This window comes from Pinus tabuliformis, chromosome 7 (genome assembly GCF_031772625.1).
Source record: "Pinus tabuliformis cultivar Carrire ecotype Pingquan chromosome 7, CPIR1, whole genome shotgun sequence".
Classification (NCBI taxonomy): domain Eukaryota; kingdom Viridiplantae; phylum Streptophyta; class Pinopsida; order Pinales; family Pinaceae; genus Pinus; species Pinus tabuliformis.
In genome coordinates, this window is record NC_142293.1 from 667,133,187 (window position 1) to 667,205,275 (window position 72,089).

The following is a 72,089-nucleotide window of genomic DNA, read 5'->3' on the forward strand; positions in this document are numbered from 1 at the left end:
TATTAATCCTAAGGTTTATAATATTAATCATAGGGTCTATATTCCTAGGTTTTAATATTAATAGGGTTTCTAATATTAATCATAAGGTTTATATTCCCAGGGTTTAATATTAAGCCTATGGTTTATAATATTAATCTTAATGTTTAATATTAATATTAAACCTATGGTTTATAATGTTAATCCTAAGTTTTATAATATTAATCTTAGGGTTTAATGTTTATTTCAGGGTTTATAATATTTATGTGAGAGTTTATATCCCTTGGATTTATAATATTAATTCATTGTCTTTAATATTATTGCTATAGTTTTATAATCCATTCGGTTTATTAGTCCCTTGCATTCAGGATATCAATCCCTTCGGTTTATTAATTTAAGGGTTCATATTACTAGGGTATAATATTATTCATATGGTTTATAATATTAATCCTAGGGTTTAATTTAAATCTCTTGAATTTATAATACAATTTACTTGGGTTTATTAATTCCTTGGTTTATCGATCCCTTGGGTTTATAATATCCATCTTATGTGTTTATTAATATAAGGGTTCATATTCCTAGGGTATAATACTATTGATAGGGTTTATAATGTTAATCCTAGGGTTTAATATAGATCGCTTAGGTTTATAATTCATTAGGTTTATAATATAAATTTCTTGGGTTTATAATATTAATCATAGGGTATATATTCTTAGAATTTAATATTATCCTAGGGTTTACAATATTAAACCCATTGGTTTATTAATTTTAGGGTTTATATTCCAAAGGTTTAATATTTATCCTAGGGTTTAATGGTAATCCCTTGATTTTATTCCTTGTATTTATAGTACTAATTTCTTAGGTTTATAATATTAATCCTAAGGTTTATAATATTAATCTTAGGGTTTATATTCCTAGGGTTTAATAATAATCCTAGGGCGTAATGCTATTCTCTTGTGTTTATAATCCCTCAGGTTATTAATATTAATCATAGGGTATATATTCCTACGGTTTAATATTAATCCTAGGGTTTCTAATATTAATCATAAGGTTTATATTCCTAGGGTTTAATATTAAGCATATGGTTTATAATATTAATCTTATTGTTTAATATTAATCCTAGTGTTTAATATTATTCATTGTATTTTAGAAGCCATTTGGTTTAAAATATTAAGCTCTTAGGCTTATTAATCTTATGGTTTATGTTTCTAGGATTTTATATTAATCCTAACGTTTAATGTTATTCCCTTGGTTTTATTAATTAGATAGGTTTATAATGTTAATCCTAAGTTTTATAATATTAATCTCATGGTTTAATATTTATTTTAGGGTTTATAATATTTATGTGATGGTTTATATCCCTTCGATTTATAATATTAAGTCCTTCTCTTTAATATTAATCCCACGGTTTTATAATCCCTTAGATTTATTAGTCCCTTGCATTGATGATATCAATCCCTTGTGTTTATTAATCTAAGGGTTCATATTAGTAGGGTATAATATTATTCATAAGGTTTATAATATTAATCCTAGGGTTTAATTCAGATCTCTTGGGTTTATAATCCATTGGGTTTATAATACAATATCATTGGATTTATTAATTCCTTGGTTTATCGATCCCTTAGGTTTATAATTCGTTGGGTTTGTAATATATAAAATCCATGGGTTTATAATATTAATAATTGGTTATATGTTCCTAGGGTTTACAATATTAAATCCTTTGGTTTATTATTTTTAGGGTTTATATTCCTAGGGTTTAATATTCATCCTAGGCTTTAATGTAATTTTCTTGAGTTTATTCCTTGGATTTATAGTATTAATTTCATGGATTTATAATATTAATCCTAAGGTTTATAATATTAATCTTAGGATTTATATTCCTAGGGTTTAATGTTAAGGCTATGGTTTATAATATTTATCTTAATGTTTAATATTAATCCTAGTGTTTAATATTAATCCTTGTAGTTTATACGCCATTTAGTTTAAAATATTAAGCTCTTGGGTTTATTAATGTTATGGTTTATGTTCCTAGGATTTGATATTAATCCTAACATTTAATGTTATTCCATTGGGTTTATTACTCGAATAGGTTTATAATGTTAATGCTAAGTTTTATAATATTAATCTGAGGGCTTAATGTTTATTTTTGGGTTTATAATATTTATGTGAGGGTTTGTGTAATGCCCTGCGGTCATCAGGCGACCGGGCGCGCGCTCCACCCACTCCGTGAATCGACTAAGTTATAAAATATGCGATGGAATGAAAAAGGTTGAGGCGTTATACTTGTACGCAGGCAAGGATTGATGTTCCATGTTTATAAGGACGAGTCAAGGGGAGTTCCTCCGCAAGCCGACCGAGGAGCGTAGCAAATGAAGGGCGAGCTAGTGGGGCGGTCCCGCGCCATGGGCAGGCCGACCATACGATGGCGGTGTATATCGTTTGAAGTCGCAGCGGTTGGAGATATGTGGAAGGGTCGGCTGAGGGCGAGACCTCCACACGACATGCCATATAAACAAGGCAAAGATGCGTGGCATTTTCAGCATCGAACTTCAGCGTTCAACCAAGAGAAAAAGGTGCGAAGGAGAGTAGAAGGCCGCAGCGGAGGCGCAGATCTATGCGCCCGCCCACCGGGCAGCCTACACAAGTTCTTGCACGCAGTTGTGTTGGGTTGAAGTGCGGGTGGAGGGCGTGCTAGGGCGTCTTCCCGCCAAAGTATTGTATGAGCTTGGATTGTGTATTGGTTGGTGGAGTGTGCATGGGCACGCCCGCCCGATTCGACAAGGAAGTTCATGTATTGTATTATGGTTAAGTTGCGGTGAGACCACCGTGCACTCTTGCACGGGTGGGCGCCCGACTTGGGTAAAACGCCAATCGAGTTATACTCCTAGTCATTGTACAAAAACTCTTCATATATAATAAAAGATTGCTTTTACATGTGATGTCGTTCTCTTGCCATTCTACATTGCTAATGTTTTAATATTAATGGTTTCTGCACACTAATATGTTATTCATGTTTTATGATGAATGTTAAGGCGTAGTTCGTAAAGTAATATAACAATGGTGAATGTTAATTACTTAGGCGGTGCCGCACCCGGCCAATTTAACGAAAAAAGAATTTGGGGCGTGACAGGTGGTATCAAAGCAGGTTCACAGGTGGTGAAGCCGTTGCTTGATGAACGTAGAGAACAGACATGTATGCAAGGAAAAGTTATGGAGAAATCATGGATTAACAGTCTGGGTTTCATGGACTTGATGGTTCATGGCAAGACCATTCAAGCTCTGGTGGCCACGGGGGCCACTCATAACTTCATGATGACATGGTTAGCAAAAGAGGTTGGACTGATGATCTTCCTGTCGAATGTGGAAGTCAAGGCAGTGAACTCTAGAGCTAAAGTGGCAGGTTTGGCACACGAAGTGCCTGTGCAGATAAAATACTGGAAGGGTCAGTTGGACTTCATAGTGATGGAGATGAATGACTTTGATATGATACTTGGACAAGATTTCTTGAAGGGCAACAAGGCTATTGTTGTCCCCTTCTGTGATGAGGTGGTGCTGGTTGGACAATCACAAACTTGGACTTTTCCCACTCATAGGCAAAGGAGGGAATTCAGGGTGCGACATGTTTCAGCACTGAGTTTGGAGAAGGCTATGAAGGAGTCAGATATGGAGACATATGCAGTGATGTTCAAGGATGTCGAAGGTGATGGAGTGGGGACGCTTGTTCCAACCGAGATTTCTGAGGTACTGACCAAATATGTGGATTTGATGCCTGATGAGCTACCAAAGAAGCTTCCACCAAGGCATGCAGTGGACCATAGCATTGAGCTTGAGCCAGGAAAGCAACCCCCGGCTAAAGCACCTTATCGGTTGTCAGGACCTAAGTTGGAGGAATTGAAACGACAGCTAAAGGAGTTAGCTGATGCAGGTTTCATCAGACCTTCAAGGTCCCCTTATGGAGCTCCAATATTGTTCCAGCGCAAGAAGGATTCGAATGAGCTATGGATGTGTTGTGATTACCGTGCAATGAACAAGCAGACGATAAGGAACAAGTATCCTTTGCCATTGGCTGCTGATTGCTTTGACAAGCTTGCGAAAGCCCGAGTGTTTTCCAAGCTGGACTTGAGGCATGGGTATTATCAAGTGCGGATAGCTGAAGGAGACGAGAAAAAGACCGCGATAGTAACAAGGTATGGTAGCAACAATGTAAACTTTGAAACGGGAAATGATACTGTTACCCGTTTCGTAGAGATAGCAAAAAAGTGACCTGATTTTGAAAAGGGGTGATGCAGAACAAACAAGTTTTTTTTAGAGCATAGTTTTTAGAAGGAATGTCATGGGAAGGATAGTTTTATGTACATTACATTTTAGAATGGTAATGATTTTCATGCTGATTTTGAAAAGTGAGTATTTTGCATCACCCCCTTTTTTTAAAAGACCTGTTTTTTGGCTTTAAATTTTCTAATTTATAAAATGTAAATAATTATTTTGTAAATTTGATCATTTTTGAAGTGGTCGTTTTCTTCACATTTTCTTGTTTTTTATTTTAATTTTAACTTTTTTCTTAGTGAGGTTCTTATTGTTTTGCATTTTTAAATTAGAAGATCGATATTTAGAATTTTAGACATTCTACATATTTATACATCCTTAATTAATTTTTCAATCCACATGAAATAATTGTTTCTAAAAAACAATATTTTTTAACAATGGACATAAAAATAACCATTTTTAACATAAATATAACTAAAAAACTACACGTTTTGATAATTTTTTGCTAGAATTGACATGTCAAAATCACAATTTTTATACGATAATTTTAACTAAAAATGGTTAAATAATAGCTTTTTTTATGAATTTCATATCAAAAAAATAATAATAATCATTTTTTTTTCAAAAAATAATGATTAACTTAGAAATCAATGCGAAAATCACATATTACAAATATTGAACGGATAACAACCCTAATTAAGTGTTTATTCTTCTCATAAAATGTCAAAGTCAAAACATTGCAAAGCTTGATTTACAAGCATAACTTAAATTTAATGAACAATGTCACATAATCCAAACTCTTCGTCCTCTAGAGTTTCATCATTGTCTTCTTCCACAATATTTTTTGCTTCCTTTTGCTCATTTTCCTCTTCTAATGGATCTTTGACGTCTGTAAATCTCCCAATGTATGTCTTTCCAAACATTCCATGTAATGGTGGTTGGGGTTCCTTTGCCTTTTTTGCCACATGTGATTCACTAAAGTCCCCTTTCTTCAACCCAATTTCTTGCATTGCATCTGGAAGAAATTGAAGAGCATTAATTCTTTGTTGAATGAAATTGCACTGTAGTGGATCTTTTTCAATTGCAATGCAATTTCTTCCTTTTTGAAGGCAACATGCTAGCGTTGTACCTAATTATCAAGCACAAAAGAAATAATGAACTAAATTTGTACAATGACATATTAATTAAAAAATAACATATTGAAACTCAATTCCACATAATCAAACTTACCTGAGCCAGCAAATAAATCTAGAACCCAATCTCCATTTGAACAAATGTCTATAAGATAGTTAATCAATAATTGTGGTTTTTTATAAATGTTAACTATCTCTCATTTTGCTTCTTTGTCTTCATATGTTAGTTTTCTCACAACAGCATCATAAGTCAGTATTTGGCTATGACTCTTTCAGTCTACCCGATTAAAAATCATAGACATATGGCTATCATATTTTGTCCAACTATCAATATGAATGAACTCACAATCATTTATAAATTGTTGATCTTCATTGTTAAAAAGATTTGAATTTTTCCTGTAACATGAAATAGTAAAAGTTCAATTAACTTGTACATAAATGAATTTTTCAACATTAATCAAATATACATTTTAAATGTCTTACCATGTAAGCTGCATCCTTGAATTTGTTTTCCCCTTGAAGCTTGACAATATCATTGCCAATTGTGTGTCTGAATGAAATGTCACAAATCTCCATAATGGTGATGATGTGACTTCTACAAATCCTACAACCACTTTACTAAGAGCTTGATAAGTATAAGGGTCACTATCATAGTCAATGTTTGGAATATTGAAACCATGGGGAATATCTCCAATGACCACCTACCATCGCCCACGCCCGCCCCACCCACTCATTCACCCCCTCACCCGCCCTCACCCACGCCCTCGCCCGCCCCACCCCCTCACTCGCCCTCACCCCCCCCTCACCCCCTCACTTTCCCCCTCACCCACCCTCTCGCCGAACCCCTCACACACCCACCCACCCCTTCACCCAACCTCGCCATCACCGTCGCCCACCCCTTCACCTGCTCACCCGCCCCCTCACGCGCCCTCGCCCACGCCCACGCCCACCCCACCCCCTTACCCACCCTCGCCCGCACCACCCCCTCACCTGCCCTCACCCACATCCTCTCTCACCCCACACCCTCACCCGCCCTTGCATGCCCCACCCTCACCCGCCCTTGCCCACGCCCACACCCACCATACCACCTCACCCGCCCACGCTCACGGATGGGGCGCGCCACCTCGGCGGCCCGCCAACCTGCCCTGATGGTGGCTGGGCGATTCCAACAGGCGGGAGGGCCACCGGGGTGGCGCCAGCCTAGCCGCTCCACCCCGGCAGACTACCCGCCCACCCGGCTGGTGGCTGGGTGATTCCGAGAATCACCCAGCCACTGCCCGCCTGGTGGCTAGGTGATTTTGGGAATCACGCTGGGTGATTTTGGGAATCACGCTGGGTGATTCCGGGAATCACCCAGCCTGCGGCCGCCTGGTGGCTAGGTGATTCTGGGAATCACACTGGGTGATTTCGGGAATCACCCAGCCTGCAGCCGCCTGGAGGCTGTGTGATTCCTGGAATCACCCAGCCTCCAGGCGGCCGCCCGGTCGATGGCTGGGTGATTCCGGGAATCACCCAGCCACTGGCAGGGCGGGCGGGTGAGCAGGCCGCCGGGGTGGTGCGTCCTGGGTTGAGCCACTGAGGCAGCCTGCCCACCCGCCCGGCTGGTGGCTGGGTGATTCCCGGAATCACCCAGCCACCAGCGAGGCGACTGGTGGCTGGGCGATTCCCAGAATCGCATAGCGACCTGCCGAGAGGGCGGGTGGGCCACCAGGGTGGCGCCAGCAAGGCGGGTGGGCGGGTCACCTAGGTCGCGTGGCACAGGCCGCGCGACCCCGATGACCCGCCCGCCCACCCGACTGGTGGCTGGGTAATTCTCTGAATCACCCAGCCACTAGGCGGCCGCCAGGCTGGTGGCTGGGTGATTCCCGGAATCACCTAGGCTGGGTAATTCTCGAAATCACCCAGCCACCATGCGGTCGCCCGGCTGGTGGCTGGGTGATTCCCGGAATCACCCAGCCATCAGTTGGGCATTGTCAGGGTGATTCCGGGGATCACCTAGCCACCAGCTGGGCGACCGCCTTGTGGTTGGGTGATTCCAGGAATCACCCAGCCGCCCGCCCGACTTGTGGCTGGGTGATTCTTGGAATCACCCAGCTACCAGTAGCTGCCCGACTCGTGGCTGGGTGATTCCCGGAATTTTGCGGTTGGTGGCTCGGTGATTCTCGGAATCACCCAGCCACCAGCCGGGCGGCCACCTAATGGCTGGGTGATTCCCGGAACCACCTAGCCACCAGCCGAGTGGTGGCTGGGTGATTCTGGGAATCACCTAACCACTAGGCGGTCGCCCGGCTGGTGCCTGGGTGATTCTGCGACCGGCTGGTGGCTAGGTGATTCTGGGAATCACATAGCCACCAGGCGGCTGCCCGGCTGGTGGCTCGGTGATTCCGGAATCACACAGCCACCAGGCGGCCGGAATCACCCACCCACCAGGCGGCCGCCCAGCTAGTGGCTAGGTCATTCCCACCGGGCGGGCGGCTGGTGGCTGGGTGATTCTAGGCATCACCCAACCACCAGCCGGGCGGGCGGTCGGGCCGCCGGGGTGGCGCGGCCTGGGCTGGCGCCACACCGGTGGCCCACCCGCCCGGCGGGCTGGTGGCTGGGTGATTCACGAAATCGCCCAACCACCAGCTGGGCGGGCGGCTAGTGGCGGCCGGTGGTTGGGCGATTCCAAGAATCGCCCAGCCACTAGCTGGGCGGGTGGGCGCGGCCACCCCGGCGGCCCTCCCCGCAGCCCGCCCCACTGGTGGTTGGGTGATTCCGAGAATCACCCAGCCACCAGGTGGGTGCCCCGAAGGTGGCTGGGTGATTCCTGGAATCACCCAGCCACCAGCCGGGCAGTGGCTAGGTGATTCTTGGAATCACCCAGCCACTAGCCGGGCGGTCGCCTGGTGGCTGGGTGATTCCGGGAATCACCCAGGCACCAGGAGGGCGGTGGTTGGGTGATTCTCGGAATCACCCAGCCACCAGCCGCCCGGCTGGTGGCTTGGCAGTGGTAGGGTGATTCAGGGAATCACCCAGCCACCAGCCGGGTGGTGACTGCGTGATTCCAGGAATCACCCAGCCACCAGCTGGGCAGTCGCCTAGTGGTTGGGTGATTCTGAGAATCACCCAGCCACCAGCTGGGCAGCCGCCACGTGGATGGGTGATTCTGAGAATCACCCAGCCACCAGCCGGGTGGTGGCTGGGTGATTCCGGGAATCACACAACCTCCGCCCGGATGGTGGCTGGGTGATTCCCAGAATAACCCAGCCACCAGCAGGGCACCCGAGTGGTGGGAATCAACCAACCAGAAGCCTCCCTCCCAGCTAGTGGCTGGGTGATTCCCGGAATCACCCAGGCGGCTGGTGGCTGGGTGATTCTCGAAGTCACCCAGCCACAAGTCGGGCGGCCGCCTGGTGGCTGGGAGATTCCCAGAATTACCCAGCAACCAGCCGGGTGGGCTGCTCGGTGATTCCCACAATTACCCAACCACCAGCTGGGTGGGCGGCTGGGTGATTCTGAGAATCAACCAGCCACCAGCCTGATGGGCGGGCGGACCGCCAGGGTGGCACGGCCTGGGCTGACGCCACCCCGGTGGCCCGCTCCCCTGCCCGGCTGGTGGCTGGGCGATTTCAGGAATCGCCCAACCACCAGCTGCCACCAGCCGCCCGCCTGGCGGGAATCACCCAGCCACCAGTTGGGCGGCTGCCTGGGGGCTGGGTGATTCTGGGAATCACCCAGCCACCAGTTGGGCGACCGCCTAGTGGCTGGGTGATTCCCGCCTAGTGGGTGCCTGGTGGCTGGGTGATTCCGGGAATCGGCCAACCGGGCGGTGGCACCCAGCCACCAGGCGACCACCCGACTGGTGGCTGTGTGATTCCCGGAATCACCCAACCATCAGTTGGGTGACCGCCTGGTGGCTGGGTGAGTCCGGGAGAGTTGGTGGATGGGTGATTCCCAGAATCACCCAGCCACTAATCAGGCAATGGCTGGGTGATTTTAGGAATCACCCAGCCATCAGGCGGCTACCCGACTTGTGGGTGGGTGACTCCCAGAATCACCCAGCCACCAGCCGGGCAGTGGCTGGGTGATTCTGGGAATCACCCAGCTGGGCGGCCACCATCCGGGCGGGTGGCTAGTGGCTGGGTGATTCCCGGAATCACCTAGCTACCAGCCAGGCGGCGGCGTGGTGGCTATCTGATTCTGGGTGGGTGGATAGTCGCTGGGTGATTCTCGGAATCACCCAGCCACCAACCAGGCGGGCGCCCAGTGGCTGGGTCATTCCCGGAATCACCCAACCACTAGTCGGCCACCCAGCTGGTGGCTAGGTGATTCCTTGAATTGTGCGGCTGGTGGCTGGGTGCCAGGCGGCCGCCTGGTGGCTGGGTGATTCCCAGAATAACCCAGCCACCAGCCGAACGGTGGCTGCCCGTCTGGTGGCTGGTTGATTCCCGGAATCACCAAGCCACCAGCAGGGCGGTCGCCTGGTGCCTGGGAGATTCCCAGAATCACCCAGCCACCAGCCTGGTGGTTGCTGGGTGATTCCAGGAATCACATAGCCACCAGCGGCCATGCCCGGCTGGTGGCTGGGTGATTCCAGGAATCACCCAGCCACCTGCCTGGATGGTGGCTGGGTGATTCCGGGAATCAACCAGCCACCAGGCGGCCGCCCGGCTAGTGGCTGGGTGATTCCGGGAATCACCCAGCCACCAGGCGACCTCCCGGCTAGTGGCTAGGTGATTCCTGTCGGGCGACCGGCTAGTGGCTCGGTGATTCCGGCTGGGTGATAGCCGGGTGGGCAGCTGGTGGCGGCTGGTGGCTGGGCGATTCCCAGAATCGCCCAGCCACCAGCCGGGCGGGCGGTTGGACCGCCGGTGTAAGGATTTCGTGCGCGAATGCGTTTGGGCACTGGGCGAGTCACCGTGCACGATGGGAGCACGGGCGGGCGCGTGGGTGTACGGGCAGGCACAGGCGCACGGGCGGGCGCGGGCTGCACGACGGGCGGGTGCGGCTGAACGAAAATGCGACGTTTTGGGGAGCTGCTTGCGACGAAACGTGGGACAGTTTTATGACACTTAAGAAATGCGACGGGCATTGGTTTATACACTCGATGGAGCATTGAGTGATGGGTTAAGAGGCTGACTTACGAATGGAGGAGGGCCGACTTAACAAAGGGGCGCTAGAACGTTGAAGAGGGGTGTGTATAGCGGTTGTGGGGTGGTCGACTGGGCAGCCCACCCACACGCTATAACACATATATATTGAAGGCGTTGAAGCCTCATTTGGAGAAAAACAATTCGACTTGCATCATTCGCCCTACATAAGTGCGCAGATTCTAAGTGCACAGAAGTAACAAGTGTTGAGCGCATAGCTCATGCGCTTGTCTTGAATGTGCATAAGGGAAGTTCGTACTTGGAGGTTGGGTGAAGACGTGAGCAAGGTGTGCCCGATGTTCGGTCGAAGTGCATATTTGTGTTGGACTTGGCGAGGGTGTCTTGGTGACTCGGGTGAGCACCCGCCCATCGTGCAGTGTGTGCACAATGTTGTAAAAGGCAGGGTTGCCTTTGATTGTAAAAATTGGCTAAGTATGAGACTTGGTCTTGCCAAGACATACTTGTATATTGTAAATTGATGTTCTTAATATATTATCGGGTAGACTCATATTACAGGGAGTTGCCCCTCCCCTTTATACTGTGCAATTGTTGTTCTCTTTATAATTGCTGATGATAATGAATGAGTATGGGTGTTCATTAGTATAAAGGATAAACATAATATTGCTTGGTTGCAAAACACAAACTAAGTAATGAAAAAGTGTAATAAGCGTAGTCCATGAACATAAGTATTGGTGAAAAGAAAGTGTTCGGTGGTGCCACACCTCGCTATAAGCGGTTGGAAGACTACCGCAGGTGTAGGGGCGTGACAGGTGGTATCAGATCTTCGGTTTGAAGCCGGTGAGCAGGGTTGCTCGTGACAGTGAAACAGGTACTTGCAGGTGAAGGAAGTCGTTTCACAAAGTGGAACAAGGGTTGGTTCAGGTTGCAGGTGACATGGTGAAGCTGTTGAATGGTCGAAACTAGATTGCAGAAGAAGAAGAAGCTGTTGGAGATGGCAGCCGAATCTCAGACTGGGTCTAGTCATGGACAAGATGCTACTATAGAACTTATGGAAAAGATGTTGTTGAGGATGGAGGTTATGGAAACTTCCTGGGATAAGAAGATGGACTTGCTCACTAGGGAGCAAGAGGCCAACTCGAAGATGAAGGAAGATTTTGAAGAACTCCGGACACAGCATGAGTACACTGATCTTATGTGTACACAACTTGAAATAAGGGTCAAAGAGGTTGAAGAAGCAAGGGATCAGGGTCTTGCAGAGATCGTGAACTTGAAGAAATCTCTTGACGAAGCCAAGGATGAGATCGCGGTGTTGAAGAAGGCCGTGAGGCATAACTCAGGTGGAGGAGTGCCTCATGTGAAGGTCAAGGAACCAGAATCTTATGATGGCACAAGGAATGCAAAAACTCTTGGCAACTTTCTATGGGACATGGAGCAGTACTTGGAATGGTTGGGTCTATCTGATGAGGAGACAAAGGTCAAGGTAGCTACTCAGTTCTTGAACAAGGATGCTAAGATGTGGTGGTGAAGGAGGATGGACCAGATTGCCAATGGCAGTGCTGATGACATCACTTCGTGGGATGACATGAAGAAGGCTTTGCAGACCCATTTCAGTCCTCAGGATGAAACATGGGAAGCAAGGATGAAGATTAAGTACATAAAGCAGACCGGGAGCCTACAAGCATACCAGCGAGAGTTTGCAAGTGCAGTTCTGGAACTTCCTGACATGGCGGAGAGGGACAAGGTGTTCAACTTCATTATTGGGTTGAAGCCTTGGGCACACAATGAAGTGAAGAGGCAGAAGATTAGGACAGTTGAGGAAGCTTTTGTTGTTGTTGATAGGTTGGTGGAGCATTATGATGAGACTTCTGATGAGCAAAAGAAGTCTGATAAACCAAAGGAAAAGAAGAAGGATGATGCTTCGAAATCGGATGATGGTTTGAAGACGAAGAAAGCCTTGAAGTGTTGGATATGTGCAGGACCACACATGGTGAAGAATTGTCCTTCTAGACCAAAGGTGGCTACTATTGCACAGTCTTATGCGAAGAATGAAGATACTTCTGTGGGGATGATGCAGATACTTGGTTCTTCTGCTACTACGGAGGTGACCTCTAGGAGAGATCCTGAGAGGAACAGATTGGAGTATGTTCGAATGAAGGTTGGAGGTGCTGATGTGCTCACTATGGTGGATAGTGGGGCTTCTCACAACTTCATGGGTGAAGATACTGCGAGAAGAATTGGGCTGAAATTTGTACTGGCAAAGGCACAAATGAAGACAGTGAATTCTCCTCCTATTGAGATTCTTGGTATAGCTGAGAGGGTGGACACTACACTTGGTGAATGGACAGGGAAGGTTGACTTCACTATAGTGCAAATTGATGACTATGAAGCTGTATTGGGGATGGAATTCATGAAACAATTTGATGCTATGATTGTTCCACATTTGAAGAAGCTCTATATTTATGATGGAAGGGAAGATGTGCCCATTGGTGTGCCAACCATTAGAGTGACAAGGCCTGATTGTAAATTGGGAGTGATGCAAATGGAGGATGAGAAGAGAATGGGAGACATGAGTAAGCGTTTGTCTACTGTTGAGGCAAATCTTACCGAGCAATCATTGGTCATTAGATCACTTTCAGATAGCATCTTGGATTTGTCAAGAAGGCTAGAGTTGGTTGAGGATGATGACGATGATGAGGAGGTATATGTGAAGCCGGATGTCTAGAAGGAAGACCGGGTTGCTTATCTACAAAGGATGGAGATCGAGGATCCTGATAGATGGATCGAATTGATTAGTGAGGGAGAGCCTTCAGGCTCTACTCCCTCTACATCTTCTTAGACGGATAAGAAGATAGGGCTCATTGTTAGCTGCTCATGGCAGTGAGTCCTTAAACATGTTGAGCAGGTATGACTGATGATGCAGGGATGGCTTTGCATCAAGCATCATGACATGTTGCAGATGAGATGGATGGAGTTTCCATGGACCTGAGCATGGATTATGGAGATAGATTCTTGATGAGTCAAGAATGTGGCAGGATGTTTTGAGGAACAACTGATGATTGCATGAGGATGTTCACTCTCATGGTTTGAGCGTGACAGTTGGATTAGCTACCCAACTAGTTCAGACATGGGGTCGCGAAGTGTGCAGAGATATGTTAGCATTGTGTTTGAGTGTCATGACAGAGGTTCACATGGTGACACATGATGAGGTCGACACGAGATGTTGCAGTGGAGATTGTGGCAGAGGAGTTGATGATCATGGATCAAGATGATATCTGATGGAGGACATACTGTTGAAGTGTATACCTTGGTATGGTGAGCTTGGTGGTAGTTGGTCACTAAGTTGGAGACATGGTGGAGATGGAGCTCTACATATGTTGCAGGGATGTTTGCCTTATGTGGAGGAGTTGACATCATGGATAGTGATGATCTTGGTGGATGGCTACCGGAATGGTATGTTGTCGAGGACGACAACGATTTTAGGTGGAGGAGAATGTAAGGCCTTCGGGCGCGAATGCGTTTGGGCGTCGGGCGCGTCACCGTGCACGATGGGCGCGCAGGCAGGCGCGCGGGCAGACGAGCGGGCGCGAGCGCACGAGCGGGCGCGGGCGCACGGGCGAGCGCGGCCTACACGACGGGCGGGCGCGGCTGAATGGAAATTCAACGTTTTGGAGAGCTGCTTGCAATGAAACGTGGGACAATTTTATGACACTTAACAAATGCGAAGGGCATTGGTTTATACACTCGATGGAGCGTTGAGTGATGGGTTAAGAGGCCGACTTATGAATGGAGGAGGGTTGACTTAACAAAGGGGAACTAGAACATTGAAGAGGGGTCTGTATAGCGGTTGTGGGGCGGTCGGCTGGGCAGCCCAGCCACATGCTATAACACATATATATTGAAGGCGTTGAAGCCTCATTTGGAGAAAAACAATTCAACTTGCATCATTTGCTCTACATAAGTGCGCAGATTCTAAGTGCGTAGAAGTAACAAGTGTTGAGCACATAGCTCATGCACTTGTCTTGAATGCGCATAAGGGAAGTTCGTACTTGGAGGTTGGGTGAAGACGTGGGCAAGGTGTGCCTGGTGTTCGGTCGAAGTGCAGATTTGTGTTGGACTTGGCGAGGGTGTCTTGGTGACTCGGGTGAGCACCTGCCCATCGTGCAAGGTGTGCACAATGTTGTAAAAGGAAGGGTTGCCTTTGATTGTAAAAATTGGCTAAGTATGAGACTTGGTCTTGCCAAGACATACTTGTATATTGTAAATTGATGTTCTTAATATATTATCGGGCAAACTCATATTACAGGGAGTTGCCCCTCCCCTTTATACTGTGCAATTGTTGTTCTCTTTATAATTGCTGATGATAATGAATGAGTATGGGTGTTCATTAGTATAAAGGATAAAAATAATATTGCTTGGCTGCGAAACACAAACTAAGTAATGAAAAAGTGTAATAGGCGTAGTCCACGAACATAAGTATTGGTGAAAAGAAAGTGTTCGGTGGTGACACACCTCGCTATAAGCGATTGGAACACTACCGGGGGTGTAGGGGCGTGACAGCCGGGGTGGCCGTACCACCACGGCGGCCCGCCCCCCCGCTCCACTGGTGGCTAGGTGATTCCGAGAATCACCCAGCCACCAGGTGGCCACCCCGCAGGTGGCTAGGTGATTCCAGGAATCACCCAACCACCCGCTGGGTGGTGGCTAGGTGATTTCGGGAATCATCCACAAGGCGAATCACCCAGCCACCAGGAGGGCGGTTGTTGGGTGATTCGTGGAATCACCCAGCCACCAGGCGGTCGCAGGCTGGGTGATTCTCAGAATCACCCAGCCACCAGGCGGTCGTAGGCTGGGTGATTCCCGGAATCACCCAGCCACCAGGCGGCCATCCAGCTGGTGGCTGGAAGGTGGCTGGGTGATTCCCACCTCGGGCAGGCAGCAGTCGGGCAATGGCCAGGTGATTCCGGGAATCACCAAGGCGACGGGTGGCTGGGTGATTCCTAGGTGATTCTTGTAATCACCCAGCCACCATCCGGGCAACCGCCTGGTGGTTGGGTGATTCCCAGAATCACCCAGCCAACAGCCGGGCGGGCGGCTGGTGGCCGGGTGATTCCTGGAATGACCCAGCCACTATGCGAGCGGGCGACTGGTGGCTGGGTGATTCCGAGCATCAACCAGCCACCAGTCGTGCGGGCGGGCGGGACGCCGTGGTGAAGCAGGCCTGGGCTGGTGCCATCGCGGTAGCCGAGCTGCTGGCGCCACCGCGGTGGCCCGCCCGGCTGCTGGCTAGGCAATTCCGGGAATCGCCCAGCCACTAGCCGCCCACCCGTCGGGAATCACCCGGCCACCAGCCAGGCGGCCGCCCAACTGGTGGTTGGGTGATTCCCAGAATCATCCGGCCACCAGCCTAGCAGTGGCTGGGTGATTCCTGGAATCACCCAACCACCAGTTGGGCAGCCACCTGGTGACTGGGGGATTCCGGGAATCACCTAGCCACCAGCCAGGGGGCCGCCCAACTGGTGGCTGGGTGATTTTCGGAATCACCCAGCCCCTGCCCAACTGGTGGCTGGGTGATTCCGGGAATCACCCAGCCACCAGGCAGCCGCCCGACTGGTGGCTGGGTGATTCCCGGCTGGGTGATTCTTCCTGGAATCACCCAGCCACCAGTCCGGCGGTGGCTGGGTGATTCTAGAAATCAACCAGCCACCAGGTAGTCGCTAGGCGGTCGCCTAGCTGGCGGCTAGGTTATTCCCGCCGGCCGGGCGGCTGGTGGCTGGGCAATTCCGCTTCCCAGGATCGCCGATCCTCCAGACGGGCGGGCAGGCGGGCCACCGGGGTGCCGCCAGCCTAAGCCACGCCACCCCGGCAGCCTGCCCGCCCACTCGACTGGTGGCTTGTCATTTCCCGGAATCACCCAGCCACCAGCCGTCCACTCAGCTGGTGGTTGGGTGATTCCTGGAAACACCCAGCAACCAGCTGCTCGCCTAGCTGGTGGCTAGGTGATTCTGGGAATCACACAAACACCAAGCAGCCACTGGGCTAGTGGCTGGTGATTCTGAGAATCACCCATCCACCAGCTGCCTAGGTGATTCCGGGAATCACCCAGCCACCAGCTGGGCGGGAGGCTGGTGGCTTGGTGATTCCCAATAGCGGGGCACCCGGCTGGTGGCTGGGTAATTCCGGGAATCACCCAGCCATTGCCCTCCAGGTGGCTGGGTGATTCTTGGTGATTCCTGGAATCACCCAGCCACCAGACAGCCACCCGGCTAGTGGCTGGTTAATTCCCGGAATTGTGCGGCTGGTGGTAGGGTGATTCTCGGAATCACCCAGCCACCAACCGGGCGGTCGCCTAGTGTCTGGGTGATTCTCGGAATCACCCTGCCGCCAGCTAGGCGGTGGCTGGGTGATTCTCGGAATCACCTTGCCGCCAGCTAGGCGGTGGCTGGGTGATTCCTAGAATCACCCAGCCACCAGCTGGGCGGCCGGTTGGTGGCTGGGTGATTCCGGGAATCACATATCCACCAGGCAGTCGCCCGGCTGGTGGCTGGGTGATTGATTCCGAGAATCACCCAACCACCAGGCGTTCACCCAGCTAGTGGCTGGGTGATTCTGGGAATCACCGAGCCACCAGGTGGCCGCTCGGCTATTGGCTGGGTGATTCCCGCCGGGTGGGCGGCTGGTGGATGGGTTATTCCGGGAATCACCCAGCCACCTGCCAGGCGGACGGGCGGGTCGCCAGGGTGGCGCGGCCTGGGCTAGAATCACCGGGCTACTGGTCGGTGGCTGGGTGATTCTGGGAATCACACAGCCACCAGGTAAATCACCCAACCACCAGCCGGGCGGCTCGACCGCTACCGCCACCGACAGGTGTGGCGCCAGTAACCGGGCCACCGACCGGGCTGGCGCCACCGACCGGTTCACCGGGGTGGCAACATCCCATGCCGCGCCACCCCGGTGGCCCGCCCGCCCGCCCGGCTGGTGGCTGATTGATACTCGGAATCACCCAACCACCAGCTGCCTGCTCAGCTGGTGGCTGAGTGATTCCTAGAAACACCCAGCCACTAGCCACCAGCCGCCCGCCCAGCAGATGGCTGGGTGATTCTTGGAATCGCCCAGTAGGTGGCTGGGTGATTCTTGGAATCACCAAGCCATCAGGCGGCCGCCCGGCTGGTGGCTCAGTGATTCCAAGAATCACCCAGCCATTAGCCGCCTGGGTGATCCTGGGAATCACCCAGCCACTAGGAGGCTGGTGGCTGGGTGATTCCCACCAGCCGTGCGCCGAGCTGGTGGCTGGGTGATTCTCGGAATCACCCAGCCTCTAGGTGGCTGCCCAGCTGGTGGCTGGGTGATTCCCGGAATCACCCAGCCATCGCCCAGCCACCAGCCACTAGCAGGGTGGTGCCTGGGTGATTCTGGGAATCACATAGTCACCAGGCGGACGCCTGGGTGGTGGTTGGGTGATATCGGGAATCACGCAGCCACCAGCCACCCACCCGGCTGGTGGCTGGGTGATTTCGGGAATCACCCATCCACCAGGCGGCCGCTCGGCTAGTGGGTGGGTGATTCCCGTCGGGCGAGCGGCTGGTGGTTGGGTGATTCCGGCAATCACCCAGCAACTGGGTGGGCGGGCGGGCTAACAGGGTGGTGTGGCCTGGGCTGGCGCCAACCCGGTGGCCTGCCCGCCCGCCCGGCTGGTGGCTGGAAGATTCACGGAATTGCCCATCCACCAGCCGGGCGGGCGGATGGTGGTTGGACGATTCCTTGAATCGCCCAGCCACCAGCCATGCCCGCTCTCCCCACTGGTGGCTAGGTGATTCCGAGAATCACCAAGCCACCAGGTGGCCGCCTCGCAGGTGGCTGGGTAATCCTGTCCAGGCACGAGTGGAGCGGTGGCTGGGTGATTCTCGAAATCACCCAGCCACCAAGCGAATCACCCAACGATCAGCCGGGCGACGGGCTGGAGGCTGGGTGATTCCGGGAATCAAACAGCCACAAGACGGGCGAGCGGGCAAAAGGGCCGCTGGGGTGGCGCGACCTGGGCTGGCGCCACCCTAGTGGCCCGGCCGCTGGTGCCACACTGGTGGCCCAGCCGCTGGTGCCACCCCAGTGGCTTGCCCGCCCGCCCGGCTAGTCGTTGGGCGATTCCGAGGATTGCCAAGCCACCAGCCGCCCGCCTGATGAGAATCACCCAACCACCAACCAGGCGGCTGCCTGGTGGCTGGGAGATTCCCAGAATCATCGCGCGACCGCCCGGCTGGTAATTGGGTGATTCACGGAATCACCTAGCCACTAAGCGACAGCACGACTAATGGCTGGGTGATTCCTGGAGGAATCACCCAGCCACCAGGTGGCCGCCCAACTAGTGGCTAGGTTATTCCGAGAATCACCCAGCCACTAAGCAGCAGCGACCCGGCTGGTTGTTGGGTGATTCTCGGAATCACCTAGCCACCACCCGGCTGGTGGCTAGTTGATTCCTGGGAATCACCTAGCCACTAGTCGGCTGCCCGGCTGGTGGCCGGGTGATTCTCGGAATCACCTAGCCACCAGACAACACCCCGGCTGGTGGTTGGGTGATTCCTGGAATTACCCAGCCACCAGGCGGCCGCCCGCCTTGTGGCTAGGTGATTCCCGGAATCGCCCAGCCATCAGCCAGGCGGCCGAGTGAGCAACCGCGGTGGCGCCAGCCCAGGCCGCGCCACCACGGCCACCCGCCTCCCCGCCCGGCCGGTGGCTGGTTGATTCTCGGAATCACCCAGCCACTAGCCGGGCGAATGGCTGGTGGCTGGGTGATTCCGAGTATCACCCAACCACCAGCCGCCGACCTGGCTAGTGGCTGCGTGATTCCGGTATCACCCAGCCACTAGCTGCCCACCCGGCTGGTGGCACCCGCTGCCTAAGTGAATCTGAGAATCACTGGCTGCTGGATGGGTGATTCCGGTAATCACCGGCTGGTGGCTGGGTGATTCCCACCAGCCGGTCGGCGACTTGGTGTCTGGGTGATTCCAGCGATCACCCAGCCACCAGGAATGCGGTGGCGGTGGCTGGGTGGGCGATTCCCGGAATCACCCAGCCACCAGGCGAATCACCCAGCCACCAGCCGGGCGGCCGCCTAGTGCCTAGGTGATTCTCGGAATCACCCAGCCACCAGCCGGGTGATTCTTCGAATCACACAGCCACGAGCTGACCTGGCGGTGGCTGGGTGATTCCTGGAATCCGCCAGCCACAAACCGGCCAGTTGGTGGCTGGGTGATTCCGGGAACCACTCAGCCACCGCCCCGCTGGGTGATTTTGGGAATCACCCAGCCACTAGCTGGGCGGCCGCCTAGTGGCTGGGTGCCACCGCCTCGCTGGGTGATTCCCGGAATCACCCACCCACCAGCCATACAATTCCGGGAATCAACAAGCCACTAGCCACCAGCCACCAGCCACACAATTCCCAGAATCACCCAGCCACCAGGTGGCCGTCCAGATGGTGGTTGTGTGATTCCCGAAATCAACAGCCACTAGGCGGCCTCCAAGTTGGTGGCCAGGTGATTCCTGGAATCACCCAGCCACCAAGCGGTTGCCCAGATGGTGGCTGTGTGATTCCCGGAATCACCGAGCCACCGCCCAGCTGGTGGCTGGTTGATTCCCGGAATCACCCAGCCACCGCCCAGCTGGTGGCTATGTGATTCCCGGAATCAACCAGCCACTAGGCGACCTCCGAGCTGGTGGCTGGGTGATTCCCGGAATCACCTAGCCACCACCCGACCAGTGGCTGGCTAATTTCGGGAATCACCCAACCACCAGGCGGCCGCACGGCTGGTGGCTGGGTGATTCCGGGAATCACCCATTTGGGCGGCCGCCTGGTGGCTGGGTGATTCCTGGAATCACCCAGCCACCAGCCACCAGGCGGCCCCACAACTGGTGGCTGGGTGATTCCTGCCGGGCAGGTGGCTAAGGCTGGGTGATTCCAAGAATCACTGAGCCACCAGTCGGGCGGGCGGGTGAGCCAGTGGGGTGGCGCTAGCCTGGTGGCACCCCACTGGCCTGCCCGCCCGCTCGGCTTGTTGCGGATGGCAACTGGGAGAATCACCCAGTGACCAGCCGGGCGGGCAGGCGGGCCGCCGGGCTGGTTGCGCCACCACGGCCAGCGGGTAGGCCGCCGGGCTGGCCGTGCCAGGCCGGTGGCCCGCCTTCCCACCTGACAGCCCACCCGCCCCCCCGGCTGGTGGCTGGCTGATTCCTGGTGTCACCAAGCCACCAGCCACCAGCCGGGCGTCCACCTGGTGGCTGGGTGATTCCGAGAATCATCCAGCCACCAAGCGGCCGCAGGCTGGGTGATTCCCGGAATCACCCGGCCACCAGCCGAGCTGCCGCCTGGTCGCTAGGTGATTCCCAGAATCAACGAGGTGGTGGCTGGGTGATTCCCAAAATCAGCTAGGTGGTGGCTGGGTGATTCCAAGAATCAGCCAGCCACCAGCCGGGCAGTGGGTGCTTGATTTTGGGAATCACCCAGCCGCCGCTCGGCTGGTGGCTGGGTGTTTCTCGGAATCACCCAGCCACCCAACGGGCGCCTGACTTGTGGGAATCACCCAGCCACCAGCCGAGCGGGCGGTTGGTGGCTGGGTCATTCCAAGAATCAACCAGCCACCAGTCGGGCAGGCGGACAGGCCGCCGGGGTGGCGCAGTCTGCTGCCAACCCGGTAGCCCACCCGCCTGCCCTGCTGGTGGCTGGGTGATTCCCGAAATCGCCTAGTCACCAGCTGCCACCAGTCGTTTGCCCGGTAGGAATCACCCAGCCACTAGCCAGGCGGCCACCTGGTGGCTGGGTGATTCTCAAAATCACCCAGCCACCAGCTGGGCAGCCACCTAGTTGTTGAGTGATTCCGAGAATCATTCAGCCACCAGTCAGGTGTTGGCTGCTTAGTTCTGGGAATCATCCAGCCACCGCCCGGATTGTGGGAATCACCCAGCCACCAGCCACCCACCCTGCTGCTGGCTGGCTGATTCCGGGAATCACCCAGCCACCAGCTCGATGGGTGGTTGGTGGCTGGGTGATTCCCAGAATCACCCAGCCACCAGCCAGGCGACTGCCTCATTGCTGGGTGATTTCAGGAATCACCTAGCCACCGCCCAGCTGGTGGCTGGATGATTCCTAGAATCACCCAGCCACCAGGCGGCCGCCCTTCTGATGGCTGGCTGATTCCAGGAATCAGCCATCCACTAGCCGGGCAGTCGCCTAGTGGCTAGGTGTTTCCGGGAATCACCCAGCCATCAGCCGGACAGCCGCTTGGTGGCTGGGTGATTCCCAGAATCACCCAGCCACCAGTTGGGCGGCCGCCTAGTGGCTAGGTGATTCCAAGAATCACCAAGCCACCAGGCGGCTTGGTGATTCCCGCCGGGCGGGCGTCTGGTGGCTAGGCGATTACCTGAATCACCCAGCCACCAGCCGGAAGGGCGTGCAGGCTGCTGGGGTGGGCGGCCCGCCCGCTCGCCCAGTTGGTGTTTGGATGATTTCAGGAATTGCCTAGCCACCAGCCGAGCGTGCGGGCAGGCCACCGGTGTGGCGCCAGCCCAGGCGACCCCACCCCCGCAACCCCCCTACCCGCTCGGCTTGTGGCTGGGTGATTCTCGGAATCACCGAGCCACTAGCCGCCCGCCCTGCTGGTGGCTGGGTGATTCCTGGAATCTCCCAGCCACCATCCTGGTGCCTGGCTGGTGGCTCAGTGATTCTGAGAATTACCCAACCACCAGCCGCCCACCCGACTAGTGGTTGGGTGATTCCGGGATCACCCAGCCACCTCCCGCCCACCCGGTTGGTTGCTGGGTCATTCCGGGAATCACCAAGCCACCAGACGGGCTACCACTTGCGTGATTCTGTGAATCACCCAGCCACCAGCTGGGTGGGAGGCTGGTGGCTGGTTGATTCCCTCCAACTGAGCGCCTGGCTAGTGGCTGGGTGATTCCGGGAATCACCCAGCCACCAGGCGGCTGCCCGGCTGGTGGTTGGATGATTCCGGAAATCACCCAGCCACCAATCGGGCAGGCAGGTGGGCTGCCGGGGTGGCGCGAATCACCCAGCCACCAGTCAGGCGAGCGGGGGGGCCGTCGGGGTGGGACGGCCTTGGCTGGCGCCACCCGGTGGCCCCCCCGCTCGCCCTGTTTGTGGCTGGGCAATTCCGCAAATCACCCAGCCACTAGTCGCCTGCCTGGCTGGTGGCTGGGCGATTTCGGGAATCACCCAGCCACCATCCGGGCGATTCCAGTAATCACCCAGCCACCACCCAGGCGGGTGGGCAGGCCGCCGGGGTGGTGCAGCCTGGGCTGGCGCCACTCTGGCAACCCGCTTGCCCACCCGGCTGGTGGCTAGGTGATTCTAGGCGAGCCGCCGGGGTGGCACGACCTGGGCTGGCATCACCCCGCCGGTCCACCTGCCTGCCTGCCCGGCTGGTGCAAGTTGCGCTACCCTGGCAGCCCGCCCGCCCACCCGGCTGGTGGCTAGGCAATTCTGGGAATTTCCAGCATCTAGCCACCAGCCGGGAGGGTAGGCGGGCCACCGGTGTGGCGCGGCCTAGGCTGGCACCACCCCAGCTGCCCGCCAGCCCGCCCGTCCAGCTGGTGGCTGGGCGATTCCCTGAATTGCCCAGCGACCAGCCGCGCCACCCCGACGCCGTGCCTGCCTGCCCAGCTAGTGGCTAGGTGATTCCCGGAATTACCCAACCACCAGCCGGGTGAGCAGGCTGGTCGCCGTGGTGCCGTGGCCTGGGCTGGCACCACCCCAGCGGCCTGCCCGCCCTCCCAGCTGGTGGCTGGGCGATTCCCGGAATCATTTTTCTTTTGTATCTAGCATGTTATGGTTGAAAACATGTTGAATTTATACTTTGGAAAGAACAAAGATATCCTACCAAAAACATTAATGTGTTTTTTTCCTCATAAAAAACTTTTTTTGGCGCATAAAAATTTGGTTTCACTAGCATTTTTTAAAAATTTTGAAAATTGACCCCAAAAAAAAATCATTGTTCCAGTATCATCACTTTCGTTTTGAAGCTATATTTTGCACGAAAATTTCGTAGTAAATTTTGTAGTCACTGCCATTTTTAAAACATGTTCAAAATTGACCCCTAAAAAATAATATCATCGTTCCAGTATACACACTTTTCATTTTTAGCACTGTTTTTGATGTTTTTCGGGGTTTTTTGGCCAGAGTTCCTATTTTGAGTTTATAGTTCCCATTTCAAAGTTTATATTGTTTAGCTTTGAGTTCCTTGTTATGCCATTCGAGTTGTGTAACGCTCCTGCTACATTTTGCACTTTGATGAATGATGTCCTACAGCCATACCTGGATTCGTTCGTAGTAGTATACTTGGACGATATAGTGGTGTTGAGTGACAACATGGAAGATCATAAGAAGCACTTGGCGATGGTGTTTGAGGCACTAAGGGAAAGTCAGTTGTTCTTGAAGAAATCTAGGTATGTGTTCGCTTAGACCATGATTCTGTTCCTTGGGCATATTGTTGGTCAAGGGTACACACGGATGGAGCCGAGCAGAGTGAAGGCGATCGAGGACTGGGTTGAACCGAAGAATTTCCATGAGATGAGGGTGTTCTTGGGCATGACCAACTACCAACGGAAGTTTGTAGAGGGATAATCCAAGGTAACATCATCACTGACAGACCTATTGAAGAAAGACAAGAGGTGGAGTTGGACTAATAAATGTCAGAAGGCATTTGATGATTTGAAGAAGAGGATGGTTACAACACCGACACTGAAGTTGCTAGACTTCGAGCGACCGTTTGAGGTACACACTGATGCTTCGGACTTTGCCATAGGAGGGGTTCTTATGCAGGATGGGCATCCGGTGGCATATGAGAGTCAGAAGTTGCAGGATAGAGAACGAAGGTATCCAGTCCATGAGAAGGAGATGACTGCAATCATTCACTGTCTTCATGTGTGGAAGAAATACCTGATTGGGAAGCCATTTGTTGTCAAGACTGACAACGTTGCAGCAAGTTATTTTGCATCACAACCGAAGCTTTCTGCAAAGCAAGCTCGTTGGCAGGACTTCTTGGCATAATTCGACATGACTATCGAGTATATACCAGGGAGACACAATGCGGTAGCAGATGCCCTTAGCAGGAAGGGACAAGTTGCAGCATTGGAGGGAGAAGACCAGGTAGCTAGGAGTAGGAGTCGAGTTCAGATGTCAGAAGAGATGCAGAATAAGCTCAAGGAAAGTGTTGAAATCGATACTTTGGCGCAGAATATAGTGAAGCAGATAAAGGAGGGGAAGACACGAAAGTTCTTTCTATGAGACGGGTTCTTGTTCTTTGGAAACTGACTCTATGTTCCAAAGTCATCTGGGCTCAGGAGGCACCTTTTGAAGGAGTGCCACGACTCGCCATGGGCTGGCTACCCAAGGATGCGTCGCTCTTTGGCATTGTTGGAGAGAGGATTCTTTTGGTAGAAGATGCGAGAGGATGTGGAGGAGTATGTACATACATGCATCATTTGTCAGTAGGAAAAATCGGATACTCAGAGGCAAGGAGGACTGTTGCAGCCTTTACTGATTCCTGAGAGACCATGGATGAGTGTCTCGATGGACTTCATCACTCAGTTGCCACAAGTTCAGGGGTATAATGGGATAATGGTTGTGGTTGATCGTTTTTCCAAGTATGTTGTCTTTGTTCCAACAAAGATACCGTGTGGAGTCGAGCGAACTGTAGAGTTGTTCTTTAAGAACATAGTGAAGTATTGGGGGATGCCATTGAGCATCGTGTCGGATAGAGATCCACGTTTTGCAGGCAGATTTTCGACCACATTGTTCAAGTTAGTCAGGACAGAGTTGTTGATGAATTCGAGTTACCATCTGTAGACAGATGGGTAGACTGAGAGGATCCACGCATTGCTGGAGGACTACTTGCGACATTATGTGACGGCTGATTAGAAGAATTGGCCTGAACTCTTGGATATTGCTCAGTTCAGTTACAATATTCAAAAGAGCTCTGTGACAGGGTATAGTCCATTCGAGTTGGTGAATGGACAGATGTCGGTTGCACCGCATACCATAGTGACAGGAGGGTTCTTGAGGAGTGCTCATGCGAAGAAGTTCATGAAGGCTTGGGATGAGACCTTGGAGTTGGCACGGTTGCGCTTGCACGAAGCTGCAAGGAGAATGAAGAAATGGGATGATCGAGGAAGACAAGATGCACACTTCAGTGTGGGAGATATGGTGTTTCTGAGGATTACCAGGGAGCAGTTTCAGCCAGCCAAGGGGAATGCGAGCAAACTAACACGGAAGTATGAGGGACCATTCCGAGTGAAGAAGAGAGTGGGGGAAGTTGCTTATGAGTTGGAGCTTCTACACCATATACACATGAAGCATCCAGTTTTTCACATGAATCAGTTGAAGAGATGCAGACTTGATGTTGATCATCCAGAGAGAGTTGAACCGCTGAGAGGACCAGCCGGGATTGTGGACAAGCCAGGACTAGAGTTAGATAAGATTTTAAGCTTTAGAACTACAGGGATTGGTTGCCACATGAAGCGGGAATTTCTTGTCAGATGGAAGAATGCACCAGAGGAAGAAAGCTGGGATTCAGAGGACTCTCTTTGGAGATGAAGAAGAAAATTGAGAAGTATGACAGGAAGCTTCTGAGACAGTTGTGATTGTCAAGAGCGACAATGATTTCGAGTGGGGGAGGATGTAACGCCCTGCGGTCATTGGGCGACCAGGCGCACGCTCCACCCACTCCACGAATCGACTAAGTTATAAAATATGTGATGGAACGACAAAGGTTGAGGCGTTATACTTATACGCAGGCAAGGATTGGCGTTCCATGTTTAGAAGGACGGGTCAAGGGGAGTTCATTCGCAAGCCGACCAAGGAGCGTAGCAAATGAAGGGCAAGCTGGTGGGGCAGTCCCACGCCATGGGCAGGCCGACCATACGATGGCGGTGTATATCGTTTGAAGTCGCAGAAGTTGGAGATATGTGGAAGGGTCGGTCGAGGGCGCGACCTCCACATGACATGCCATATAAACAAGGCGAAGATGCGTGGCATTTTTACCATCGAACTTCGGCGTTCAACCAAGAGAAAAAGGTGTGAAGGAGAGTAGAAGGCCGTAGCGGAGGGGCAGATCTATGCGCCCTCCCGTTGGGCAGCCTACACAAGTTCTTGCACGCGGTTGTGTTGGGTTGAAGTGCGGGTGGAGGGCCCGCTAGGGCGTTTGCCCGCCGAAGTATTGTATGAGCTTGGATTGTGTATTGGTTGGTGGAGTGTGCACGGGCACCCCCGCCCGATTCGACAAGGAAGTTCATGTATTGTATTATGGTTAAGTTGCGGTGAGACCACCATGCGCTCTTGCACCGGTGGGCACCCGACTTGGGTAAAACGCCGGTTGAGTTATACTCCTGGTCATTGTACAAAAGCTCTTCATATATAATAAAAGATTGCTTTTACATGTGTTGTCGTTCTCTTGCCGTTCTACATTGCTGATGTTTTAATATTAATGGTTTCCGCACATTAATATGTTATTCATGTTTTATGATGAATGTTAAGGCGTAGTTTGTGAAGTAATATAACAATGGTGAATGTTAATTACTTAGGCGGTGCCGCACCCGGCCAATTTAACGAAAAAAGAATTGGTGGCGTGATAGTTTGTATCCCTTGGATTTATAATATTAATTCCTTGTCTTTAATATTATTCCCATGGTTTTATAATCCCTTCGGTTTATTAGTCCATTGCATTCATGTGATCAATCCCTTGGGTTTATTAATGTAAGGGTTCATATTTCTAGGGTATAATATTATTCATAAGATTTATAATATATACTAGGGTTTACTTTAAATCTCTTGGGTTTATAATAAAATTTCCTTGGGTTTATTAATTCCTTGGTTTAGAATTTTAATATCTTGGTCTTAATATTAATATTAATCTCTTGCATTTATTTTCAATTTAATATTAATCTCTTGGATTTATAATTTGTAAAATTAGGGCTTAATAATACTAATTTGTTGGGTTTACCGATCCTTTAGGTTTATAATATTAATCTATTAGGTTCATTAATCCCTCCGATTTATAATAATAATAATTAGTTGGATTCATTAATCCCTTGGGTTTTTAATCCCTAAGGTTTTTAATATCTTCAGTTTATAATATTAATAATTAATTGGGTTCACTAATACGTTGGGTTTACAATATTATTCCCTTCGGATTTCAATCCATAGGTTTTATAATATTAATCTCTTGTGTTCATAATATTAATCCTAAGGTTTTTAATGTTAATCTTAGGGTTTATATTTTGTGTTTAATATTAATCGTAGGGCCTAATATTATTCCTATGGGTTTATAATCCCTCATGTTTTTAATATTAATCCAATGTGTTTAATAATCCCTTGGGTTTATAATATTGATCCTAGGGTTTTTAATATTAATCATAGGGATTATATTCCTAGGGTTAATATTAAGCCTACCGTTTATAATATTAATCTTAAGGTTTAATATTTTTCCCTTTTTTTTATTTTCCTTTGGGTTTATAATATTAAACCATTGCATTTATTTCCCCTTTGGTTTATAATATTAAATCATTGCATTTATTTCCCCTTTGCTTTAAAATATTAATCCTTTGGATTTATGGTATTGGAGTTCTTAATTTTGGGTTTATAATATTGCATTTAGTATGAGGTTGAAATGTTGGGTTTTTAATATTGAGGTATATAATTTCGATTTAATATTTGGTTTTTTAGTGTTAAGATTTATAATATTAATTGTGTCATTTATAATATTAATCTTACAGTTTAAAATATTTATTGTAAGGTTTATAATATTATTCTTAAGGATATAATATTAATCTTTGGGTTTATAATTTTCGATTTTATAACATTAGGGCTTATAATAATTGATTTAGTATTAGAGTTTAATGTTTTTGTGTTGGAATGATTTATAAATCTATCATTATGTATAAAAGATATTGATAGTTATATTAATAGATTAATAAATGTATATTAATCATTAAGATAATGATGAGAGATAAATAAGTATTATTAGTAATAACTTTATTATATTATGTTAAATTTGTTATTGTTAGATATAAAAATGTGTATACATAAGTGTGTATGTGTGTTATATTATTTATATAGTTATTAGTAAGTACAAATAGTCAATTTCTAATAACCACATTAACATTATACATTCAATAATTATTAATGTGGTTGATAAATGCCTATCCGCGTATATCAACTACATTTACTAATGTGATTGTATATGTGCTTAATATACGCCTATCGGCATATATCAACAACATGAATTTTGCTAACCCTCAAGCTAAACATGTAGGTGTCACAATTGGAGTCTTGAGATGGGCTTGCAGGTGTCACAATTGGAGTTTTTGTAGAAGAAGGGATATGTTTTTTCCTCATGTGAAGATGGTCAATTCGAATCTGCAAAAGTATCGTAAATTTTGATGAAATCTAGTCTGTTGTGAAATTCATGAATAGGGAAATTAAGCTGAAGTCGCTGAAGATCTAGGCTATTTGTTTCAATTAATATTCACCAACGATCTAGCTTTGAAGAGCTTTGTTCACATTGTGCATGGTGGAATAGAGGAGAGTAGTGATGGAGTGATATTGGTTTTGTTGTATTTTTTGTTAAGCAGTTTATTTGTAAGTTATATTTGGTGCAGAACCAACTATTGAACAGTGTTGCATGATTCAAATTAGTGGTTCTTGGTGCTCAGAAACCCTTGAACACATCACTAGTTTGATTATGCTTATAATGTTATGGTTTGTTGTTCATGGCGATCCGAAACCCTTGAACAGCAACTACAGGTTACAGTGTGAGATCCATGTGTGTGAAGCAGATCAAGTTGTTAGATCAACTCTTGAACACATTCAATATTCAAACCATTTGCCTAGTACTGATGGATAACCGAAAGCGAAATATCTGGCAGATGGTGATTGATACATAGGATGGTTCATCACTTGAGAGCTCTTATTGCGAAAGCCACGACGAGGCGAGTCGTCAATATAGTTGATCTTGCAAATTTCATCATCTATGGTCAGAAGCAGGTGTACTTTAAATGATTCGTAAGGTAAGATTTAGGATGTGGAGAAAGAAAGAGCAGAGTCCAGATGAATGTATAGTGGGTAGAGTTGTTGATGAAGACCAGTGAGACAAAGATTATTTTTATTGTTATAATGTGTTGTAATTGTGTATGTAAGAATTAAGAGGGAGCGTTGGAAGATATTTCTTCCATGTATAATTTAGAATTAGTTGCAGATTTGTAGGTGGATGTTGAGAGAATATCTCAACCTCCCTATTTATATTTGGAATTGGTTGGATCTCAAAAACACCATAAATATGCAGTGTATCATTGTGATTTAAAAAATATAATAAAATTGTTCCTTTGCATGTATTTCTCAGTTTTTTAACAAAGTCTATGTAAAATATGATTAGCTATAAAAATTTACATTCAAACCAATTTATTTATTTTTTTCACAAATCTATGTTACCATATTTCTTTATTATTTTTTGTTTAAAATCTAAATAATATAAAATATAAAAACTTTATCTCTAAATTTAACCCTCAAAAATCCAAAATTATTCTTAAAACAATGGACCGATTTTATAGAAAATTGATAAAATAAATACATCTAACCCTTAAAAAAATCCAACAATATTCTTAAAACAATCTATTTTATAGAAAAATGATCAAATAAATATGGGAAAAACATTAATTTTACTCCAAAATGAATATAAAGTTCATATAAAAAATATAGCAAAGCAATCAAATGTTAAGTATAATTATTCTTAAAACAATGTATTTTATAGAAAAATGATCAAATAAATATGGGAAAAACATTAATTTTACTCCAGAATGAATATAAAGTTCATATAAAAAATATAGCAAAGCAATCAAATGTTAAATATACTTATTAGGTTCACAATGAATTGTGAACTCAACAAAAAATAATCTAAATATTATAGAAAAATATAACAAAATCACTTGAAGTAAAGGTGTATATTAAGTTAACACTGAATTGTTAACTAAAAAAAATTCTAAATATTATAAAAAAATATAACAAAATGCCTTAGTTTTAAAGGCACATAAAATTATTTTGTTGGTTAAAATAAATAATTTTGATCAAATTATTATTATTTGTTATTTAAAATACATTTTTAATGCCTGAATTAATTATTCACATTAAAAAACTCTTTCTTTTAAGTATACAAATTAAACTATTCAAATTTATAATTCTTAAAAATTTTAAATAAATTTTAAGATAAATTATTTAAAAAATTAATTGTTTTATTTTTTATTAATTAAATTAAACTGTTATAAAAATAATTCATTTTAAGATAAATTAAAACAGCTGTAAAGTATACATAATATTGACAAGGATTGGAACACAAGAACTATGAAAACCAAACATCCCCATTTAACCATTGAACCACAAATCTTCAGATTTTCAATTTGTCAGGTTAAACATAAATTACATTAATAAAAAAATGACCTCAAATTCAAATTCATAGCCACTTACAGGCAATGAGATCGATAATTTTTTAAAATCGTATAAAAATTAAAAAGAAAACAATAATTACCACATTTTAATACTTGATTCATTATCATTTTCATTTTGTTCATCAAATACTATATTATTTTAACGTGTTTAATTAATGAATAAATTGAAACCAACAAGATGAATGAATGATTAATTTACTTCATGCATGCATGATACTTCATATTTGCAATACCTAAAATTTAATATATCGTCACAATCGGTCATCCCTGCAACACTACTTCAGTATCGGTCGATGCTAATAATGCTTATACGTTGGCTCACTCTGCCAGTCCATTGGACGTCATGCCCTAGTCCAGACGGATACCCGCATTCACTTGATAACAACATTAATATATTGTTCACTACATAAAATCAGCAGTATGTTCCGGACATTGGATTTAAAGTATGAGCAGCTACAGGAGAAAAGCAGTGTCTCAAATTGATCCAAACGCTCATAACAACCACCTAATTTCTTATTTTCGGTTCTGGATTGATTTTACTCATATCAATTATTGCTTTTGTCAACCATTGAGAGTTACAAGAACCACCAAAGTTAAAAAATGCTTCAGATTTGAAATTTGGGCAGCTGATGGAGAGCTAAAATTGAAACCGTGGCCAGATCCAGATCGCGATTGATGTAAATGAGAATACGATCATGATCGACTATTCGTGCTTCACAGCCTCCTCTGGGACATGTGCATGGAGTACTAGTCATTCCTTTTACTCTATCGCTGATTTTGCTGATGTTTATTGAGGTAGTTATAATTTTGCTGATGTGTTTTGAGGTAGTTATACCAATTATACGGTAAAAGAATATTGCTGAAATAATTAGTTTGTTAATGGGCATTAAATAAGTGGAGTTGAATATCGCTGAAAATAATTAACTTGTTAATGAGCATTAAATAAGCAGAGCTGTATATGTTCACAATTGGATTTTGGCAGACTAGTTATCCAAAGACAGACATATACAGCTCTCACTCATTTAATGCCTATTAACAAGCTTTATATTTGTTGCCAAAGAATACACTAGCCTGCCAACTACATAATTCCCAATTTAGTTCCCAACAATTCCATTAGTTATCCAAAAAAAATGGCATATACAACTCCCACTCATTTAATGCCCATTAACAAGCTGTATATTTGTTACCAAAGAATACACGAGCCGGTCAATTATATAATTCCCAATTTAGTTCCCAACAATTCCATTGGCAGACCTTTATCATTACTTTACCACTCAAGCTCAATGTCAGGAGGATGATGCAAGGATCATGTGAATTGAATAAATGATCATGATGATGTAAATTATGGGGTTAATAGCCTAGGTTTGAAAAAACCACAAATTAGAAGGTAAAATAATGAAAATTTCAGCAAGATTATGATAAGATTTGGCAGAAATTTTTGAAAATCTAAATTACAGCTAAAGATTTAGAGTGTTCCAAAGTTTTGATAATTCTAAATCATTTTTTACTATTAAAAAATTTATTCAAACACTCCACCACTTTTATTTATTTTTCTTTTTTTCCAAATTCCAAAAAAAATCCATCCACAAATTTGACTTTTGTGGAATCAGTTGAAAAACCCGCGCTATTCTATATTCATAGGCAGGAAAAAATATTCATAGGCAGAAAAGCTATCAGTTGCGTCAGATCGGAGAAATGCAGCTTGGCGAACAGTGAAATTGCTTGACAATTCCAAACGTTGCCGAGGAGACACAAAGTCCTACAATATTAGGAGGCAGTGCTGGAAGTGGAAGCTTTGACTTGAAGTGTGAATGTGAAACAGATAATGGTAAATGCAATTCTGCTTTCCCTAAGTAGGAAATGCAATGTCCCCGTGTCCTTCCCGTCCGTTGAAAATTTCGTAGGCCCACCAAATCTATTTCGTCTGTTTACCGATCGCTTTCACAAGTTCTCCTATTGCGTGAAACTGACCTTTAAATACAAGAATCTAATTTTGGTAGGCGCACCAAATCTATGTATCTGTTCAACGGTAGGCGCACCAAATCATAGATTTCATAACATCTCCTGAATTAGAGTATCTAATCAAGCTGAAGTTGTCCACCTATGTATACTTGATTCCAAAGTCTTGAGTTCCCTTCAAGTACCTTAGAACTCTTTTTGCAGTAGACCAATGTCCCTCACAAGGCTTTTACATAAACTTGGAGAGGATTCCAACAACAAATGAAATGTCCGGTCTGGTAGTATTTAGGTAGTTGAGACTTCCAACAAGCTGTCTATACTTTGTTGCATCCTCAAATTCTTTTCCTTCAATAGATGTGAGTTTTAAGTTTTGTTCCATTGGAGTAGTAAGAGGATTGCATTCTGTCATGCCAAACCTGTTAAACAGATCTCAAATTTATTTCTTTTGAGAAAGAATTATGGACTTCAAATGTTGGGTTACTTCAATGCCAAGATAGTAATGAACATAGCCCAAATCAGTCATTTCAAAACTTTTCCCCAATTCCTTCTTTATGGATGCAATGTAGCTTTCATTATTCCTTGTCATCAAAAAATCATCTACATATACCACAAGATATACAACTGTTTTGCCAACTTTCTTCACAAATAAAGTTGCATCATCAAGATCATAATGTTTGAAATTGAGTTTCAGAAGATGCTCAGTTAGTTTTTCATACCAGGCTCGCGGTGCTTGTTTGAGTCCATAGAAGGACTTCACAAGTTTGCATACTTTATGATGATGTCCTTTCACAGCAACTCCTTCAGGCTGAGACGTAAAAACATTCTCTTTTAGATCTCCATTGGAGAAAGCATTTTTTACATCCATTTGATGGATTTTCCAACCGTTCTGAGCTGCTAGGGCAAAGAGTGTCCGGATGGTAGCCCATTTTGCTGTGGGGGCAAAAGTATCCTCATAATCGACCCCTTCCTTCTGTGCAAAGCCTTTTGCCACAAGCCTAGCTTTGTGCTTGTCAAGTGAGCCATCAGCTTTATACTTGTTCTTGTAGACCCACTTGCAGCCAATTGGTTTGGTTCCTAATGGAGGATCAACCAGCTTCGAGGTGTCATTCTTTATGAGGGCATCATACTCCTTTTGCATCACTTCTTTCCATTCATCATGAGAAGTAGCTTCTTTGAAGGAAGTTGGTTCAAAATCTATAGAAAGGTTCAATTCACAATCATAAGAAACATCCATATCAACAGGTGAATTAGAGTCACCTACATCACCTCCATTTTGCCGGTTTGAATTTCTAGTTCTTGTCTTTCCAACCTCATCAGGATGAACACTTTCAAGTGTCTTTGTCGGCCACTTTGGGGGACCTTTCTCAGATGATCCAGGCTGCTCCGTTGATTGAGTTGGGACTCAATGAAGATTGACTCTCCCAATTCTATCAATCACATCACTTAAAGCATCATCCATTCTCGGAGTTTCATGCGGGGGAGAGTGTTCCTCAGAAGAAGATTCCACGTGTTGATCTAGTATAGGAATCCCCCTTCAAGATGTGGAATCTAATTATCAAATTCTTGAAATGATTTTGCTTTTGTGAATCTATCCAAGCGATCAAGTTGCCGCTCAACAACATTGTTAGTTTTGGATGATTCAAGAAAAATTACATCTCTAGATACAACAAACATTTTATTTACTTCATCATAGAGATGGTATGCTTTGGAGGTGTTTGAATACCTCAGGAAGATACACTTATGACTTCTAGCATCAAGCTTGTTTCTATGTACTTTTGGTACCAAGGCATAACAGGTGGAACCAAAGACCCTGAGATGCTTTACCGAAGGAACATGTCCATACCACATTTCATAAGGAGTCTTGTTTCTAATAGCATTAGATGGACATCTATTTTTTATATATGCAGCACATAGAACAGCATCAGCCCAAAACATTATCTTTACATTTTTGAATAAAAGCATGGATCGTATCATATTTAAGATTGTCCTATTCATTCTTTCAGCTACACCATTCTGTTGGGGATTATAAGGTACGGTTGTTTGATGTTTGATCCCATGTTGGCGAAGATAGTTTTCAAATTCATTTGGTGTGTATTATTTTCCATTATCAGTGCGAATAAACCCAATATTAGATTGTGCATCATTTTCAATCCATTTATGAAAATTCTTGAATGTTTGAAAAGCATCAGATTTTTTCTTCAATAAATAAACCCAACACATTCTGGTGTAGTCATCAATAAATGTCATCATATATTTATTTCCATTTGCAGAAGGAACAAGCATTGGACCACATAAATCTGAATGAATGAGTTCAAGTTTTCTATGTGCTCTTGAATGTGAATCATGAAAAGACTGTTTGCTATGCTTTCCTAGAATACAAGCATCACATTGCTTAAATTTCCTAGGAATTGTAGGCAAACCAGCAACACCATTTTTCTTCAACAAGCAGAGACTGTCATTGTTCAAATGTCCAAATCTAGCATGCCATAATAAACTTGATGGAAGTGTACCTTCTTCATGATGAGAATTGTATGAGAAATTTTGTGCATGAGCAGAGGTTCCTTGTAGCTTGAGAAGCCTTTCTTCTTCTATTCCCCTCATGACAAGTGAGTGGTCAGATGCTTTTCTTACCTCAAGCTTGCCATCAAACATATGAATGGAGTGAACTTGCTCGTGGATGTGGACCAAGGACAACAAGTTTCTCTTGAGCTGTGGGAGATATAGAACATGATGCAGAAGAAAGTCTAGAAGACCAGGCAGTTTAAGCCTGACTCTGCAAAGCCCTGATGGCTTGATTTTTGATTGGTCTGCAAAGTATACTGCTCCATCAACATTGTCAGTGAAATCTTCAAAAAAATCTTTTCTATGAGTCATGTGGCAGGTTGCTCCTGAATCAAGCAACCAATCATTTTTCCAAGAAACAAGTGAAGCATTAAACAAATCTTCATTTACTCCAATGTTACATTGTGCCACAACATAGTGAGCGGATTCAAGTGCTTTACCTTTGTCTGTATCATCAGTTTTACCTTTCTGTTGGTTTCTTTTCTACTCAATTTTGTCCCATGGTAGCTTGCATGTAGAGGCATCATGTGATCCATTTCTTTTGCAGCGAATGCAGTGCAAATCTGCATTTTCTCCTTGAGAGTGTCTGCCCCCCCCCCCCCCCCCCCCGCTTATGAAATATCTTCCTCTTCCTCTTGAAATGAATACTGTAACAAAAAAAATACTTCTGTTGGTAAAAATCTGTGTACTGTAAAAATACTTCTGCTGATAAAATGTGCTTTTGATGTAAAAAAAATGTTCTTTTGATTTTTTTATTTTAACAAAAGCTCAACCCATATGGTTATTGCAGCAGCATTCGACATTTTCTAAAAAACACAGACAGGTGGTGAGGCAGTGTGGGAAAACAGTATGGCTACCGACGCACATGCATTAAAATGATGTAAAAAATATCCAAAAGCCACAAACTTATTCAGCACTGTCTTTTGGAGAACACCCAACAGTGTTACGCAGAACAACACATTCATGCAAACGTAATTGGATACATGTTTCATAAGCTATAAGAATCTGCCAAGCACCAGATTATAAGCTTGATATGATGTATAAAGTTAATTAAACATCAATTATATCAATGCATCAACCTACAAAAACTGTCACAAGTTACTCGTCTTTCTGACTACGCAACTTAGCTAACTTGTTAGTCACCAGAATATCAAGTTGTGCAGCACGTTCTACAATTGCTTTCCTCTTTAATGATGAAACATTGTTTGCAATTTCAGCACAGTATGTCCTATTGTGCATCATAAGAAGGTATAGGTCATGAACATTGTGTCCAAATCCCTATGGCTGCTCCGGTCTTCCATAATTTCTCTGCAGAAACAAGAGGTAGTGGAACTGATTCTAATCTCAGCCACATGCATTTTCCATGGGTGAAACCAGGGTGCCGTTCGAAGGGCTCTTCAGAGCGAGGTCATCCATATCCACAAATATATACGAATATACATCCAATATATAACTCAAACCTAATGTGTGGATTAAGAGAGATGAAATGAAAATAGATGGATGGATATCGAGTGGATTAATCTCATGTTACATTTCTCAGTCTACATTCCTCCGACATTTTTGACAAAACCTATTTTTTTAATTGAACCAGGGCACCGCTCGAAGGGCTCTTCAGAGAAGGATCATATGGAGCATACCAAAATTTTCATGCATCGGAGTTCACATTCATTAAAGGAGAGGAACGATTCCGGCGTTGTAGCAGAGGAACGTTGCAGTAGAGGAACGTGGCAACAACGTTTAGGTCACTGCGTGGAGCAGTGTTCAGGCCACTGCGTGGAGCAGCATTCAAGCCACTGCGTGGCAGCAGTGTTCAGTATGCAACGTTTATGGACAGCGCTTTGTATGAAGAGCTTTGTGTGCCACGTATTATGGATCAGCGTATGGACAGCGCTTTGTATGTAGCATATTATGGAGCAGCGTATGGACACCAACATTTATGGACAACACTTTGTATGCAGCGCTTTGTATGCAGCGTATTATGGAGCAGCGTATGGACACCAACGTTTATGGACAACACTTTGTATGCAACGTATTATGGAACAGTGTATGGACACCAATGTTTATGGAGCAGCGTATGGACAACGCTTTTGAATGGAGAGCAAAGGAGCAGAATAGGGAGTTACAAAGGGCATAAAAGCTAAAAAAATGGAGCTGGCTCTAATACCATGTCAGGCCAGGCAGTAACTCCTCAACCAAAAATTGATTCTTGTTTATTCCTTCGGTAGTTCTTCATTAAATACATGAGGAAAAGACTGTTCAGTTCATCTCCCGATGACTGTTCATATTACTTATTTATCTATTTACATTATATTCACCCAATCATGAGGATTAGGTGTCAACAGTACAAACCTAAATCTTATATATTTTTCAAAAAATCCTATATGTTTCTCAAGAAATAACCTGATGTCACCCATATGCTAATTATCTTTTCGAAAGAATCAATATGATTTTTCAAAACCCATTTCATGGACCTTGACCTCAAGATAATTCATTTTGGACCTAAGTTCCTTATTTTCCTCTCCCACTAACTATTGTATAGATTCTAGGACCCATTTTTATTATGGAAAATATCTTAATGGTACCAAATACTCCCTTTAGAGACCAAATATTTCATATATAGGTTTTATGTGGTTGTTTGAATATTACATGAATATTGCTCCTAAAAAATTCAAATATGGCCTTAGCATTCTACGTTCCTCTAATTATGTTGAACAACTTCAACTCATTATGTGGCATGAGAAATCTCTTAGTGGAACTAGGATCCAACTCATAGGCGTTAAGGCTCATAACAGTGGTCAAAACCTATCATACTCAAAACCTAAAATCTCTTACAAAGGATGTTTGTGTTGTCATGATGTTGAAGCAACAATAAAAAGTTATGGAATAGATTAGATCCTTCCAATTTATAGTAGTTGGAGCCAACACAATATTTTTGGGCCATTGGTATAATTGACATGCCTCCATTGTGATGCCAATAAGAACTTTGGGATTCATAATTATTGGGGCGTTGAGATTGAAGCCAGAAAAGGTTAAAATCCTAGTTATTTTGGAGGCCCCTATGACGTTGTTGGAGCTCCACCTTTGTAATTCCCCATTATTGATGATTTTTCTATTGAAAGAAAACAACCTACATTAATTTCACACAATTTAAATAGGGCCATTTGATATTGATGGGATTTTTTGGTATACACATTCATGTGTCTATCTTATCATATTTGTGTGTTGTACCTAGTTTTTAAATAAAATCCTTAAGTTAAAATTAATATGGTGAGTATGAAAAAATATGTTCAACACCTTTTAAGCAAGTAATACCTTCCATTTCTAATGAATCCAATAATTTTCTTGAAGAGCACTTAAAGGGATTATCAATAGGGAATTTTCTTGGCATAATTAATGGGAGAATGTGGAGTAAGAATTTCACGAGGGAAGGAAATAAAGAGAGGGATATTTACATGAGTGGAGAACACATTTAAGAAGAAGAGAATAAGTTAAAAAGGAATAAATAAGGAGAAATAACATAAAACATTAATAAGTAGGGAAATAAAAGGAGATGGAAGCAAGGACAATAGGAGAAATAAGTAAGATAAGGAAAATAAAAAGATGGCTTGCATATAGAAGAGATAATAAAGTAAAGAAGAAAAGGATGTAATATCTACAAGTAAAAGAGTTTATTTGATTTTGGTAATAGTGGGAAGATTTATGTAATGTGGTGCCCAACTAAGACTAACACCAATAAGCTAGCATTGATTCTAAACAATGAGAAATCCTTTGAGACCTACTGAGGAATTTGTAATTATATTTCATTATCTTAATTTCTGAAGTTGATGAAAAGGCCTATAGATCCAACATTTTAAGTCTTTCCCATGTTAAATGAATGTTTAATTTTCATGCATTTATGTTTGATTTTTTCCAATTATTAGAGAATTTTATCTTCTCATGCTTGAAGGATGTTATCGTATGTGAATGTAGAGATGATAGTGTTGTTTTTATGATTTTGAAGGGAAAGGCCCATTGATCTTTGAAATTGACCATACTAATACTAAGAGGATGGAATATTAGCAATTCTACATTTCTCAAATAACCAAGACTCTACTTCGATGAATTGGTGGTTATGAAAGTTTTCTATAGTGATCCAAGGCCGTAATTATCTACATTAGTAATTTTTTTTATATTTGGTAGTTGGCTTGTAAAGGAGATGAAATTACAACACCCAATTTGAGTTTGTAAGTAGAGTTATAAAAGAAGAGTAAAGATAGTTTTAGTTGAGGTTGGATAAAGGTTATTGAGTGATTGTGGGTAGATCCAATAGTTGATGTTGGTAGTTTTTTTGAATGAAGAGGGAGAAAATTTATTTGACTATTTTGAAGAATTGGAAGGGAGATTGAAATATGTGAGTATTGAGATAATTCCACAATGGATATAAGACCAAGCTAAATGAAAAAGGAGAGATTGAGAAAAATAAGGTAGGGTTGGTTGTGAAAGAATTCTCACAACAATTTGGTGTCGATTGTGGTGAAACCTTTGCTCCAGTGGCAAGGTTAAGCACTATCAAAACCATTTTATCCATAACACCTCAACACAAATGGAAAGTCTATGTAAAGCAACCTCTTAGTTTTGAAGTTCCAAAACAAGAGCATAAAATATACAGATTGAATAAATCTTTGTATGATTTGAAGCAATCTCCAAAAGCTTCATACAGACGCATCAATACCTATCTCATCAAAAATAGTTTTTATAGAAGCAACCATGAGTCAACTTTGTATACCAAAACTCATGACTACAGTAGTCTCCGAGTAACACGGACAACTACAACTCATTGAATGAACGTTCAACAACTGTATGTCTGCGGTGATATTGGAGACCAGGTTAGCTGGACACTGTTATTTTATTAACCTCTTCAGTGGGAGTTTACAGAATATTATGGGTATGGGTATCCTGTCATCCGACGGAAGGAGTAAAATGGCTTGCGTAACAAAGTCCCTCTTATTAGTCCCTGCCATCTGGCAATGGGCAGGGACTATAGTAATCGAACAGCCTTGCTTTAGCATTAGTTTCCATTTTTAGTCCGCTGTTATTCGGTGATTATTATAAAGTTTCCAAACGTGCTGTGCGGGGATGTGCCGAGATAACCAAAGTCTTATTTGGAGCTGAAGCTTTGCCATCTTATTTGGCCTCTTCCCGAGGCAGAAGAGGCTGGAGCATAGCCTAAATTGCTTTTTACGTCCTGTTCATTATCACTGACCGTCAACGGTCTCATGTTAATGTTAACATTAATTTGTATTATTGGCACAATTGTTTGCAGGGTATGCTAAGGTTTGCAGGTTAGGCTATTTGAGCATGTTAAGACATGTCATTGCAGCTTCCATGTCAAATTTGCAGCTTGCATGAGAACCCAATGGTGCATGCTTGACAGTTGTTGTTCGCTTGATCTGGGTCTCTGTGGTTAATATCCGAGCTGAGGGGCTTGATTCGCCATCAATAATGCAAAAGTCGATCAATCGTTCTCTGCAACAGCAACTCTCTGCAACAGCTCTCAGTTTCAGGCCACCAAAAATCTGTAAGGGAGGATTTCAAAGGGAAAACTGACTGTAATTTTTCATTGATAAAATATAAAACATTTGGAATAGCAGTTTCAAGTTATATAATTTTTTGTATGTAAATCCGTGTTTTGTCTGATGCATTTAAAACGAATCAAATATGCCTAGCCTAGTATATTTGAACTTTTTTTCTATAAACCGTGAATATTTTTCGGTGAAATGAAGTAGCATTCAAAATTTATTTTCTTGAAAAGTGGTCAAATAGCCATGAATGCGATATTGCTGCTGGTAATCCTACCTACTGCCTAGTTAAATTTTTCCAAGCTTATGCATAAAGTTGCAAAATATGGCCACGCGTTGCAGCACCAGCGGTAGCTTCCACGCCATCGACATAATCTATGGGCAAGGGACCGTTGGACAACATGAATCAGAAGAGTGTTCTTCCATTTTCGCAGAAGACTGCGACATCGATGGCGAGGTATCAAAAACTCGAGATCTCATGGCGATTTTCAGAGAACAGCTCCGCGAGTTACTGGAGGTATATCAGTAATAAGCCTCTTTTTTCACATTCGCTTTTTTCTTCACATTTTTGTTATAAACGGTACATGGCTGAATAATAACTAGTAGGGATCTATTTTAAATTTTAATATGAGTATAGATCTAATTTTTTCATTTTTTCATTAGGCTACTAACAACTATAAAATGGAGCTTCTCTTTATAATTATTTGAGAACTACATTAAAAAAAATACAATTTTTGCTCTAATTTTAATTTTTAATATTGGGAATAGTTATTTGATGGTTATCTTAGGATACACAATTTCATTTGTACGATAAGATAGTTTTTCTTTATCATTATTTCACGGTTGGATTTTATAAAAAATTACCTATTCTACTTTAATTTAATTTGAAGATAATGTTTACAACATTGATATGTATGTTTGTTATTATTCATATGATAGTACAGTGTTGTACTTCAGAAAACTCAGGGCATCCAAAAAAAAGTGTAGAGCATCTAAAATGCTATAGTTATCTTATAGTATAGTTATCTTATAGTTTGACAGGATTCAGGGCATCTAGGGTTCAGAAAACTGGGAGCATCTTAAAAAGGCTAGAGCATTTAAAATTCTATAGCTATGTTATAGTTTGACAGAAATCAGGGCATCTAGGGCATTTAAAATTCTATAGCTATCTTATAGTTTGACTGAAATCAGAAAGATAAATCTGCATCTAATATAATTAAAATGAATTTGCATTAATTTTTTATAACTCAGACAGGTTTTAATTTCTAAATAAAGCGCGCACCTCCCTGGTACATCGTCATCTCCATCGTCCAGGTTAATTAATCAGTTTCAGCCTTTCGACCGACTATCTCGCAAAACTAAGAGATCGCACAAACCTTATCGCCAGTGTTTTCTCAGCCTACATTGCTAACGACTTTGATATTTCATCATGTAGATTTTTTTTGCTGTACATACCAACATAAATTAAAATCCTGTAATGGTACTAGCAACAAGTACAAGATCAATATCATGTCAGAATATTACCGAGAGAATTTAGTCTATCTATACATATCAGCAGATAATTTAGTCTCAAAGCAGAAAAATAATCTCTGCATGTTTATTTCTTGTGCGACTGTAGATCAAATAAGATGACATGCAGACAAAGAGGATCCCACAACACATGAGCACACAAATGCTGAAGCAGTCAAGGAAAGAAAAATTCATCAACCAAACCTGGAGAAAGGCAGTACTATATGACAAACAGAGATGCAAATCTTTACATTCTGATAGAAACGAAAGCTGTGCAAGTTCAACCAGCGACCTGGAGGCAGAAACAGCTTTCAGGTTTCACTATGGTGGCACAAAGAGTACAAAAACTCGGGCTCTGAGATGTGTATTTCATACAAGCAGGAGTCCGTGAAAAAACATGAATCCTATCAGCATGTTACCAGGAAGGAGGAAAACAAGAAATAATGGTAAGAATGTATCCCCTTTAAGCTCCTTTAAAAATTACAGAGAGGACAATATTAAATGCAGGAGTAGGATACCTTCGATATGGAGTCCGAGATGCACGAGTAGCAGATGGAGTAGCACTAGTACGATGAAGGGCAAATCCTGAATATCCAGATGCAAAAACGCAGGGCAGGCAAGCTTAAACAAGCGTTGTTGCTGCGATTTTCATGAGCTGGTGTTTTTACGATTTTAATTTTCTCTTACCACGTGCTGGTCTTCTTCAGAGACGTGAAAACAAGTTTTATTTTCATGTGACATGTTTCATTTTCCTTACTCATGTTTACAGGTTTAGTTTTCTATGGGCATGCCATGTTTCATGTTCTTTCACTGACCACGTGGATTCACGCCTTGCTGAAAACCGCAAGTTGCACGTGGGTCCATAATATTATCAACCCCTCTATCACGTCGCGTCCAGGTCTGGTCCGTTCATCCCCTCTATCGCATCGCGTCCAGGTCCGGGTCCGTTCATAAGTAATCAGGGTCATCCAACCTAAGTTCATGATAAGGTGTTATCGTTGGCTGAAAATTCAGCTTAGCCCGACCTTTTTAACCTGACTTCTAAAGTGAAGCGACTGGTTCATGACTGCCGCTGTGAGAGGCTGATTAGAACCGATTACACATTAAATTGTGGTTCGGTTTTATATTTCTATATTATCACTTGTAATTGTAAATCGAGTGCACCCTCCATGCTAACGGAATAAGTGTCGTGAAGATTCATTAATTTAACGAATACCACCTTGCTGACGTTTTCCAATGCTCCCAACAGCTATAACGCACTTAATATTGCAAGTGATGGGCTTATGATGATATTTTCGATATGAAACTTCGTAATACATCCCAGTATTCCTAGTCTATCTTGGTCAGTTCGTATATTTTAAATGATCTTGCACCTTTTTCTCTTATAATTGAGTATAAAATAGAGAGAGGTCAATTAATTTAGGAAAGAGAAAATTATAATATTAATAATAATATATTTTTCACACCAAAGCTCAACGATCATTAACCCACCCTACGCTGGTACACAGAGCGTTGTAACGCACAAAAGCTCAACGAAATACCATGTTAAAACATTAACACTCTCCTGCTAGTGGTGCGTTAAAAGTCAACGACATTTGGATACACGCGGATTTAGTGAATTTTTAACACGTTAAAGCATTAATTCCCTCCTCCAATGGTGCACCACGTTAGTCTTGACATCGCAGGAGTATCTAGGTCATTCAATTCTTCACAAATCTTGCTTCACAGAGATGACGCATGGGAAGGAAAAGAAGCCTCACCACTCGATTCTGCTACAAAAGGCTAATACTCCATCTTAAGACCTCGAAATTTCTTTTGTAAACCCAATTTTGCTCTCGGTCTCCAATCTTGCACCAGTCGAGCTTTAAAATAGATCATTTTCTTATTGCGCAATTTCTGTTACACTTCAGACTATGCATAACTTCTGTTACACTTCAGACTATACAGGTGGATCATGTAGACCTTTGCTCTCGGTCTCCAATCTTGCACCAGTCGAGCTTCAAAATAGATCATTTTCTTATTGCGCAACTTCTGTTACACTTCAGACTATGCAGGTGGATCATGTAGACACTATGCAGGGCGTACCTTTCATTCCCACCAGATTCAGCTGCTTCTGTTTTAATTGCTTCTGTTTTCTCTTCACACTATGCATGGCCAGATTCAGCTGCTTCTGCTTTAATTGCTTCTGTTTTCTCTTCACACTATGCATGGCGTACCTTTCATTCCCACCAGATTCAGTTGCTTCTGTTTTAATTGCTTCTGTTTTCTCTTCAGTGAGCCGCAGGGACTTGCTGCTTTGCAGCCTCCCTTGTTATTATAATGCGTCCAATTAAAAAGATAACAATCGTAGGGAGTCAAATCAAAAGGCTAGTGGTAATCCATGTGCCAATGATTCAAAATTGGATGACGATGGGCTTTTTCTCTAAGCACCATTAGAATCCGCACAGGAGCGATTTGGTAGGTGGAGGTAAAAATGAGGTGCACAAAAGGGCAAAGACAGAGCGCCCCGTTTTCCTCCACGCCAAAGTTCAGGAAAGGGACCACCTGAGGAAGACGAGGAGCTCAACAATTATATGATGAAGAACAACATTACCGGCTGCTCCTGGAGCTATGTGGCCAAGCAAGCTGGTAGTTCCTTATGTTACCTGCGGCTCTTTATTTTCAATTTCGCTCAGCTCCATTTTACTTCATGTGTTTCAGGGTAACATTTCAATGCTGCAATCTAGCGCCGGTGTGTCTTTTTTATACATATGTCAACCGTGAGAAGCAATATAGACATAGATATTTAGGTTTTTTTTTGTAGTATGATCAATATATTGTGCGAATATTAGCAGAGCATAAATTCAATGTAGCCAGAATAGTAAGGTGTGATTAAGGTCGAGAGATGGTAAAGTATGTAAATTAATACAGTAAATTGATAGAAATTGATAGGTGTGCTGAATTATATATAATTATATTAATCTATTTTTTTATATATTTTAATATAAATTTACTTTTTTTTATTTTTTTTCATTTTTCTCATTCCAAAAAGGTGAATATCATCACGACAATTATCAAAATTTCGAGGGGCTAATTTCGTTAACTCAGAGCCTCGTGATGAAGAAGAAGCTCAGAGATTTTTCCCATTGCAAAAAATGGAATATCATGACTTCATAACCACAATTATCAAATATTAATTTTGCTTTATAGTCTTTAAATTTATTTTTAAATTTATTTTCATTTTTCATATTCCAAAAAATTGGTTAATTTTTCTTTATTTATTTTATTTTTTCAGATTCCAAAAAATTGAATATCATCCCTTCCTAACTACAATTATCAAATATTAATTTTGCTTTATAGTCTTTAAATTTATAGTAACTAAAATTTAGATATGTTATGAGTCCATTTTAATAAATTATAGAACAGAAAATTCAAACTTAAAAATGCATAATGATAAACTTGATACTCTTTATAGTAATTAAATTTTACATTTTATATATAGTTAAATATAAATATAAATTTAATTTATATTTTAATTTATTTTGATATATTTTAATATAATATTAAATGTTTTATAAAGTATTATGAAAATAATATTATATTTTGATTAAGTTTGATTAACACAATTTTTTGAGGATAGGCAAGCAAGAATCAAACTTCAAGCCGCAGGATCAAACTTTATAGGGAGGTTGTGCTCTGTGCTAGGGGATGAGACATACTAAAAAACCAGTCAGTGCTCATGCTACATGGAATCCCATATGACTTTGACGAATTAAATACCCCTTAATCAAAGCTCCTCAAAGCACAATTCAAGCCTGAAAAATAATAAACAATATGACAAAAAAATTATATTTTATAATTTAATAAATTAATTTCCTTTAAATAAAAATAAATAATTTATGTATTTCATTTAATTAATATTATTTTTTTAAAAACAAAAATTCAAATATTAATATTTACATATTAATTTTGTCCAAAATAATATTATTTATAATATTTCATATTACATTACAATCAAATTAACTTTTATCATATATTAATATTCACTATTATAAAGTAATTTATCTTAATACAAGTATATTAATATTATCATTTACCGTAAGTTAATCTATTGAGAATTGCACACATATTTTTGTTTATGCCCATTTAGATTCACTTTTTTATTTATGTGCATTTAGATTTAAACTTTAGATATATAAGGTCTGTGGTAAAAGGAATATACATCGTTCCCACAAACTGGTGTTACATAAAGTACTTTATAATATAGCTTCGAATGTGTCTACAGGTCTGCAAAGATGCGGAAAGAGCTGCAGGCTAAGATGGATAAACTACTTACGGCCTGGCCTTAAACACACTGCCATTTCACCCCAAGAAGAGCCATTGATCATACACCTACACTCCAGTATGGGTAACAGGTTTACGTTGTTCTCTTTTTCCACACCCCTAATTGTGCTCTCTATTCCTTGCATGTTGGTCTAGTTCTAGTCCTTCACACGAGTCTCTGCGTCCATTAACATGGAGAATTAATGACATTGACAACGCAGGTGGTCTCAAATTGCTGCCCATCTGCCTGGACGTACGGACAACGAGATCAAGAATTATTGGAACTCTTACATCGAGAACCTCAGCCCAAAACATTCCACGGTACCTCTTTCATCCTCCACTGAATTCAACGGCAAAAATTGCGCAGAATCTGATATGCCCTCACAATCACGCGATACCTGCAATATCAACTCGGTGTCTGCCAATGCTCATGATGCTTATACGTTGCTTCACTTTGCCAAGCCGTTGGACGTCATGTCTGAAGGATACCTACAGTCACTCTATAACATCTTTAATGTACTGGCCAGTAAAGAAAATGAGCACTCATGTGTTCGGGACGTATTGGATTTAAAGAATCAACAGGTACTGGAGCAAAATATTGTGTTTCCAATTTGTCTGAACCCTATTAACAATCAACTAATTTCTTATTTCCTAGCTTTTTCTTACTTTTACTCACATCAATCATAGCTTATCTCAGGTTTTTAGATCTCCGAGTCTGCAAGCCCATGATCAAACTTCTAATACTGCAAAATTATCAAGAGATGATCAGTCAATAGCCTTGTGGACTACGTTGCCACCTCATGAAGAGCCTGGTTCATATGGCTGTACCACCACTAGCCCTGGTCTTGTTGATATGGGCGAAGGTAACATTCTAAACGCTGGGAAGATAATGACTAATGAAAATGAAAATCAGATACTGATCGATTATTCGTCGTTCACAGCATCCTCTGGCATAACCGCATGGAGCACTAGTCACTCCCATTCAAATGCCACTGATTTTACTCATGTTTATCAACGAGGTCATACAACTCATATAGTGGAAGATTACGCGAGCCAGCTGCATGGCAAAAGTCAACAACAGTCATGCTTCCCAAATACTTCCCGCGTACAATTTCAGTACTTCAACATTCAACCTTAGCATCTGTTTGATTGCAAGGATCACGTGAATTTGGGATATGCTGAACTAGACTTGCGGCCGAAAACATATATTAATATTCATAAGCAGAAGATCAGTTTTCAGATGCCATAGATCGGAGGAATTCAGGTGGGTGATCAACTGGATTTCTTCGCAATTCCAAATAAAGAAGCTGCTGGAAAGGCAGAAGAAACAAAATACAAATTCACATGAAAATAGAGCTACTGTTCTTCTATTGACTATACAAAACATGATGCTTAGAATGAACAGGGTGAAGGGTATTTATACTTTTTCAACTAGCTACTTGCCTAAAATATCTTGACATGCATACTCAGTTAACTCACACTCTAAATATGGACTGCGCTTATCTCTTAATCCACCACTCTTGATCATACAAAACATGATGCTTAGAATGAACATGGTGAAAGGTATTTATACTTTTCCAACTAGCTACTTGACTGCGCTTATCTCTTAATCCACCACCCTTGATCATACAAAACATGATGCTTAGAATGAACATGGTGAAAGGTATTTATACTTTTCCAACTAGCTACTTGCCTAAAATATCTTGACATGCATACTCAGTTAACTCACACTCTAAATATGGACTGCACTTATCTCTTAATCCACCACTCAACTAGACTCAACGCTCACTTAACTCACTCTCTAATTTTAGCTAACTCCACATGCTGGAGTAATTACTATTTCTAACACTCCCCCTTAATTACGACCGTATGACTCAATATGACTTAACTATCTCAGCTAGGCTGACAGTGACTCAAGATTTTTACAATTATGCATTTTCTTTTTCTCTGCTTCTAGATTCTATATCCTCGAAATTGCTTCATTCTTTGTTAAACTTTCTTGCTGTAAGCTTTTTTCACTTGTTGCTGCTGCAATTTTTCTTTGACTTGTCTTGAACTTGTTCTGAAAAACAATTGGATCATGTATTCTACAACTTCCTCTTCAAATATTCGTTCAACTATGAACTGCTGCCATAACATTGCATCTTCAATCGGTCTTCTTTGCTTTTCATATTCATTATTTTCACTTTCATCATCATGTATCGGTGCTTTTTTCCTGTAATCTGCAAACTCAAGATCATTATTCACCATTTCATTCAATTCTTTTATTCCAACTGCTGCTTTAAGATTCACATCAATTTGTTCTATTGGTCTCTGAATCCATTCTTCAATGAGCTTCAAATCTACATCAAATTTATTAACAACCTTGTTTTCAACTCCTACTCCCGTGCTATTTTGAACACCTGCATATTCAAAAACAATGTTAAAAACACCTTTAATATGAATCTCTTCAGTCAGAGCTTCCTGCTCTACATCTACCTTTTTTTCAACTGCATAGAGGTTGTCTTCCACTATTATGCTGTTAGTGGATATTCTCATCAAAAACTCTTCAATCACTTTATCATCTTCTTGATCATCAACGGCTGCTAGATCATGTATTGTTTCATGAGCAGTTCCAAGTGCTTCATATCTTGCTGCTATAGTGGCAACTTCAACCCTTAATGTTTCATCAAACATTGTGCTTACCATATTGTCACATTCGATCCCTGTTTCAAAAAAGAAACCACATATAACATCAACATAATGTTCATCCACATTGTGGTGGGATATCCGAGCATGCATGTGCCTATTGTCAATTTCATTGATAATTTCAACTTCACCAAATCCATCTGTTGCGACTGGATTCAACGATTCACATACAACTTTGCAGTCATCATCCACATGTGTCTCATCACAGTGGGATTCACAATCATCTGTATCATCCACATTACAATGTAGTCCTTGATCATTTATTTTCTCTTGCTTTGTTTCACACAAAGGCTTCAACTTCTCTCTCTGCAATCTTCGATGCATCTTATTCATCCATATGCATGCTTCAATAATGGATTCCAATTTTATGGTATTGAAAACCATCATCCAATTTTGAATGGGATTCTCCAAGCTCTGTTTTCCTATCAGAGTCTTGCTCATCTATGATCAGATCTACGACTGACTTCTTTGATTGTGACATAATCTGTTGTTGCATGTCACTTACCCTTGCACCAAACTCAGCTTCCAGGAATTTCCATGCTTCCTTGGAAGTTGTAGTTTTGCTACCCTGCACAAACACTTCTCATCCAATGCTTGTTTTATAAAATTCAATGTTAAAACATCACATACTGCATCATATGGGTTATTAGATTCATACTCAGTTAATTCTCTAGCTCGAAGAAAAGTTAACATCTTGATAACCTAATGATCAAAATATTCACATGTAAACATAAGAGGTAGTAGCAAATCAAAGCTATACGAATCACCCGTGATTTCTTCTTTGTCTTCTGCTAGACTTCTCACTTCCTCGGCTGCGGCCTAAACCTCTCTAACTATGGCAATGATCTTTACCTCTTTTTTTCGATTTCTTTTCTTAATATGCTTCAGTTGCGCTTTGCGACCCATGACTACTGTCACTCATTTTCTTATAGTTGCTTTGCTTATTGCATGAGGCTATATTCCATATCGCCCCGAAAAAAATATGAATATCATTATACGCCCCAATAAAGCACAATCTTCACCAAAAATTATCATACTTGACAAACTACTAAATAATTTTACAAACCAATCGACCTTTCAAAACTTTAAACTTCTTACAAATAAAACCCTTTTCATACAATACACTTTTGTTTTTTTAATATATTAAAAAACCCTTGTTTCCCATTCTCCAAACTTTAACCCTTTAATGCGCCTTCTTACACATTGATAAGGCTTTTTTTTTCTTTTTTTTTTTTTTTTTTTTTTTTTTTTCAAAAGGTGGAAAAACCTATCAAACTCAGTTTGTCAAACCAACAGTGAGGACAGCCATCTCTGGCTGCTATCCGCGAATGTCAGTTGACACATCACTGTTATCAAGGAAAACCACGCCACCTGAAATAACCCGCTGGTGGTCCGTAAGGGAGCAGGCTTTCACTCCTGCCAGATGCCTCTGGGTCTTGGGCCGTTAACCTGTTTCCTTACGTCCGAGGAAGACGAGCTCTTAGCCAAGCAGAAGCAGTTTTAGGGCATACTCCAGGCCCACACATTGATAAGGCTTTTGCCCACTTAAACGGGTATTCCCCTTTTCAAAAACCTTTTACCAAAATAAAAAACCTTTAAAACCGTACCATTTTTTAATATATCGAAAAACGACTCTTGAAAAAACTTTGTGGATTGATTTCATAAAAAAAAAAAAATTGACTTTTAATAACGTTATAAACACTTTTAAGTTTTTATAAAAATATTAGTGGAGGTTTTTTTGATGGCACAAAACATGATGCTTACAATAAATATTTATACTTGCCTAAAATATTTTGACATACTAAATTAACATGATGTTTACAATAAATATTTATACTTACTTAAAATATCTTGACATACTAAATTAATTTACACTCTCAATATAAACTGCACTTATCTCTTTATTCCCCACTCAACTTAACTCAACACTCACTTAACTCACTCTCTCATTTAACTAACTCCAGATGAGAGAGTAATTACTATTTTTAACTAACCGGGAGAAACCGGGAAAATGTGGAACTTTCGATTCGAGGTGTGAAGGAGAGGCAGTTCATGTTAACGTTTGGGTGGACGAGGACCATACGTAAAATATCCGTTCTAATATCACCGCTTCTTCTGATCTCGATCAAATCCGTCTTACCTAACCAGGAAACGCAATTCTTGTGCGTCCCTCCCATCCTTTTCAATTGACTATGAAATATAGGAATGCAATCTTCCAAAGGCCCACCAAATCCAATTGAATGGTCACTTTCAAAAGTTTTGGCTTTTTTCCTCTCTTTTTTAAATGTCCAGACCAGATTGGTGATTCTTTTAATACGTAGTCAGCATCAGAGAAAAATAATCAAAAGACTCAAGAAATGAAGGATCCTTTCGTACATTTTGATAGCATGACAATGTCCGTATAATCAGGTTTGAATAATAAATGGAACAAAGTTTTATAAATGACTTAAAGTTTGAATATAAATGGAACAAACCTCAGGAGAGAAGTAACAGCGAAACGACCCGAGAATGCTGGAAACTGAAAAGATTAGGGTGAGCTCCTCGGAACACGGATGCTGGGAAGAGTTGGGACATCGGACCAAAAATTCGAATATTTTCCACGGTTCCGACCAGCGTATGAACTTGAAGCACACTCCTAGTCAATCAAATTTTATCTGATTAGTTTTCCTATCAAATAGCCATTTGATTAAATTTGATACGGATATTCCTATTGGAAATTTCCCAAAATTTATTTGATATTTGTTTTTTAATTTTTTATTATGAATATCAAAGTCATTTCGTTAAGCATAAGTTTTGTATTAAACTTTAAACTTTGTAGTTATTATTTTATTATAAATATATATAGTTTATTTTATTTTTAAAAGATTGACTTATTGAATCATATTAATTTAAAGGTATGTAATTTATATACTGATTATATAATTTTAAAGAATTAAGGAATTTACAAATTGTTGTGAATGATGAGTGAATAAAGTTTTATTTCGGTAGAACATGTTACTATGGAAGTGTTGCCTGAGTTTCAACTTTTAAATTTCAAGCTTCTATATTTATGTTTTAAGTTTTACTCTTATTTCAAGAGTTTAAAATATTATGAACAGCACACTTTATAAAACTTATGTTAAATACTTAAAAAAAATAATATAACTCTTTTAAAAGTGATATTGTATAAACTTTAAGTAATGCATATTTAAAGATTATAGACAAAATGCAAATAATCCTCATCAAAATTTAACCCGTCACGACATTCCTCTTATACTTCCACCCAACATTTGCTCATTTTCTTCTGTTTTTCTTTTTTGAAGTAAAAACAAGTTATTTGATAATTTGTCATCCACGTAATGTATTTTAAAAGCCTTTTAAAAGCCCTATGCCGTTTCAAATGTGTGCTAACCAATTATAATTTTTAATTCATCAACTTCTTTTAGAAAATAAATTGATTTGAGTGGTGACGATGGACGGTTTGGATAATTGTTTAGTTGCAGGGAAGAGATATTTGTTGTAAGGAAATTAGTCGAAGAATGCGAATAACAATTATAATTTTGTTGGAGAAGTTAATTCTCATTACTTGCTAGGAGTTATAATAATCTATAGTTACACTAGTATCGCTCTCAGGTATTGGAGAGCATGTACCTCAATCTCCCCCATCTCTAGGAGCTTGGGAGCTGATCTAAAACATTCCAAAACCGCCTTCAACGAGTACTTTGGAGTTTTTCAGTTGCTTCAATGTAACTGATTTTTGACGTTTTTGGAGCTTCAGTGCAATGAATAGGTGCAAATTTAGGTGTATTTGAAGTTGCCATCTTGGGTGCTGCTTAAACTGATGGAGCTGTGCGAAGGGAAGGGTATGCCGCTAGGTTTAGATTTGGATATGGGTCTCGAAGTAAGAGAACTCTACTTAAACTGATGGCATGTGCGAAGGGAAGGGTGTGCCACTGGATTTAGATTTGGATATGGGTCTGGAACTAAGCGAAACACCTTCTTTATGGAAAGCCCTTCTATCCAAATGAAGATAAGGTGTGTGGGTAATCTTGATCTTTGTCATTGGAAAGCTATTCATATTCATTCTCCCCATATATGCAGATGGATATAAAAGAATTTAAGGAGATTGTTGACCATTTGCAAAACCATCATTATCCCCGGAGCTGAATGGACAAAAAATGGAATACTAAAGAAAAAAAATAGTTGAAATTATGAAATATAAATATTATTAAAAAAAAATTAATTTTCATATTTATTGAAATATAAAATATATATTAACTTAGAAATTTATAATTTTATTATATAAATTATTTTATAATAACATTGGATTTAAACTTTATTGTTTTAAATTTTTTTAATTACTATATATATTTAATCTCTATTATAATTAGATGTAATATATATAATATTGGTGAGGTTACAGCGAGGGCAAAGAATTGAACCAATGACTTAACATATAGCGTTATATGAATCACCTAATAATTGAGTAATAACAACCTTTTTTTTGAGGTTTTTGAGTTCTGCATGTTTCTTTGTTTCGAAAGAATTTGATTGAAAAATTGTTGATGGATTAATATTTTGATTTTTTTTTGGCAATTCAAAGTTCAATCTTTTACATGTTTCTTTGCAAGATGGAATTTGATTGACAATTTTTAGATGGAAATAATTTTTTTTAATATATTTTAAGTTTTAATATATTATATTATTGCGGCTCCCAACTTGACATTTTGTGTAACTTTAGATAATACTTCTAGCCGTTACTTTTTACGGCATATCAAAAGTACCAGTGTACCGGAAACTCGTGCAACATAGTAATAATCAATCTAAGTGTCTATCGTATTTAGTTTGAGTTCAAGTGTCCTCTTTAGTTTGAGTTTAGTATAATTCAGTTTTTGTTGAGTTTTACTTTAGCCATTAACTATTTTTGTCTTTTATGTATTTCTTATATAATTTTATTTAACTGTTATAACATGGAGAAAAGTACTTTGCTCCACATTTTTTTATTTTTAATATCATATAAAATCGTAAGCGTAACCTGCATAAGACTCCTTGGTCGCAGGAGAGATCGAGACTTCAGGAGGAGAAAAAAGCAGCTGTGAATAAGGCACTCCTGTTGAGAAGAACACAGTTATGAAGAAGGTTGAAGGTAGCTCTGAAAAAGGTTTACCAAGCTGTGCTATAATGCACCACATAAATTTAGCAGTCGCTTTAAAAACGAAAAACTTCAGTCGATAGTGCGTTACCGTAATTTAAAAAACAAAGAGGCGCCGTGCAAATAGTTTATGGAGTCTTTGAAATTTGGAGTAGACATGATCTTGCCAGTGCTTGTTAGGCTAAACGAAGCAGAGGTGCTTGTGTGGCTAATAGGAGGTATCATTAAAAAAAAGCGGTATTCAAAACTTAAAAAAAGGTTTTATTAAAAAGGCATTCGTTCATGACTTTTAAAAGCAGATTTAATAATAGGGATGGTCTCACGTCCACAATTCTTTTTTCGTTAAATTGGTCGGGTGCGGCACCACCTAAGTAACCAACATGTTTCATTGTTAACTTACTTTACGAACTACGCCTTAACATTCATCATTAAACATGAATAACATATTAATGTGTGGAAACCATTAATATAAGAACATCATAGAACAACAGCGTAAATACATCCATATGCAAGAGAATTTTTTTATTATATATATGAAGAATTTTTACAAGTGACCGGGAGCTTGGCTCCACCGGCGTTACACCCAAGTCGGGCGCCCACCCATGCAAGAGCGCACGGTGGTTTCACCACGGCTTAACCAAAATACAACACAAGTCTTTTTTACCGAACCAGGCGGGCACGCCCCTGCACGTCCCATGCCCAAACACAACCCAAAACTCATTTTAATGTTCCAGTGGGCAGGCGCCTTAGAACGCCCTCCGCCCACACTATGACTAAACCATAAACTCGTGCCAAGACCGTGTAGCATGCCCGGCGAGCGGGCGCATTACTGCCCTTGCTATGACTCTACTCCTTTCTGCGCACCTTTATCTTGCTCGACCGATGCCAAGTGTGATGGTGAGAATTCCATCCTCATCGCATAGTTTATATGCTACCTAATGTGGAGGTCGTGCTCTCAGCCGACCCTCCATATTCCATCCAACCCCGCGCCCCTGCAAATACTCCAACGTTTCGTGTGTGGTCAGCCCGCCCATGACGCGGGACCGCCCACCCAACTTGTCCATCGTTTGTGTTTGCCCACAGTCGGCCAACATGATGAGCTCCTAACTCGCCATATAAACGCACAAGGCTCCAACTCGTCCACATAAGCTGCCACGCCCTTGGTCGCCTTATGTTTTTTCTCGCACTTAGTCATTTCGCATGGTGGGAGGGCGCGCCCGGTTGGTGAATCATCCACAGGGTGTTACATCCTCCCCCACTTGAAATCATTGCTGCCCTTGACAATCCCGACTTCCTCAGTATCTTTCGTTCATACTTCGCAATCTTCTTCTTCCATCTCCAAAATGAGTCCTCTGATCCCCAGCATTCTTCCTCCGGTGCGTTCTTCCATCTGATAAGATACTCCTGTTTCATGTGGCAACCAATCCCTGTAGTTCTGTAGCTCAAAATCTTATCCAACTCTAGTCTTGGCTTTTCCACAATCCCGGCTGGTCCTCTCGACAGTTTAGCTCTCTCTGGATGATTAGCATCAAGTCTGCATCTGTTCAATTGACTCATGTGAAAAACCAGATGCTTCATGTGCATATGGTGCGGAAGCTCCAGCTCATAAGCAACTTCCCCCAATCTCTCCTTCACTCGGAATGGTACCTCATACTTCCGTGTTAGTTTGGTCGTAGTCCCCTTGGCTGGCTGAAACTACTCCCCAGTAATCCTGAGAAACACCATATCTCCCACACTGAAGTGCACATCTCGTCTTCCTCGATCAACCCATTTCTTCATTCTCCTTGCAGCTTCGTGCAAGCGCAACTGTGCTAACTCCAAGGTCTCATCCCACACCTTCATGAACTTCTTCGCATGAGGACTCCTCAAGAAACCTCCTGTCACTACAGTATGCAGTGTGACCGACATCTACCCATTCACTAACTCAAGTGGACTATACCCTGTTGCAGAACTCTTTTGAATATTGTAGCTGAACTCACATAATGTCTCAAGTAATCCTGCAGCAATGCGTTGATCCTCTCGGTCTATCCATCTGTTTGCAGATGGTAACTCGAACTCATCAACAACTCTGTCCCGACTAAATTGAACAATGTGGTCCAAAATCTGCCTATAAAATGTGGATCTCTATCCGACACGATGCTTAATGGCATCCCCCAATACTTCACTATGTTCTTAAGGAACAACTCCGCAGTCCGCCAGCTCCATAAGGTATCTTTGTCGGAACAAAGACAACATACTTGGAAATATGATCAACCATGACCATTATCCCATTATAACCCTAAACCTGTGGCAACTGAGTGAGGAAGTCCATCGAGACACTCATCCATGGTCTCTCAGGAATCGGTAAAGGCTGCAACAGTCCTCCTTGCCTTTGATTATCCGATTTTTCCTGCTAACAAATGATGCACATATGTACATACTCCTCTACATCCTCTCGCATCTTCTCCCAAAAGAATCATCTCTCCAACAATGCCAAAGAATGACGCATCCCTGGGTGGCCAGCCCATAGTGAGTCGTGGCACTCCTTCAAAAGGTGCCTCCTGAGCCTAGATGACTTTGGAACATAGAGCTGGTTTCCAAAGAACAAGAATCCATCTCGGAGAAAGAACTTCCGTGTCTTCCCCTCCTTCACCTACTTCACTATATTCTGCGCTAAGGTATCTGTTTTAACACTTTCCTTGAGCTTATTCTACATCTCTTCTCACATCTGAATTTGACTCCTACTCCTTCCTACCTAGTCTTCACCTTCCAATGCTGCAAGTTGTCCCTTCCTGCTAAGGGCATCCGCTACCGCATTGTACCTTCCCGATCTATACTCAATAGTCATGTCAAATTCTCCCAAGAATTCCTGCCAATGAGCTTGCTTCATATAAAGCTTCAGTTGTGATGAAAAATAACTTGCTGCAACATTGTCAGTCTTGACAACAAACGGCCTCCCAATCAGGTAATGCCTCCACACATGAAGACAGTGAATGATCACAGTCATCTCCTTCTCATGGACCGGATACCTCCATTCTCTATCTTGCAAATTTCGACTTTCATACACTACCGGATTCCCATCCTGCATAAGAACCCCTCCTATGGCAAAATCTGAAGCATCAGTGTGTACCTCAAATGGTCTCTCGAAGTCCGGCAACTTTAGTATCGGTGTTGTAACCATCCTCTTCTTCAAATCATCAAATGCCACCTGACATTTATCCGTCCAATTCCATCTCTTGTCTTTCTTCAATAGGTCTTTCAATGATGATATTACCTTGGAGTACCCCTATATGAACTTCCATTGGTAGTTGGTCATACCCAAAACACCCTCATATCATGGACATTCTTCGGTTCAACCCAATCCTCAATCGCCTTCACTCTGCTGGGCTCCATCCATATGTACCCTTGACCAACTATATGTCCAAGGAATGGAATTTCGATCTGAGCGAACACACACTTAGACTTCTTCAAGAATAATTGATTTGCTCTTAGTGCCTCGAACACCATCGCCAAGTGCTTCTTATGATCCTCCATGTTGTCATTGTACACCACTATATCGTCCAAGTATACTACTACAAATGAATCCAAGTATGGTCATAGGACATCATTCATCAAAGTGTAAAATGTAGCAGGAGCATTGGACAACCCGAGTGGCATAACAAAGAATTCAAAGCTACCATAGCTTGTTACTATCGTGGTCTTCTTCTCGTCTCCTTCAGCGATCCGCACCTGATAATACCCATGCCTCAAGTCCAGCTTGGAAAACACTCGGGCTTTCGCAAGCTTGTCAAAGCAATCAGCAGCCAATGGCAAAGGATACCTATTCCTTACCATCTGCTTATTCAGTGCATGATAATCACAGCACATCCGTAGCTCATTCAAATCCTTTTTCCGCTGGAACAATACCGGAGCCCCATAGGGGGACCTTAAAGGTCTGATGAACCCTGCATCAGCTAACTCCTTTAGCTATCGTTTCAATTCCTCCAACTCAGGCCTTGACAATCGATAAGGTGCTTTAGCCGGGGGTTGCTTTCCTGGCTCAAGCTCAATGCTATGGTCCACTGCACACCTTGGGGAAGCTTCTTCGGTAGCTCATCAGGCATCAAATCTGCATATTTGGTTAGTACCTCATAAATCACGACTGGAACAGGCGTCCCCACTCAATCACCGCATATGTCTCCATATCTGACTCCTTCATAGCCTTCTCCAAACTTAGTGTTAAAACATGCTGCACCTTGACTTCCCTCCTCTGCCTATGAGTGGGCAAAGTCCAAGTTTGTGACTTTCCAACCAGCACCACCTCATCACAGAAGGGGACAACAATTGCCTTGTTTCCCTTCAAGAAATCTTGTCCCAATATCATATCGAAGTTGTTCATCTCCATCACCGTGAAGTCCAACTGACCCTTCCAGTCTTTTATCTGCCCAGGCACTTCGTGTGCCAAACCCGCCACTTTAGCTCTAGAGTTCACTGCCTCGACTTCCACAATTGATGGGAAGATCATCAGTCCAACCTCTTTTGCTAACCATATCGTCATGAAGTTATGAGTGGCCCCCGTGTCCACCAGAGCTTGAATGGTCTTGCCATGAACCATCAAGTCCACGAATCCCAGACTGTTATTCCATGATTTCTCCATAACTTTTCCCTGCATACATGTCTGTTCTCTGTGTTCATCAAGCAACGGCTTCACCACCTGTGAACCTGCTCTGATACCACCTGTCACACCCCCAATTCTTTTTTCGTTAAATTGGTCAGGTGCAGCACCGCCTAAGTAACCAACATCTTTCATTGTTAACTTACTTTACGAACTACGCCTTAACATTCATCATTAAACATGAATAACATATTAATGTGCGGAAATCATTAATATAAGAAAATCATAGAACAACAACATAAATACATCCATATGCAAGAGAATTCTTCTATTATATATATGAATAATTTTTACAAGTGACCGAGAGCTTGGCTCCACTGGCGTTACACCCAAGTTGGGCACCCACCCTTGCAAGAGTGCACGGTGGTCTCACCATGGCTTAACCAAAATACAACACAAGTCTTTTTTGCCGAACTGGGCAGGTGCACCTGTGCATGTCCCACACCCAAACGCAACACAAAACTCATTTTAATGTTCTGGCATGCGGGTGCCTTAGAACGCTCTCCACCCACACTACGACCGAACATTAAACTCGTGCCAAGACTGTGTAGCATGCCCAGCGGGCGAGCGCATTAGCACTGCTCTTGTTTCGGCTCTACTCCTTTCTGCGCACCTTTATCTTGCTCGACCAATGCCAAGTGCGATGGTGAGAATGCCATCCTCATCGCATAGTTTATACACTGCCTAACGTGGAGGTCGTGCTCTCAGCCGACCCTCCATACTCCATCCAACTGCGCGCCCTTGCAAATACTCCAATGTTTCGTGTGTGGTCGGCCCGCCCATGGCGCGGGACCACCCACCCAACTCGTCCATCGTTTGCATTTGCCCACGGTCAGCCAACATGATGAGCTCCCAACTCGCCATATAAACGCAGAAGGCTCCAACTCATCCGCATAAGCTGCCACGCCCTTGGTCGCCTTATGTTTTTTCTCGCACTTAGTCCTTTCGCATGGTGGGAGGGCATGCTCGGTTGGTGAATCAACCACAGGGCGTTACAGAGGGTTTGCTAAGGAAATAAAAGGGGTTTTTTTATTTAAAGTTAAAATAAAAAATAAAAAATAAATTTGTTATAGAGAAAAAGTGCTTCAAGGTATTGTTTTAAAAAGATCATGTAATTCTTAAAAGGCTCTTAAGACACATGTAATTTGATTTTAAAAACAAAGGGGCCATTGTCTTAATCCATTGTGGGCATTATAATATTTAAAAAGAAAAAGAGTCTGTAAAAGTTTTAGTGAATTTGTTATTTTTGTAGAAAGTTTGTAGACTCGCTTGTTTTGTAAAAGATAAGGAATAGAAAAGCCACCACAGGCATTTTCATTGCAAATAAATATGTTTGTTGAGTCGTAGTCAACCAACACTCAACAAGTGGAAAAAGCCAAGAGGCTGAGAAAATGAAAGCAACAACAAGAGTTGTTTGAGATTTATTTGAAGGAGTTGGAGGACAAAAGACAAAAGAATGCTCTCCTAGATGACAACATTCTTCCTCTCATTACAAATGCAAAAACAACCAAAGAGGCTTGGGATACCCTTGAGATAAGAAGAATTTGCAGAAGAAGCAGAGAAAGAGCACACAGATGTTCCTGAATTCCACTATGCACAACCTCAAGTGGATGACCATTTAGTGAATCCAACAATAGATTTTGCTGACGACAAAGAAGTTATCATTCAAGCAACCAATGCTATGGTGAATCCAACAATTAATATTGTTGATGTAAAATTTGATGAAAAATTGTTGGCTAATGATGAATAGTTGCATATGATGCAACAAAAACATCTTATTGATAAACTGATATTTGGTGAGAAAAATTCACTTGGGTCTGAAAACGAAGTGGATGACAACCCCTTTGAAGTAGCAGAGGTTCATAAATAAGTGGAAGTGATAAAGGAAGAGAACGAAGTGCAAAAGGAGAAAGCTCTCATTGCATAGAAAAAAGAACATAATCACTACCATTCTGCAAATATTTTTAAACATGTCATCGATTTCCAATGTGTAGATAAACATAATGATTATGAAGAAGAATTAAAGCTCCTTGAAGCATGGCTTGCAACACCATGTTTTGATAAATTTTGCATAGAAGTTGCATAAATGAATGTTGAAGATAGCTTGGATAATGAAAAAATCAATGAAATTTTAAGGTATTGGAGTCTTGAAGAGATAAAATTTTCTTCTCATCTTATGTTGCACCAAATTGATGATCAAAATATTAGTGATGAAGAGCACACAATTGAAGATGTCATTTGGTAGCAGCCCACATACAAGAAGAATTTTTGAAGTAGAGGACATGCATGGACAACCTAAACAAACAATGGAAGAGTTACACGAGCAAATGAAGACACTAAAGTTTGAAGCCTATAGTGAAAAGAAAAAACTGGAGCAATTCAAAAGATACAAGATATAGAAGAAAAGGAAATCTAACTATGTCAATTTGTTTTAATTGTAAGCCTAGCTGAGACTTGGGCTAGGAGACATCTTAGTTTAAATTTGTGTGGTTGTAATTATGGGGGAGTATTGGAGAAACTAATTCCAACCACCTGCTAGGAATCATAACAGTCCATCCATGCGTCATAGTTAGTTTGATTTAAGTCAAGTTTGATTGAGTTTTAATTGAGTCTCACTCTAGTCATTGATTATTGTTGTTTTCTATGTGTCACCTATGTAATCTATTTAGCTATTGATAATATTGAGAAAGGTACTTTGCTCTGCATTTTTCAATTTTTCGACACATTCCACAAGAATATAGACTAAATGTGCTTTCATTTACATTCCACTATTCTTTTTATCCACTTCTATAATCCCAACCCTTGTCAGCATAGATATTTGATGGGTCACTAATATTTTTTTTATGACAGAAAGTCGCCTAATCAAGCCAAACTAAATTTGAAACAATAGACATATATCTGTGAGCCTTATGATCAATCTATCACATCAAACTTTAGGTTGATTATCAGCTCTACTCACATCCATTCCATTACGGTGGATGTGTTGATTGCTGAGGTGCATATAGTTTGAAAAGGAAAATCACCCCATAGAAATGATGTTACGTGGCCGGGTAACAGTTTTTGAATCATATATAAATGGATGACAGAAACTATGTACAGGAAAATAAAAAAGTATCCAAACTTCAAATAGTCGTGCAAGCAATTACAACGATCCTCTACATTTTCCTATTAATTGATTGAGCTATTAGAATTTTGCTAGTAGGTTATTGGGTTATTGTTGATTGTGTAGCCAAATTCTTGGGTCTTTTTAAATTCTCCATTGATAATTTATGACTGAACATTTACCGCATAGGCAAGTTGCTAACAGGATATAAATTATTAAATCAGAAATTTTTTAGTAAAAGTATTCTATATAGTTTTTGTCAAAGGATCTTACTTTTAGTGTTTTGGTGAATAATTTGTTTCCCAACTATTGGGTTCAACTCTCACTCACAAGTTTGACATCTATGAAATAGTTCTATATCCTATAATTGTAATAGTAGCAAAGAATATTTTCATAATTACATATTCTCCACAAATTCTCTTTCCTGTAAAAAAAAATTTTTATATATTTTTGAATACTTAAACATAGTGCAATCAAGCTTTTATATATGTATACATTTATATAGTTATGTATATGTGAAGTAGAGAGAGTAAGTGAATGTATTTGAAATTTGTTTTGGTTATCTGGTTTGTTTTAGTAATATGTTATTTTAGATGCTTTTGCATTGGTTTGAGCTTGTTGAACTGGGAGACTCCACGACTAGATTATAAGAAGTCTTAGGGTTAGGTCGGTTGATTAAAGTAGATACACAGTTAGTGCTAAGGTCTGGTCAGGTCAAGTGGATAAAAGAGTTTAAGTTGCCATATTGTTAGGTTATATGTGCTCTGAGTGTGGTCTAATTGAGAAGCCCCAGGTTATTGTTAGAGTTGGTTCCTATTTATTATGGAGAATGATACCATGTAGGAATAATAGATGATGATATAATAATAGATGAAAGAAATGGAGGTGAGTTGATTATGCAATTGTGCAGTTAAGGAGCTCAAGGGTTGGGCTTGAGGTTTGAGACTACACAATGCATAGTTCAAGCCTGGTTAGAGGGAAGGATTGCACAATTTTGGAGCTTAGGGGACATGCTTGAGCACTGAGACTGCGTAGTGCATAGTTCTAAGAAGCAGCAACTACACATTACACAGTGACAAGTGGCAGGGTTGTTGCTTGAGGGTTGAGACTATGCAATGCGCAGTTCAAGAAGGTTAGGTGAAGCTAGGTTGCCAAGTCGGGAAATTTTCCAAATTTCACTAAGTATGGGATCTATGCAGCTGATGTGAAAAGTAACAAAACTTTATTGTGATCACATAGTTGGAACACTTGACGACACAACATAGATCACCTCAAACACATGAAAAAACATATTTCCCTTAATGAAACAACTTTGTGACGACTTACGCCAAGTGAAACATCAAAAATACACTTTGCAAAAACCATGACGACACTTGTGCGACATTGCTTGAAACTTTGGAAATGAGTGTGTCACATATTTGCATGGTAAGACTAACTCATTCACGCAAATATTACCCCTCAAAACCACCAAAGCTAGCTTTTGTACAATGTGCAACACTTGACATGTGAAAAGACGACACTTTGATTTTCTTGCAAATGGGACCAAAACACTTAGAGAAAACACATGAAATAAGTCTTAATGCTTGCAACGACAGTATGGAAGGTCACAATAGGCTCCGAAATTTTGGTGTATGCCAAAATTTTTTAGGGTGTTGTAGCAGCAAAAACACTTAAAGACACATTAGTAGAACTCCAGCTTCTTTGTCTAGGTTGATTCTTTTGTGCAGGGTCTTGTTCTTCGAGGAGTATTGATTCATCATGTAGATTAATTTGGTTTCCCCACTTACCCTGTGAATAAACATAGTCCCCTATGTCCCTTCTCAGTTGAACACAAACAAAAGATTAGAAATATCGCAATGTTTCGAATTGAAAAAGGGTAATATGGTTTGCGAGCTTTAGATTTTTCAGAGTATAGTTTTTCATCTCTGGTGTTTCTCCACTAGTAGCAGGCTTGGACAGTGCCCAACAGAGTCACTAGAGGAACACAAACATTGCTACACTTTGAGGGAGCTTTGATAGTACCCCGACGGAGTTGCTTTCTTGACCTCTCTAACACATCAAACTTTAGGCTGATGATCAGCTCTACTCACATCCATTCCATTACGCTAGACATGTTGGTTGTTGAGGTGCATATAGTTTGAAAAGGAAAATCACCGCATAGAAATAATGTTACATGCCTAGGTAACCATTTTTAATCATATATAAATGGATGACGAAAACTATGTAAGTAAAATAAAAAAAGTATCCGAACTTCAAATAATTGTGCAAGCAATTACAACAATCCTCTACATTTTCCTATTAATTGATTGACCTATTATCATTTTGCTATTAGGTTATTGGGTTATCGTTAATTGTGCACACAAATTCTGGGGTCTTTGTAAATTCTTCATCGGTAATGATTGAACATTTACCGCATAGGCAAGTTTCTAACATGATATAATTTATTAAATGAGATTTGTTTAGTAAAAATATATATTGTTTGCTTGACCTCTCTGCACAAGAAGCATTTCTCTTCTTTCGCCTTTATTTATATATTTATATAGGACTGTGCATAGACACTTATTCATTTCATGGGTGGAAGAGGGATCCTGACTTATTGAGAGAAGGAGATGTTGTTCCTTCAGAGAAGCATATAAAGACCTCTCATCTAGGTTGCTCTTTTAGATTTATTCCCGTTTCCTCTTCTACTTGATTGGATATGCGAGAAAACATCAAAACATAAATAATCATGTATGGTTATAAGGTTTCCAAAATAGACATAGGTGTCATGGTTCAACACAAAACTCTCCTTACGGAAGGATCACATTTTCCGTCAGAACATCATTGACCAAAAGACATAACCAAAACAAAGAAGGAGAACTGAAGGTTAGCCAATTATTGTAGTGTCACAAGAATCTTTTCAATCTTAGCCACACACAAAGATGCTAGAAAACACGTTCACACATGATGCTTATTTACATGAACGAAAACAAAAAGAAAGACCAAACAAACAATCAAAGAAACAAGAAAACAAACTATGTACATAGGATAGGGCACAACCCTAGACCATCATTGAAAATGCTGTTTTAAAACTTGGTCAATAAAAAGAAGAGAGTCAATATTACTATATAAATATTGAAGACAATATGTGTGTTAGCCAAGCTTCTCGTGCACTGTGAATGGTCTAATATAAAGCGATTGGAACTTAGTATGTTTTCCTTTGCCTTCATGGGATTTGTCCCACTTCAAGACTAGTTCACCCATGATGAATTCATTTTCCCTACAAACTTCTTACAAACCACTCCTTGATACAAATCTGATGAACAAAAAAATTCTCTTTGGCTTTCTGTCTTTTTTCCTCCAACTTGTGGAGGGTGTCTAGCCTACTTTGAACCAATAAGCATGGTTTCCCCGGGGATTCCTATGAAATTTGTAGGGTAGGAAAATAGATGTTTGGGGGTAGGATGGATTATTTTCCATACACCAAGTAAGGAGATGTATTCAAAGAAGTTTTTGGCGTAACTTAGTTAGCCCATAGGGCATTCACCAAAGAAGAGTGTCAGTTCCTTTGTTCAAAGAAACGATCTTCTTATTGATGCGGATAAGGTTCTTATTAGTGGACTTAACATGATTGTTTCCCTATGGATAATAATTAGCAGAATGTTTCAATACAATACCATTTTCCAATGAAAAATCATATAATCTTAATGATGAAAAGTATGTTGCATTGTAAAAAAAAAGTGAAGTCATAACGCCAAACTTGGAAATGATATTCTGTTTGAGGAAGTTGATGACTTCCTGATCATTCACTTGCTTGAGTGGAACCACTTCTGTCCACCACATGAAGTAATCTGTGGTAGTGAGAATATAGCGGTGTTGCTTCGATGAGTGTGGAAAAATATCACCGATGACATCTAGACCCCATTGTTGAAATGGTTCTTCCACAATGATGGGCTAAAACAGGGCGGCTAACTTCGTTCCTTGACTGGCACACTTTTGACGGATCAGGCACTTGCAGGCATATCCGTGAGCATATTTGAATAATCTGGGCCAATAAAAACAAACCTGCATGACTTTATGCGATGTAGTGTCGCCCGCAAAGTGTCCTATGGCTATTCCATCATGGAGATCACACAACACTTTCTCTAAATCATGTGCTTCCAAGAATTTGAGCAATACTCCGTTATGGTGCTTTCTAAAAAGCACCCCATGCACCAACTGGTAAGATAATGCTTTCAATCTAATTGCCTTCTTCTATTGTGCTGATAAGTGAGAGGGAAAATTTCAATCCTCAAGATGATGGCGCACATCTACATACCAAGAGTCTAAGATAATAGTGGGGGTAGCTCGCTCAACATTCTACATCTCGATTTCCTGCTCCCACCCAGATGGATCATCTTTTGTTGCATTCACTACTTCTGCTACTAACCGACATAGACCATGGCCCTTAATAATGTGAATTGGTTTAAATTCTAGATCATACTCTTAAAAAACAGTGATCTAATTCGCTCTTCTCTCACCGAGCTCTTGTTGGGAAAACAAAAATCTGACTGCTCGGTGCAAAACAAGGATAATATAATTATTTTTCAAAAGATAGGGTCAGAAGTGCTTCACTTCCTTATAGACTACATACATCTATTTATCGATGGTGGGATAGTTAATTTCATGTCCCTGTAGGCTAGCATTTATAAAATATATTGGTCGCTTATTGTTCTGATCATCCTTTTGTGTAAGCATGATGACAAGAGATGTACTATAAGCAAAGGTGTAGAGTAGAAAATCCTTGTTGAAATATGTGTTGTATAAGGTTGGTTCTTCTATGATAGCTTTCTTAACATGTGAAAATTCATATTTTTCACATTTTCCCCACTTAAAAATTGCATACTTTGTGACCATCTCCTGCATAGGTTTCACAATTTGAGCATAAGAGGAGATGAACTTGTGGTGAAAGTTTATCTTCCCCAGGAAGGATTGCATGGATTTCTTTTTCACTGGGAAGGGAATATGTGTAATAGACCTAACCCTTTCAGGGTCTACTTGAATCCCACATTTCTCTATGACATGGCCCAAGAGGTTTTCCTTAGGCACTGCAAAAATGCTCTTCTTGGGATTAAGAGATATCCTGTATTTTCAACATCACTCAAATATTTGGTTCAAGTGGTGTAGGTGGTCAGATATATTCTTTGAAAGCACCATGACATCGTCAAGATACACCACCACTCTCTGACCAATCAGTCCATGAAATGCAATTTCGATCACACATTGAAGGTTGCACCAACATTAACTATCCCATAGCACATTCTTCTGAATGCGAATGCACCCCGCTTCGGTCGAAAAGTAGTTTTAAGTCTGTCAGGGTTTGAGACTAGAACCTGGTTGTGGCTAGAGTATCCGTAAAGAAAACATTTCTAACCCCAATACTATCTATAATATCTGGTCTATTGATGACATAGGGTAATTTCCTTTATCCAAGGTGTAGTTAAGATTTTGAAAATCCATGCACAAAACACATATTTCATTAAAATTGGAAAAATATTATTACAAGGAAATCACTAGAGTTGAGTTTTTTGGTTATTTTGAAATTCTAGATCCACTATTTAATTCCAAATTTAATGAAATATGTGTTACAAGCGTATTTCTCCAAACTTCATTCTTATTGGGACTAGATTAGGTATCCATGTTGAATGTTGCACTTTGTAAATGATCCAAGCATCCAACAGCATTGTCAACACCTTATGAATCAAGGGCTCAAGCGTCGGATGCACCTTCTGCAACTTCTACTGAAAAGTCTTGGCCCATTCCTTAATTAGGATAACATGCTAAATTATTCACGTTGTAAGTTTTGAGCTCATCGTATGTACAGGTGAAAACATCTAGGTACTGCTTGAATAGGTAGATAAAGGCTTTCCTCTTGAGGTGTGCAGTAAGTACTGAGATTAAAAAGCTTCAAATATTTGTTTGTTCCAATATTAATATGCTCATACGACAATGTTGAGTTGTGGGTTTTGTGTTGATTAGTCATCTAAAGTGATTTTGCAAGTCATACAACTTTTCTAATGATACCACGCCCTTCAGCATGGGGTTCTCCTTACTTTCTTGAGCTGCATCTTGCACCACTTTATCATGCTCCTCTTCGTCAATGGATGCATCCTTGAATTCATCAGCGTTTTCCATGAAATGAAGTATCTGTTGGTCATCATTAACAACGCACAAATTAATGATATTATCAGGGAAGGATGGATTATAAATAATTTCAATAGAAAATTCATCCTTAAGCGGTGAAAACATAGTAGCAACATCTGTTAATGCATTCACAACTGCACTACATATTCTAGGAACATATACAATATTAAGAGCTTGGAATTGAGAAATTAAATGCCATACCCCTTGTTGAAAACTTTTCAAATTAGGTGACACACAATGTATAGTATTTCGCACCTGTCTATGAAAATCTCAGAGTCACCTACTACTTTAATAACTCCAACTTTGACGTCAATGGCCTTCTGTAAGCCTAGGATGAGTGCCTCATATTCCGCATTGTTGTTATTGTACTCGAATTCCAAGTGGCTAGAGATCAGGTGTTTTCTCTATAGTGGCTCTATTAAAACATAACCATCTCTAGAGCCCTTGCGTGTCTTAGAACCATCAAAAAACAATGTCCAAACATCATATGTACAAGAGCTATGCCCTACACTAGTACTACTAATATCTATTTTACAAAGGTAATTTCCTCTAGTTGGACCAGGAAGGGGTTCCAACTATGTGTCTAGTGGCACTCTGAAATGTTGAGTAAGGTAGAAACCTAGGTCATTCTCTAAGAAGCGATTTCCAAAGATGAGATCGGAAAAAGAAACTAGATCGTTTTTACCCTCGAAGGGTGTGACAATGTGCTACATGTAAGGTTCTGAGTCTATCAAGATTTGGGTATTCCTACCCTTATACAAAAGCCATAAATGTGACGAGTCGGTAGAAAAATACCCCTGTAATTTTTTGGACTAGCCCCTACTCAGTAATACACTGTAGGCTTCCGTGATGTCCACAATTACTATGTTTATGCACTGGTGAACTCATTGATCAAATTATAGGAAAATAAGCACATTTGTAGGCTCACCAATAGCTTGGACAAGAGTCATGTATAGCTGAATAATCTGTGCATCTGTCGTATCCCACGTAGCAGTGATTTTCTTAGCTACGAAAAATGGCATTACATTTACAGATGCACCAGAATCAACTAAACAATTGTGTACATTGTAATTAAAAATTTCAAATGCCGATAAAAATGGAGGGCAGAGTGTATTTTCTTCTATTTTTAATGCATTCAGAACATATTCCCGAGGACCATAAGACTTGCCAAATCCATTTTGTGAAGAAGCATTATCATATGAGGTAGATTGATCAAGAGCTCAGACAAGCAGTTCATGTTGGCTTGCGATCCTTGTAAGCTCGAAAATTGAAATATTAGTGCGAGCTTTCTTAATGTCTTAAACTAGATTATAATCAAGAGCAGAGGGCATTGCCGAAGTGTCTGGGGAAGTGAATTTATGTGATACTTCTAGAATGGTGGCCTTGATTTTACAATTCGCGGAACTATTTTTCACAGTAGCAGTATTTTCGAACTTATTCTCAGTGTTCTGAGTTAATTTGACACGTGATGTGATCTTCGCTAACAAGTGTTCTTTTGATTTCTACCTCGTCATCTCTTGTTTGGAAACCGACCTTTCTCTTCTCAACTTATATTTACTATTCTTATTTTGAGTTAGGTCCTCACTCAGTGACGGTTCTCCAAAAGTTTTATTTTCAGATACGAATACATAACTAAAAGCATTCACTGTGTGCCCAACACTCGCAGTTTCTTTAGGGACAACCATTTCTTCATTTTCTTCCACTGGCTTAGCCTGGTCATTTGAAAGTAAAATGTCAATGATATGTGCAACTAGAGAATTCATGATGTGATTCCATTGTGGGCATGTCTTTTGTGAATGATATTCTTGATGGAAAGAACAATATTGGTCCATGACCATGTTTTTGAAATTCAACACGATGTTCGAGCTTTGTGCAGACTTAGCTAACTAATTGCTATCATTGCTGGAATTGGTATCCCTTCTTACGAAGTTAAAATTTAGGGGCTTGTTGCTAATGGTGGTCTCGCTTGACCTCTGTTTTAACTCTGCCAACTCATTGGAAAGAGACTTGATGGTCTAGATCAAGATTTCAAGATCAGTGGCTTCTTTATCCTTGGCCTTACTTGAGGAGGCTTGAGACCTTTTACATGTGTCATTGGAGTCTTTTGATAGTTCATCATAAACAATGAATCCAATTGCGTGCAATTCCTTTTCAATTGCAATGGCTTCTTTGTAATTCTTAGCCAGAGTTCCTTTTGAAAATCTCTTAACAAACTCCATGATGCTTGTTGGTAAGGCATAAGTGTAGTACTCAATGGTGATGGATTCATGAGGTTTCGTATCTATAGGAAATATTTTCAATATGTGATTGAACCTTGGATTAAAATCTTTAACATTTTATTTCTACTTCATCTTCAGATTTCCCATCTCTTTCATTAACATGGTTGGGGTTTTTTCATCGGCAAAATTTTCAAAGAACAAATTTTTAAACCCCTTCTAATTCTGAATTGAGTTCGGAGGAATATTGTGCTACCATACATCTTCTCTACCATCTAAGGTAAACGGATCTACATGAAATATCATGGTAACACACCTAGAGCATATGCAGGTGTAGATAGAAGTTGTCCAAATAGTCTTCTTCATTAACTGCTTTGTCAGGGTTGTTCTTTGTTAACAAATTTTCCAGGTGCCTCGAAATCTTTTGTAAAACACCCAGAAGAGTAAGTGGGCACTAAGACATCGCCCCCAGATCTTGGTCTGCAATGTCTTTGTCTTTGTGCTCCTCCTCTTCTTCATAATCTGATGGATCTTCCTCCTCCTCTTCGTAACCATCTAACCTGTGGAAAGTGTCATCTAATATTACAATGTTGTTTTCGTCACCTTGGTTAAAAGTTGGAGGTTTATTTGGCTTCTCTGTGTTTTCTGCAGTCTCTGTTAACTCTTTGAGCGTGGAAAAAACCAAATCTTCCACTGTAGATACCATTATCCCAGTAGGAGTGGTTGCATTGTTTTTTGGAAAATAAGGAAGATTATATACTCCATGGATCAATCCAATAGTCTTTGTGAACTTACAGGTTATAGGCCAGGTGTCCCGGATGTGATCGTAGGAGATTTCACAAGTTTTCTCAAGACCGGGCTAAGAAGAGCTGCTAACTTCAAGAATATGAGGCAGGGAGGTGCTGGGAATATTTTTGCCTTTACCAGAAGAGGTATGATGATGGTAGTTAGAGTTATCAACAATAACAATTTGGGTTCCCTCCTTATGGCGCTAAAAATGTTGATAATGCTGGACCTGCAAACATTCAAAGGGGTCTCCCCAATATGTGGTCCCAATTAGACTTTAGAGAATTTGGGATAGGAGCCCCATCCAGAATATGACCCAATTATCATTTTTAAAATTTTTTTCCTTGGCTCTAACTATCAGTAAGAGAGAGGAATGCATGTGTGCCTTCGAAAAGAAAGTGAGTGTGTTGGGTGAGTGTTTAGTCGTAGGTGTGTTGAGGTTCTTCTACTCTAGAGGGAAAAGGAAAGTGAGCCTCTAAGAGAGAGGTAGTAGTACCACTATAGTAGAGACAC